The sequence below is a fragment of the Humulus lupulus genome, chromosome 1 (assembly GCF_963169125.1).
Source record: "Humulus lupulus chromosome 1, drHumLupu1.1, whole genome shotgun sequence".
NCBI lineage: Eukaryota > Viridiplantae > Streptophyta > Magnoliopsida > Rosales > Cannabaceae > Humulus > Humulus lupulus.
The window spans coordinates 259,517,411-259,589,499 of record NC_084793.1 but is presented as its reverse complement, the minus strand read 5'-3'; the positions used below and the strand labels follow the sequence as shown (position 1 = coordinate 259,589,499).

Genomic DNA, 72,089 nt, shown 5'->3' with positions numbered 1-72,089 from the left:
TCAATAATAACCATGTATGTCACATATGGGGTGCAATTTTCCCTCCTCCAGTTCGAGCGAGAAACAGAACAAGAACGACCCTTGAGAATGATCGACCTTTTGATTCCTTAGTGGTTACCTAATCATAACCAATTATAACCTCCATTAATGAAAATCAACAATAATAGGGTCTTGACCTAAACCTCACTCTTGGGACCCCGAATTGTACCCGAACAGTGAGTAGATTCGATCCTGAGTCTCAATGATTGAAACCCCGAGCCAAAAACCCTTAAAAATGCCTAAAACGGGAATCTGATGGAATAGGGTAGTGCCCCAACGCTACCACACTAGTGCCCCAGTGCTCAAGCCATAAAAGGCACCCCTGAGTAGCGCCGTAGCGCTACACCCAACCAGAAAATGCCCTGAACCTTCTCCCTTCGACTCCACCATTTCTAACCTGAACCAAAAGCTTCCCAACTTCATTTTAAGTCCCAAATGAACCCAAAAACAATCCCCACATGTCGTAGGCATCACAACCCCAAGAACCCTAGCCAAAAACTCCCATCAATTTCCCTCAACCAATCAAGAGAACCAAGCTGAAAGCCATAGCAAAAATAGAGCAAAGCTAGAGTTTTAATGGCTAGAAACTTACCTCAAGCTCAGATTAGGACCCTCTTCAATAGTGGAACACAATCCCAAGCCCTCAAGATCCACTTCCCTAGCTTGAATCCTCAAGAACCTAAAAATCACAAAGAAAAAGGAAGAGAAAATAGGCAGGGGAGATAACTTTTGATGCTCTGTTTTCCTACCTTCTACAGCCTTCAATGGCTTAAATATAACATAAGGGTGAGATGACCTTTTTTCCCCTAGGTCATTTATAGGTTTCTAAAGACTCCCAAGGGTAAATTCGTCATTTTCCACCTATTTCGTTAATCATAATTAACACCCTCCAATTACTGTTATTCCCAAAATTTTCTAATACAAATAATTCATATCCCGTTACCCTTTAATTCACAGCAACGCTCTAATCATTAAAATCACCCCGAGACTCATCCCGAACCCCGAACTTAATCCTGTTATGACTAAACCGCGAACCTGCACTCAACGACCGTCTCATGCCGAATGGCTCGAACAAATCCACATTATAATGTGGCATCAACAATAGATCACCGACATGCATACAAACATACAGTTACGCCCTCAACGAGCCAAATTACCAAAATACCCCTGTAATGAAATGTGGACCCACATGCATGCATTTACATCATATTATAGTATAATTCACAAAAACATGCATATAATAATTTAATGGCATAATAAAACAGTTATGGCCCTCTCGGCCTACTAATCCAACCATTAAACCGCATTAGGGATTTTGGGGTATTACAACTATCCCTTCCTTACAGAAATTTCATCCTCGAAATTTACCTGAACAACTCGGGATGCTGACTCCGTATATCTGACTCTAGCTCCCAGGTTGCTTCCTCGACCTTGTTGTTCCTCCACAATACCTTAACCAAAGGTATCATCTTATTCCTAAGGACCTTGTCCTTTCTGCAAGTATCTAGACTGGTTGTTCCTCATAGGAGAGATCTGCCTCAAGCTCCAGATCTTCATAGCTCAAAACATGAGTCACATCAGATACATACCTCCGAAGAGCTGAAACATGAAACACGTTATGCACAGCTGAAAATGTCAGAGGTAAAGCCAACCTATAAGCCACCTAACTAATCCTCTCCAGGATCTCAAATGGACCTACAAATCTAGGTCTCAGCTTGCCCTTTTTCCCAAATCTTCTCACCCATTTCCATGGCAAGACTCTAAGGAAGACGTAGTCTCCTACTTGGAACTCTACGTTCCTGCGCTTGGGATCTGTATAACTTTTTTGTCTACTTTGAGAAGCAAGCATCCGAGCTCTAATCTTCTCAATGGCCTCACTGGTCCTCTGAACTGCCTCAGGATCCAAGTATCTCATTTCACCTGTCTCATCCCAATGAATGGGAGATCTGCACTTCCTACCATACAGCATCTCATAAGGTACAACTCCAATGGTAGACTGATAACAGTACTTTTAGGAAAACTCTATCAAAGGTAGATACTTACTCTAGGTCCACCAAAGTCCAGCACACATGCTCGCATCATGTCTTCCAATATCTGGATCGTCCTCTCAGATTGTCCATCTGTCTAAGGATGATACGTAGTACTGAACTTCAACTGTGTTCCCATGGCCTTCTGAAGACTCCCCCAGAACTTGGAAGTAAAAGTGGGGTCACGTTCTGACACGATCGACCTTGGCGCTCCATGGAGGCGCACGATCTCTCTCACATAGAGATCTGCATACTGGTCAACTGTATATGTATTCCTCACTGGCAAGAAGTGAGCTAACTTGGTATAGCGATCCACTATAACCCAAATAGAATCATGCTGACCAACAATCCTGGGTAACCCCACCACGAAATCCATTGTGATGTCCTCCCATTTCCACTATGGGATATCCAGAGGCTGCAATAACCCTGCCGGCCTCTGATGCTCAGCCTTGACCTGTTAACATGTCAAGCACTTAGCCACATACTCTACTACATCTCTCTTCATCCCCGGCCACCAATACAACGATCTCACATCCAAATACACCTTCGTGGTGCCTGGATGCAAAGAGTAAAGTGTAGTATGAGATTCATCCAGAATCTCTCGCCTCAACGTAGTGTCTAACGGAACACATATCCACCCCTTGTATCTCAGCAAGCCTAAATCAGACACTGTATAATCTTTGGATGCTCCAGCCAAAACATCCTCTCTGATCTTTATCAGTTGTGGATCACCCAACTGACCCTCCTTGATTCCCTCCAACAGTGTAGACTGTAGCATAATATTGGCCAACTGGCCCACCAGCAACTCTATACCAGCTCTGGTCATATCATCTGCTAACTCTTTGGCTATCAGCCTTGCACCATAAATCTATCCCGGACCCTTCCGGCTTAAAGCATCAGCTACCACGTTTGCTTTTCCTAGATGATACAAAATCTCACAGTCATAATCTTTTACTAACTCCAGTCAATGCCTTTGTCTTATATTCAAATCTTTCTGCGTGAAGAAGTATTTCAGGCTCTTGTGGTCTGTATAGATCTCACACTTCTCCCCATAAAGATAATGCCTCCATACATTTAAAGCAAAGACCATGACCACCTACTCTAAATCATGAGTAGGATATCTCTACTCATACTCCTTCAACTGACGTGAGACATAAGCAATTACTTTCCCTGACTACATCAGATGATAGCCAAAATCTTGATGTGAAGCATCGCAGTAGATCACAGACTTCTCCTGATCTGTTGGAAGACTCAGAACTGGAGCTATAATCAATCTCTGCTTCAGATCCTGGAAGTTTTTCTCACACTTGTCTAACCACACAAACTTCTGATTCTTTCATGTCAGCTCAATCAATGAAGTAGAAATCTTTGAGAACCCTTCCACGAAATGCCTATAATAACCTGCCAATCCAAGGAAACTTCTAACCTCAGAAGCATTCTTTGGTCTTGGCCAATCTCTGACTGCCTCAATCTTTGTTGGATCTACCTTAATCCCCTCCTTACTGACAATGTGCCCAAGAAAAGATACCTGAGATAACCAGAACTCACATTTCTTGAACTTCGCAAATAGTCTATGCTCCCTTAGTCTCTGAAGAACCAATTTCAGATGCTGCTCATTCTCTGACTCTGACTGAGAATAAACCAGAATATCATCGATGAAGACAATCACAAACTGGTCCAGATAATCCTTGAACTCTCTATTCATTAGATCCATAAAAGCAGTTGGGGCATTAGTCAATCCAAAAGACATGACTAAGAACTCATAATGCCCATACCTGGTACGAAAAGCAGCCTTCAGTATATCTCCCTCCTTGACCCTCAACTGATGATAACCAGAATGAAGGTCGATCTTTGAGAATACCTTTTTACCTTGCAACTGATCGAACAGATCATCTATCCTTGGAAAAGGATACTTGCTCTCAATTGTTAACTTATTCAGTTCTTTGTAATCAATGCACGTCCTCAAAGAACCATCTTTCTTCTTTACAAATAGAACTGGCACTCCCCAAGGTGAGAAACTAGGTCTGATAAAACCTAAATCTAACAGCTCTTGCAACTGTACTTTCAATTCTTTCAACTCAGCTGGGGCAATTCTGTAAGGTGCTCTAGACACTGGCTATGTCCCTAATGCCAGTTCTATCACAAACTCTATCTCTCTGTGTGGTGGCAACCCTGGCAAATCTTCTGGAAACACATCTAGAAATTCACAGTCTAGTCTGGTCTTACTGGCATGACCTGAGTGGTGTCAACCACACTGGCTAAAAATCCAATGCAATCTCCTTGCAATAGATCTCCATCCCTCAAAACAGAAATCATAGGTATGCGAGGTCCATGCACAATACCAACAAACACAAAAGGATCCTCACCTTCAGGCTCAAAGGTGACCATCTTCCTTCTGCAATCAATGGTTTCTTCGTACTTCACTATCTAGTCCATACCCAGAATCATGTCGAAGTCAGTCATAACTAACTCTATCAAATCCACTGACAACTCTCTGCCCTCCACTATCACTGGCAAAGATCTGACCCATCTCTTGGATACTACTAACTCTCCAGTGGGTAATAAGGTTCTAAACCCCACAGCATAATAATCACATGGTCTACACAGTCTATCAATAATCCTACTAGCAACAAAAGAATGTGTAGCACCAGAATCAATCAAAACATTATAAGGAGTTCCAGCACTAAGAACCTGACCTGTAACTACTGAGGGTGAAGCCTCAGCCTCTGCTTGTGTCAACATGAACACTCGAGCTGGAGTCGAGCTGTCTGCTTTCCTGGGTTCTTCTTTTCTTGCCTTAGGGAAATCTTTCTTGAGATGACCCACTACTCCACATAAAAAGTAGGCCCTTTCCCTACATTCTCCCAAATGACGCCTCTTGTATCTAGGGCATTCAGGATAAGTCTTCCAGGCCTCACTACCATTCTGGCGGCCCATTGAAATATCACGGGGTCGCCTGTCAGGACCTGGAGCTGGGAAGGTGTCAGGAACCTTCCTCTTCTAATCACTGGGGCCTCCACCCCTACCAGAACCCAAAAATGGAGAACCTGTTCTCTTGAACTCCTTTTTGGCTGCATTATCTCGCCAGATCTTGTTCTCTGCACTCTTAGCTGTGAGTGCCTTCTCGGCCACCTGTGCATGGGTAGTAACCCATGCCACAGTGGTAATACGAACATCCCGGGCTAATCTAGGCTATAGCCCCTTGAGAAATCTCTCCCTCCTGGTCCCATCAGTGAGTACCAGCTCCATGGCAAACTTTGCCAAACGATCAAACTTCAAGGCATACTCAGTCACTAACAAACTTCCCTGAAGTAATCTGATAAATTCCTCAGCTTTTTCCGCCCTGATGGCATCGTTATAGTACTTTTCATTGAACAGAGTCTGAAACTCTTCCCAACTCAGGGCATTGATGTTTTTGGTCTGGGATATAACTTCCCACCAAATTCGGGCATCTTCCCGAAACATATATGTGGCACAGGCCACCCTCTCATTACCAATCACCCTCATGAAATCCAGGATGGTGGTAATCATACTCATCCATTATTTTGCTTTTGCAGGATCTGCAATGCCTTAAAAAACCGAAGGTTGCTGCTTCCTGAACCTTTCATAAAGAGGCTCCCATTTGTTACCAACCTCTGGCAGCTGCTCAGCTGCTGGCACTGATATAGGAGGTGCCTCAGATACACTGGCTACTGCAGGAACTTGTTGTTGTCTCAGGAGGCGGAGTTCTTCTCCCTGCCTCAATACTGTAGCCTGCAGATCATTAAATAATTGCTGCCAGTTCTCAAGAGCTGGCTGTGGAATCTGACTCTGGTCATTCTCCTAACCCTGATTATTATTCTGGCCTTGATCACCCTGGTCAGCTGATGAATCTGTCTGTCCTGGAATCATTCTTATCAACTTGAACCTTGCTAAAATTGTCAATACGGCTAGTCAGGCAGTGATAACTAAACCTCTTGCCGCCTCACGGTTCAAGAACAAGCAGATAATTATCATATTCCACAGTTATACAAATATACAGATAGATACATAATTATAGCATTTAGCAATTAACATGTATCAAATAATAGTTCACAATGAACAATACTAATAAGCATGCTCTCGCAATATCAGTACTAATAAGCACGTTCTTGCTGATGATGCAGTATTCAAGGCACAGTCTTAACATGGTGTCTCATGTAAACAGGTAAAGCATTTATAATATATTTAAGCAGTTAAATATACAACCACATAAATAGTTACCAAACCATGAGTCGAGCTTGACTTCAGTGATGAGTGTGCATGCCCAGCCAGTCTACAAGAACCATAAACCTTGGCATGCTCTGATACCAAGTTGTAACGCCTTGGTTACTCCAAGACCGTTAATATGATCTTTGAACTGTGCTTAACTCGCTAATCGAGTTCTTTGGTTATAAACATGCATCTAGGTGTTATTAATAGGTTAAGTTGTTAAACCAATCAAAAGGAAATGATATATTTTATTTAATACATAAAACTGTTCATGGGCCCATAAAAGCATTTACAAGTTATTTACAATCCAAAATGGTCATTACAGTTTGAAATTTACAACCCGCCGACCTAACCGACAAAAATAGGGTATACCCCCTAGTTCCTGTGAGAACTCCTTGGCCGTGGTGGTCAAGCGGGCGCATATGTACACATCGCCAACTAAGCTCTCCACTCAAGGCTGGGTGAGCTTTTCTTTCCCTCTACCTGCACCACATAGCACCCATGAGCCAAAGACCAACAAGAAAACTCAATACTGCATATATATAATATCAAACGATGATCATGATAATCATCCAGGACTTATAGTCCTAAACTGATGAGTGACAGATGTATAAGTCACTAACATGGGTCCCACACCCTTTACAAGTGAGTGATCGAGTCACTAGCTTAAACCAAGGGAGTGGCCATGGAGTCACCACTGTGGGTTCCGTACCCTTAGCCATGTGATGATAGGGTAACCTAGGCCTTCTGGCCCAAGCTCTGAGTAACTATTCATAGAAATAGGCAAGCGCTTTTAGTTTTTCATCGAACTTGGGGTCGGTCCAGAATTAATGCTCATGATGAGTCATTCAATGCAGATGTCGATTAGATCTGATCTTTCATTGGCTCTACGTTCATGACGCTTATTCTGCTCCTGACTCTTAGGTCAGTAACATACAACCAATGCTCAAAACTACCGTCGAACTTGACTAGTATGTCATAGCTTCACAACTAGTTCTAACACCATTGTCGATTCTGACTAGTAAGTCAGTGCCATTCATAAGTAAGCAAGATTTGCTAAGCATTTGACATGCAATCCATGTCCACATTTAAACACTCAACATGCCTCAATAATAACCATGCATGTCACATATGGGGTGCAATTTTCTCACCTCCGGTTCGAGCGAGAAACAGAACAAGAACGACCCTTGAGAATGATCGACCTTTTGATTCCTTAGTGGTTACCTAATCATAACAATTAATAACCTCCATTAATGAAAATAAAAAATAATAGGGCCTTGACCTAAACCTCACTCCCGGGACCCCGAATTGTACCCAAATGGTGAGTAGATTCGATCCCGAGCCTCAAGGAATGAAACCCCGAGCCAAAAACCCTTAAAAATGCCCAAAACGGGAATCTGATGGAACAGGGTAGCGCCCCAGCGCTACCACACTAGTGGTCATTTTTTGACTTGGTCAATCACTTTGCTCACATGTTTTATTTTCATAATTATTTGTTTAATGTAAACTTCTATTAAATCCTGAGCATATAGCTAATTGTATTTATATTGACGTAATCACAGTGGAATATAAATATGATTATATGTTCAAAATAAGTTAGTCCTAATATTAGTCAGTGCACAAGATTTACACTGACTTGCCAATCTACAATATGATCTACTTACACATTGTAGTGATATGTTCTTTCCATAACATTAGCAAAGTAGATAAGATCGGATGTATTTGTTACATCGAACTGGACTGATATTGACAGTTGATAGGATAAGAAAACATACTGTTATTATCTATTCGATTCATATCATATAGTTGACCATAGGTCAATTCAGTCTCAATTCTGAGTAGTTAGTATTCTAATTGATTGTATTATTTGAGTTCTTTGACTTGTTCGTTACCAGCTTACCCTACGGACTAGCCCATACTTACATCTTGGGAACTCGGTAGTATAATTGAGTGGGAGTGTTAATTATAGATATGAACATCTATAGCTTCTGATGAAGAAGTGAAATGAAGGTTTCCTTTTAGTTTGGTTCAATATGCTAAATGACAGAGATCTCATTTTAGTAATTAATATTAGTCCACTGAAATATCATTTACAAGGAACTAAGTGTTTTAAGGATAAAATAAAATGAGTGGTAAAACAGTATTTTAGTCTCATCTCATTGTAGACCGTCTATAGAGGATCGAGTGAGAATTATGGTTGTAACAATGGATAATTAATAGCGTATCTATATTTGTTATAGAGCATTCTATGAATTCAAGAGTGAAATTCCGAGTCTTTAGTGGAGTCACGAGGAATTAATAAGTTGGTAAATTTATTTGTTAGATTTATGATAATTTATTGGAGCTTGATTTCATTGGCCCATGATCCCCACTATACCTTGGATAAAATCATCTAGATAGTCTCAATTAATTGATTTAATTATCAATTAGAATTATCAAAGTTGATCAGGTCAATTTTGGATAGTTTCACAGAGTTATGTAATTTTGAGAAGAAAGGAGAAATTATGGCAGATTTATTAATTAAGATAAATTAGTATCTAAATCAATGTATAAGTTTAGATCAAGGTTCAAATTATAAATAATTAATTTGATAAATAATTTAATTAATTAAATCAATAGAAAATAATACAGGCCTTGATTTTAAGTCCAATGGGCTTATAATCAAATGAGAAATTTTACGAGCCTAAAGCCCATGATAATTTTGACCTAGGGCTGATTATTGGCTATTATTTTATTGATTTTTTAATTAAATAAATGACCTAATTGAGTCTATAAAAGGAATGTTAAGAGAGAATTCAAAACATAAGTTCAGATTTCTGAAACACAAGTTTCTGATAGGTTTTAGATTCTCTCTAAACATAAGTCTTTTTCTAAGCCTTGTTGTTCTTCTCTTTGTATCTATCTCATGTGTTGAGAATTGTCCACTCTAGTCTAGGTGATTCTAAGGATACTTTGGAAGATTGTGAAGAAAATTGAATATCGGTTCAGTTTCTTGGTAATACTCTGCGACAGAAAGGATACAAGGGTTAGAGAAACTGAAGGAAGGACACATTCATTCTGTTGTGTATAATGTAAGTATTCTAATCATTATTTCTCTTTGAATTCAATTTTAGAAACATGTTCTAGGTTGTCTCATATTAACTTTCTTAATATTAGATCTACATGAAAATAAATAAAGATCATGTATAAGTTCCCCAACAACTGGTATGAGAGCCTTTAGTAATCTTTATTTTCATTCATGAACATGTTAAAAATTGAATTATTTGATATGTTTGAATAATTGGAAGGATTTTCATGTTTTTATGAAGCATATTGATTTTATGTGATTATTAGCAATTTTTAGGTTATTTTTTTGTGTTTTTTTATGCCATTTACTTTTATATATGCTTTATTTTGTGTAAAACATGGTAAAAATTAATTCGAAAACGTTTTTGGTTTGAAAAATTGCAAAAAAAAATAATAATTGGCATGGCTGCCCATGCGTTCACGCACACCCGAGCGCACACGCACGCGCATCAGCGCGTGTCACTGTTCATCCCATAATGTTTTTTAATTTTTTTTAATAAAAATATGAAATTGATTATTTATAACAAAACCAAAAATATCAGATTTATTTTATCATTTAAAAAAAATTAATAAGATATTTTGTTAGTTGAGATTTAAATAATTAGATATTGTCTACAAATGTACAAATTCAAATTTAAAAATAGACTAACAACTTAATTTTAAATCTTTTAAAATATTGAAATATTATAATTAAGATATTTTCTTTTAAATACTTGATATTTTTATTAAATTTTTTTTGAAAATATAAATATCTGTTTATTCTATAGTTTTTAAATAAATTATTTGAAATTTGAAATTTATTAGTTAGATATTTTCATGGATATTTGAATTTGTTTAACAATCTTAAGATATTTTAGGGTTGTTATAACATTTAATATTTTTTAAAAATGATGAAAATATTAGCTTATTGTTGTAACAACACAAGATATTTTTGAAAAACAGTTAAGATATTGATTTTAAAATTTAAAATTGGTTAAATTTTGAAAAATATCATTTTTTTCAACCAATTAATAAAAAAAAAATTAATAAATGGGATTTAAATTAACTTTAGTTAATTGTTGATGAATCGTATTTAAATTAAATTAATTTTTTTTCTTCAAATTAACCTAAAACCAAGTTGATTGTTGATAAATAAAATTTAAATTAACTTTTGTTAATTGTTGATAAATGAAATTTAAATTAACTTTTGTTAATTGTTGATAAATTTCATTTAAATTAACCTATTTTTGTAAAAATTTAACTAATTCGAATTTTTTGATAAAATCTAGATAATTATTTGTGATATTTTTGCAAATGAAATAAATTGTGGTAATTTTGCATAAATTCGTAGAATTGCTCATATAGTAACATGATTAGGTCCATCCAATTATAGCATGTCTGTTTGCACTATATGTGGTATTTTTACAATTGGGCTTAGATGCATATAGCGGCCCATATGTTTGTTAGATATATGGATTTTGCCAAATAAAATATTCATAAAATGATAGGTTTTATTTGGGCCCATTAGAAAATATAAAGTTTAAATTCCTCTCTTGTGGGTGATTTCACTTGTGAATGCTCATTTGCTTTGCATGACTATAGTGGGTCTAATCAATTAATAACAATTAATAAAATGAATGTTTAAATTCCTGTATTTTGGACCTTATGTGGAAGTATGGGGACCTTTGTAGTGGGAACGACATACTGGATCCAACTCTCCTCCATACAAGCCCAATTGTTAAGGCTCGTTTACTTGAGTTGGACTTAATTGTATAGGTTCATTATATTAGTTAAACCTAAATATTGATTAGCAACAAATAAATTCTAAATTAATTGAATTTGTTTCAATGTGACACTTTAGAGTTAATAGGAAATTATAGGACTTTGGTTTTAAAAATTCTATTTTTTTTCAATTTTTGGTAAACCATAGTCATTAATTTTCTAAAAATAAATAATAAAAATACTATTTTAATTTTATAATGAGCTTATTTTAAGAATTATATCTGATCTCCACCGTTGGTTTAACAACATCAATAACTTAATGGGGTCTCGAGACGCTTTGATTTGTCCCCCTACGGAAGGTGTTCATTAGTTATTTTGACAAGGTTAAATTTCGAAAGATAAATAATTATAGGTCAAATTCTACTAGACTCACCCCTACGGTGACTACTAGGACTAAATCTATTGATTATCGAAACCGTGGGTCTAGCTCATAAAATAAGAGATTTTGTTTTCTTATTTTGATCGAATAGTATGTTGTTAATAATGGTGTCCATTATTAAATAATTTTACAACTTTATTTAACTAGTGATATTTTTTACTCTCGCCAACCGGGACAAGGATATCATAGGATAGTTAAAAACCTAAAGAAATAGATATATGATTAGTTTGGTATTTTTTTTCTCATATCTTACATATTTTTATATATGTTGTGCTATTTCTTGAATTTGTGTGAATAGGAGTTTTATTGAGCAAAAGTGATTGATTTCTATTTTATTGATATTAAGTAGTTTTAAGTATGGTTTTTTCGACTCCCATCCTTTCTCAACTTTCGATGGAGAAACTCTCTGGAGAAAACTTCCTTAAATGGAAGCAAAACATCAACATTGTGTTGATTGGTGACAACTCTGAATTCGTCATGATTGAAGAATCCCTAGAACGAGCACCGTGTCCGCATGTTGGTGATGGCACCGTCTCCGCACATACGTGACGACACCGTGAATGCTCGAATGACACCGTGTCCACACGTTCGTGATCAACTCAACATTTTTATATATGTTGTGCTATTTCTTGAATTTGTGTGAATAGGAGTTTTATTGAGCAAAAGTGATTGATTTCTATTTTATTGATATTAAGTAGTTTTAAGTATGGTTTTTTCGACTCCCATCCTTTCTCAACTTTCGATGGCGAAACTCTCTGGAGAAAACTTCCTTAAATGGAAGAAAAACATCAACATTGTGTTGATTGGTGACAACTCTAAATTCGTCATGATTGAAGAATCCCTAGAACGAGCACCGTGTCCGCATGTTGGTGATGGCACCGTCTCCGCACATACGTGACGACACCACGAATGCTCGAATGACACCGTGTCCGCACGTTCATGATCAACTCAACTATGGTCTGACTTAGTTCATGAACGAGCTTCAGATTTTTGAGTCTACCATGGGTGGACCTAGTAAGGGAGAAAATATGACTAATGTTGTTGTTGTTGATCCAGCTAAGGCTTAAGCTAACCAAGCTTCGTCTTCGAAAGCTGGAAACAAGAGGAAAGGTGGACAAAACAACAACCCCAAGCCTGCAAAGGCTGCAAAGACGAATGCACAACCAAATTCACAGACGCCTAAGGGGAAGAACAAGAAAAACAAGGAAGGTCAAGAAAGTGATTCACTGCAAAGAGAAGGGGCATTGGAAACAAGATTGCCCCAAGTTTCTAGTAGTGAAAAACAAAGGTAATGATTATATTTCATCTTATATACATGTGTTTTAGAGAATGATAGATCTGTTTGGATTTTTTATTCTGGATCTATCAACCATGTTTGTAACTCTTTACAGCTTCTTGAATCGTGGGAGGAAGTGGACGAAGGCGGCTTAAAGCTTAGAGTTGGGATCTGAGCGTTCGTTGCGGTCCAAGCTAGAGGAAGAGCTTGTCTAAAGTTCGGAAATAAATACTTAATTTAAAAGATGTATTTTTTATTCTGGATTTTAGTAGAAATTTAATTTATGTTTCAATGTTGCAATTAGAACAATTTGTTATGACTTTCACAAGTTCAAGCTAGAGGAAGAGCTCATCTTTGTGTATTGCAATGGATCACAATTGTGTATTGCATGTTTGGAAAATGGGTTTTATATTTTGCGACCTAATGAACCCCTCACTCTTAACAATGATTTATTCAAAGTAGCTAAACCTAGGACCAATAAATGTCAAAAGACCCATAACAATAATATGACGTATTTATGGCACTTGAGACTAGGTCACATTGGCTATGATAGGATTCAAAGACTTACAAAGGACGAGCCTTTGAGGGAACTCACCTTAGGTGAATTACCTATCTATGAATCTGGTCTAGAAGGCAAACTGACCAAGCATCCATTCTCTACAAAGGGTGATAGGGCCAAAGAACCACTTGGACTTGTGCATTCAGATGTTTGTGGACCTTTGAAAGTACAAGCCAGAGCTGGTTTTGAGTATTTCGTCATTTTCATTGACGATTACTCTAGATACTCATGTCTTTACCTAATGCATAGAAAATCATAAACATTTTCAAAGTTTCAAGAATCCCTAGCGATGGCTCATAACCAATTAGGTAAAATGTTAAAGATCTTGCGATCTGATAGGGGTGGAGAATATTTGGATATGCAGTTCCAAGATCATTTAACTAAACTAGGGATTTTATCACAACTTACTGCCCCAGGTACTTTCTTCGTTCATGGTTCGATATTCTGGTGTCCTAGGCGTAGAGGAACCACACCAATCCATCCCGAACTTGGTGGTTAAACTCTACTGCGGTGACGATACTGTAGGGGAGGTCCTGCGGAAAAATAGCTCGACGCCAGGATGATAAAAAGGTTAACACCTCTCATTCTTATTACTTTCTTTTTTAACTATGAAAAAGAAAAAAACACGCCTGAACAGATGTAATGCCCTAAATTTCCTAATAAGGTTTAAGACCTTGATTAGGAGGCCGGGAGGGCCATAATTGATTTATTATGTTATTAAATGATTATATGCATGTTTATGTGAATTATACTATAATATGATGATAAATGCATGCATATGGGTTTATTTTTAATTAGGAGGGCTTTTAGGTCAGTTCACCCTTAAAGATTTATATCAACCATTAAGGCAGTAGAAGCTTACCAAAAGCGGAGTGTTGCTCTTCTTCTCCTTTCGATGGTTTTTTTCCCTTGTTTTCTCTTTGAATTTTCAAGCTCTTTTTGAGGAACCAAGCCAAGAAACCAAGTTGTGATAAGCTAGGGTTATGCTCCACCATTGAAGAGGGTGTGTTGCTGAGATTGAGGTGAGTTTTTAGCCATTAGAACTCTTGTTTTTGCTCTGATTTCCTAGTTGAGTTTCAGCTGGTTTTTGAGTTGGAAAGTTGGGAATTGATTGGAGTTTTAGCTAGGGTTCTTGGGGTTGTGGTGCCTAGGACATGTGGGGATGGTTTTTGGGTTCATTTGGGACTTAATTTGATGTTTGGAAGCTTTTGGTTTGGGTTAGAAATGGTGGAATCGAAGGAAGAGGTTTCTGGGCAAATTCTGGCTGAAGGTATCGCTACAGCGCCCAGTAGGGGGCACTACAGCGCTACCTAAAGAGGTGTTGGGCGGTTTTGGTTCTGCCTTGAGTGCTGGGGCGCTAGGAGGGTAGTGCTACCCTGTTTCTTCAGAACCCCGTTTTGAGTGTTTTTAAGGGTTTTTGGCTCGGGGTTTCAATCCTTAAGGCCAGGGATCAAATCTACTCACCGTGTGGGTACATTTCGAGGTCCCGGCAGTGGGGTTTAGGTGAAGACCTTATCTTTGTTGATTTTCATTAATCAGAGATTGTGTTTGGTTATGACTAGGTGACCGCTAAGGGATTAAAGGATCGATCGTTCTCAAGGGTCGTTCTTGTTGTAATTCTCGCTCGAACCAGAGGTAAGAAAACTGCACCCCATATGTGACATGCATGGTTATTGTTGGTGCATGTTGGATGTTTAAATGTGAACATTGATAGCATATTGAATGCTTAGCAATCTTTCTCATTTGTATATGGATATTATTGAGGTATGTTGGATGGTTAAGTGTGATGCATATGATGCACGAGAAACATGTGACTAGGGCATGCCATGAATATTGACTATGAGACTGATCAGAGCTTGAGTCTCTGTGTTTGTGCATGATCATAATTGTGCTAGCAACTATTAAGTAAGCATGTTGAATGCCCTACTTTTGGATATTTGACATATGATATATACTGGTAGCATTGCTTACTTGTGCATGGTACTGACTGAATAGTCAGAATTGGCAAAGGTGTCAATATCAACTGTGAAGCTGTGACTTATTAGTCAAGTTCGGCAGTGGTCACATAGTGCTGACTCATAAGTCAGGAAAGGCCTTAGCGTGTTCAACGCAAGCCAATAAAGATTAGATCTAACCGACATCCGCATTAGATGACTCAACAAGAGCATTAATGTCGGACCAACCTCAAGTTCGATGAAAACTAAAAGCACTTGTGTGACTTACCCATTAGTCACTCATCTGTTTAAGCTAGTGACTACCCATCAGTCACTCATCTTATTAGATCCATTGTAGGAAAGCCCAGGTAACGGTCTAGTTACACGACTATGGGCACCGGGTCCCATAGTGACCTGCTTGTCAGTCACTCATTATGGTTTAATAGAACCTCATAGTGATATTCACTCATCTATTCAGGGCTATAAGCTCTGTATGATCATTCTGATCATCATTTGCATGGCTTTGGGTTCTGAGCCCCGTAGTGACTTGCTTGTCGGTCACTCAGTATGGTTTACCAGAACCTCTAGTGTTAAATCACTCATTTGATTGGGATTGGCTTGATAGTCATCGAATCAGGAGGGCAGGATTTCTTATCCTCGATTCCCCAGCAATGTTTGAATTTATTTGCATGCTTGAATAAAGCTATGTTTGTTAGGCATGCCAGATATGATTATTCATGAGCATATTGAGTTTTCTTGCTGGGCTTCGGCTCACGGGTGCTATGTGGTGCAGGTAAAGGCAAAAGAAATTGGACCATCCATGAGTTGGAGAGCTTAGGTGATGATGTGTACATATGCAACTGCTCGACCGCCACGGCCGAGGTTTGAAGGAGAGGAACTAGGGTTAAACCATGTTTTGCCGTTTAGATCGGCTGGTTGTAAATATTTTCTTGTAATAGACCTTTGAATTATATTTTTGGGATCCCAATGTATACAGTAAATGTTCTAATGAGACGTTATATCTTAACCAAAAATTTTAATCCCTAAACCGCTAATCATACTTAGTTGCACGTTTATGGCCAAATGACTCGATTAGCGAGTTTAGCACTGTTTGCAATGTGCACCGTAACGGTCCCTGGAGTTTAAGGCGTTACAATTTGGTATCAGAGTCTGCCAAGGTTTATGGTTCCTGGAGACAAGTTGGGCATGTGCACTTGTCACTGAAGATAGCTTCACTTAGGGAATGGTAATTATTTTTGTAGTTATGTGCTTAACTACTTAAATTGAATGTAAATGCTTTACCTGCACATTGTATCAGGGAGCATGAGATTCTGATAAAGTCTGGCTCTTGACTAAGTGATTATATGCTCCGTGAATATATTTATGAATGTGATCATATGATTACCTACTCCATGAATATATAATTGTGATATTTGCATGCTGGAGTTGGAGGCATGGTGTGAATGTTTGAAGAGCAAGGATTATGATTGATGTATGAATGCCATGGGCATGTTTATAGCACTGCAAGTGGTTAATGAATGTGGTGTGGTAAGATTTATCCTGTGGGGGAAAACTCTTGATATGCTCATCATGATTAATGGGTTAAGTTATTGACTACAGATTCAAACAGCAGGTTTATAGCCAAGGCAGATAATGAGGCCTGGTGGTGGTTATACAGAGGCTGGCAGTTACAGCCAGGGTATTAGTTCTTCATCTTCTCCTATGAATTTTCAGCAAATATTCACGGATTTGCAATCAAGATTGCAGAGGCATGAGGAAGAGATCAGGTGTCTGAAGCAACAGCAGAATCTGTTGGGGAGCACCTCTTCTTGGTTATGCTAGGAGTGGCATCAACTTTGCCTCAACCTAGGGTTGAGAACAGATGGGAATTTCTCTATCGAAGATTCCAAGAGTATTACCCTCCAGTCTTCGAGGGAGGCCTAGATCCATTCGGAGCTGAGCAATGGATGGGCATGATCAGTTCCATTCTTGACAGTATGGGGCTGGTAGGTCACGACAGGGTGATCTGTGTGACATATGTATTGTGGGATGATGCCCAGACGTGGTGGGAAATAGTATCCCAGACACGAGATACTGCTGTGATGGACTGGAAAGAATTTAGGCAACTGTTCAATGAAAGATATTATTGTGATGCAGCTAAGACTACTAAGATGAATAAGTTTGTGAATCTCGTTCAAGGAAAGGCAACAGTAGCCGAGTATGTTATCAGATTTGGTGGGTTAGCCAAGTTTGCTTTAGATATGGTACCCATAGATGTAGCTCGGAAGGAAAAAAAAATTCAGGGATTGAATCCTGGAATAGCTCAGTGCATTAGAGTTACCCCAGTGCATGAAGTCTCTACCTATGCTCAGGTGATAGAGAAGGCTCTTGCTGTTGAGAGCATAAAAGATGAGAAGAAGAGTGCTAGGGAGCACATAGCTCAGATAGTGGTATCTCCACTTATTGGAGTAAGCAAGAACAAAAGCTGGAAGACTTATCCAATATGCAGTCGGTGCAAGAGGCGCCATCTGGGAGAATGCCGAGCAAAGGCATGTTTTGCATGTGATATGGTTGGGCATGTCATGAAGAATTGCCTAAGGCTAAGAGGGGATGAGCAAAAGAGGATAGATAGCTCAATTCCAACTCGAGTGTTTATTCCAAGGCAGTCAAAGTCTGAGACCGAGACTAGTTCTTCAGGGGTGGCAGGTCAATTTTCTAGTTCTGATTTCTAAGTTATGCTGATTGGTTTTGGTGCCATGTTGTTCCTTTGTTTGTTGCATATATAGAAGCATAAAAATGTTATGCAAATCACATGGTTATGTTATGATGAAAAGGACTCCTCAGTGGTTTTGATAAAGCTGGTTATGACTGGCTTTGGTATGATTTGGGATATGGATTTGTTAAGTAAGTATGGGGCAATGCTAAATGGCAAGGAAAGAATAGTAGTTCTTAGTCTTGAGAGCAGATTGCCTTGTGGTAGTTGGCACTGTGCATAGATTTGGTATGCTGATGACATCTGTATTTAGAGCTAGAGTTTTATGGCAGAGAGATGCATGGAGCTCTTAGCTAGTGTGGTGGATACCACTTAGATTATGTCAGTGGGAACAGGACAGGCTGGGCGAGTCTGTGAGTTTCTTGATGTGCTTCCAGGGAATCTGCCATGGTTTCTTTTATATGAAGAGATAGAATGGTAATCGGATTAGTGCCAGGAATGGAATTGGATTGAGGGCATTGTATTGAATGGCTCAGCAGAGTTGTAAGAATTAAAGGTTCAGTTATTGAGTAAGATGGAATTCTCTAAGGTGGATCTTGGATATGGTTAGGACCAGTTAGAGATCAGGGAGAAAGTTATATAAAAGATTGTGTTTGTATCAGAGAAGAGCATTAGGAGTGCTGAGTATGTCATGAGAATTTGTTTAATGCCAAGTGTTTGTGAATCAGATGAACAGAGCATTCAAAGGATTATTTGAATGGGATTTGTGATCGTCTTGGACGATGGTATTATGGTATTTTATCTGCAGAGATTTTCCAAGGTCAAGGAACGTCTTAGGGGCAGGAGTTTCCTTGAACGGGCAGGATATTACAGGTGCCTTGGGAAAGATTTCTGAGTCTTCTTGCAGATCAGAATCAGTTAGTAGGTGGTTATGACACCTCAGTGACAGGAGAAGTGATTTCTTATGCATTGGGTTGGTTAGAGGATTTGACCAGAACTAGAGTAGAGTTTCTGGTGGGCCAGGTGGCCAGTTTAATGCTTGATATTATTATCTCAAAGAAGATCAAAAGGAAAGATTACTAAGTGAACCGCAGACAAGAAAGATTGAGTGGAAAGTCTTAGCTGGATTAGCTGACGATTAAACAGTGTCAGGTATGAATTTATTATGGTATAAGGATCAGACTTCGATGGACACTAAGATTAATTGGGAGATTCTGGATGAATCTCATGCTACTCTTTTAATTTCTTCATTCAGGCATCATGGGAATGTGACAGGATATGAAAGCTTCATAGTGGTGGCCTGAGATGGAGAGGGGCATAATGGAATGTGTGGTAAAGTTTTTAACCTGTTAGCAGGTCAAGACAAAGTATTAGAAATCAGAAGGCCAATGCAGCCTTTGAGTATTTTGTAATGGAAATAAGGAAACATCGCGATGGGTTCTGCAGTGGGATTTCCCAGGTTAGTGGGTCAGCGTGAATTGGTTTAGGTCATTGTGAACCAGTGTTTTAAGTGAGTTTATTTTTGTCAGTAAGGATAAGTAACACAGCTGATCAGTATTCAGATCTTTTTGTAAGAGAAAGAGAGTTATCCAGTATTGAAAAGGTACCTTATGAGATAAGGTATGGTAGAGCATGTTTGCCACCCAATTATTGGAATGAGGTGAGTGAGGTGTTGATTCCGGATCCTGAGGTGGTTTAGGGGACCATTGAGATTATTAGAAGTTAGAGCTTGGATGCTCACTTCTCAAAGTAAATGGAAAATTTTTATTGAACTGAAAAGCAGGAACATAGAGTTCCAGATAGAGGATTGTATCTTCCTTAAAAGCATCACCATGGAAAGGGGTGAGGAGTTAAGGGCAAGCTGAGCCCTAGATTATGTTGATAATTTGAATCCTGAATAAGACTGGTTAGGTTGACTTTGAATCAGCCTTATCTTTGGCACTGTCAGTCGTATGCAGTGTGTTATGTATTTTCATGTAGTGGACATGGGTTCAAAGAACTCATGAATTGAGTCATAAGAATTTGAAGGTTAAGGTTAAGTATTCTGGTAAGGAATAGCCAGTTCAGTTTGTAACAGAAAGAATAAGATTCTAAGGAACAGAGTGTACCTTGAGTTAAGGTAATGTTACAAAAATAGTGAGGTCAAGGGAGCGACCTGGGAAACTGGAATCAATTGTGCGGAATTCTTATTCCGGGCTGTTTAGGTAAATTTCGAGGATGAAATTTCTGTAAGGAGGGGATAGTTGTAATGCCCCGAATTTCATAATAAGGTTTAGGACCTTGATTAGGAGGCCGGGAGGGCCATAATTGATTTATTATGTTATTAAATGATTATATGCATGTTTATGTGAATTATACTATAATATGATGATAAATGCATGCATATGGGTTTATTTTTAATTAGGACGGCATTTAGGTTTTTTCACCCTTAAAGATTTATATCAACCATTAAGGCTGTAGAAGCTTACCAAAAGCAGAGTGTTGCTCTTCTTCTCCTTCCGATGGTTATTTTCCCTTGTTTTCTCTTTGAATTTTCAAGCTCTTTTTGAGGAACCAAGCCAAGGAACCAAGCTGTGATAAGCTAGGGTTATGCTCCACCATTGAAGAGGGTGTGTTGCTGAGATTGAGGTGAGTTTTTAGCCATTGGAACTCTTGTTTTTGCTCCGATTTCCTAGTTGAGTTTCAGCTGGTTTTTGAGTTGGAAAGTTGGGAATTGATTGGAGTTTTGGCTAGGGTTCTTGGGGTTGTGGTGCCTAGGACATGTGGGGATGGTTTTGGGGTTCATTTGGGACTTAATTTGATGTTTGGAAGCTTTTGGTTTGGGTTAGAAATAGTGGAATTGAAGGAAGAGGTTTCTGGGCAAATTCTAGCTGAAGGTATCGCTACAGCGCCCAGTAGGGGGCACTACAGCGCTACCTAAAGAGGTGTTGGGCGGTTTTGGTTCTGCCTTGAGTGCTGGGGCGCTAGGAGGGTAGTGCTACCCTGTTTCTTCATAACCTCGTTTTGAGTGTTTTTAAGGGTTTTTGGCTCGGGGTTTCAATCCTTAAGGCCAGGGATCAAATCTACTCACCGTGTGGGTACGTTTCGGGGTCCCAGCAGTGGGGTTTAGGTGAAGACCTTATCTTTGTTGATTTTCATTTATCAGAGATTGTGTTTGGTTATGACTAGGTGACCGCTAAGGGATTAAAGGATCGATCGTTCTCAAGGGTCGTTCTTGTTGTAATTCTCGCTCGAACCAGAGGTAAGAAAACTGCACCCCATATGTGACATGCATGGTTATTGTTGGTGCATGTTGGATGTTTAAATGTGAACATTGATAGCATATTGAATGCTTAGAAATCTTGCTCATTTGTATATGGTTATTATTGAGGTATGCTGGATGGTTAAGTGTGATGCATATGATGCACGAGAAACATATGACTAGGGCTTGCCATGAATATTGACTATGAAACTGATCAGAGCTTGAGTCTCTGTGTTTGTGCATGATCATAATTGTGCTAGCAACTGTTAAGTAAGCATGTTGAATGCCCTACTTTTGGATATTTGACATATGACACATACTGGTAGCATTGCTTACTTGTGCATGGTACTGACTGAATAGTCAGAATTGGCAAAGGTGTCAGTATCAACTGTGAAGCTGTGACTCATTAGTCAAGTTCGGCAGTGGTACTGGGCACTAGTCACATAGTGCTAACTCATAAGTCAGGAACGGCCTTAGCGTGTTCAACGCAAGCCAATAAAGATTAGATCTAATCAACATCTGCATTAGATGACTCAACAAGAGCATTAATTCCGGACCGACCTCAAGTTTGATGAAAACTAAAAGCGCTTGTGTGAATTACCCATCAGTCACTCATCTGATTAGAGCCATTGCAGGAAAGCCCAGGTAACGGTCTAGTTACACGGCTATGGGCACCATGTCCCATAGTGACCTGCTTGTCAGTCACTCATTATGGTTTAACAGAACCTCAAAGTTATATTCACTCATATATTCAGGGCTATAAGCTCTGTATGATCATTATGATCATCATTTGCATGGCTTTGGGTGCTGAGCCCCGTAGTGACTTGTTTGTCGGTCACTCAGTATGGTTTACCAGAACCTCTAGTGTTAAATCACTCATCTGATTAGGATTGACTTGATAGTCATCCAATCAGGAGGGCAGGATTTTTTATCCTCGATTCCCCAGAAATGTTTGAATTTATTTGCATGCTTGAATAAATCTATGTTTGTTAGGCATGCCAGATATGATTTGATATCATGATATGATTGTTCATGAGCATATTGAGTTTTCTTGCTGGGCTTCGGCTCACATGTGTTATGTGGTGCAGGTAAAGGCAAAAGAAAACTAGACCATCCATGAGTTGGAGAGCTTAGGTGACGTTGTGTACATATGCAGTTGCTCAACTGCCACGACCGAGGTTTGAAGGAGAGGAACTAGGGTTAAACCCTGTTTTGCCGCTTAGATTGGCTGGTTGTAAATATTTTCTTGTAATAGACCTTTAAATTATATTTTTGGGATCCCAATGTATACAGTAAACGTTCTAATGAGACGTTATATCTTAACCAAAAATTTTAATCCCTAAATCGCTAATCATACTTAGTACACGTTTATGGCCAAATGACTTGATTAGCGAGTTTAGCACTGTTTGCAATGTGCACCGTAACGATCCCTAGAGTTTAGGGCGTTACAACAGAACTTTATTGGAAATGGTTAGATGCATGCTTACTTACTCAACTCTACCAACTTCTTTCTGGGGACATGCAATTGAAACTGTGAACGACATTCTCAATGTTGTGCCATCTAAATCAATCCCTAAAACACCTTTAGAATTTTGGAATGGTCATGAACCTAGTTTACGCCATTATAGAATCTGGGGGTGTCCCACCCACGTCCTGAGGAAGAAGAAGGGAAAGCTAGAACCATGAACTGAAGTTTTCATGTTTGTGGGCTATCCTAAAGGTACTCGGGATGGAATTTTCTATAGTCATGCAAAATAGAAAGTGTTTACTTCTACGAATGCTACTATTTTGGAAAATGACTATGTCCAAAACTTCAAACCACGCAGCAAAGTAGTTTTAGAGGAGATGGTTAAACAATTGACTCCAACCAATGTTCCATCATCATCAATGCGAGTTGATGATGAAACTCCCACTCTTCGTGTACAACCGACGCAAGTCGATTTAAATGAAGAAATTACCACTGTTCCTGAGCAAACATTCACCGAGCCTCGTTGTAGTGGGAGGGTTTCAAGGAACCCAGTTCACTATGGTTTGGATGGTGAAACCAATATGTTTGTTGGTGACACTAGTGATGATGATCCATTGTCTTTCAAATAGGCAATGGCTAGCCCTGAAAAGGAACTATGGCTCAAAGCCATGAAACATGAAATAGATTCCATGTACTCAAATTCCGTCTGGGATCTTGTGGAAGTGCCTAGTGAATTTAGGGCCATTGGGTGCAAGTGGATCTACAAGAAGAAATGAGGTGTTGATGGAAATATCGCAACTTATAAAGCTCGATTAGTGGCAAAGGGTTATACCCAAAGAGAAGGCGTGGACTATGAGGAAACTTTTAGTCTGGTAGACATGCTCAAGTCCATTCGCATCCTCCTATCCATAGTAGCCATTCTCGACTATGAGATCTGGAAAATGGACATAAAGACAGCTTTTCTTAATGGAAAGCTTGACGAAGTCATTTATATGGATCAGCCAGAAGGATTTAAAGTAGTTGGACAAGAAGGAAAAGTTTGCGAGTTGAATAGGTCCAAATATGGACTTAAGCAAGCTTCTCATTCCTGGAATCTTAGGTTTGATGAAATAATCAAAACCTATGGTTTTGAACAAAATATTGATAAACCTTGTGTTTACCAACTGAAGGCAAATCAAATAGTGGTATTCCCGATTCTTTATGTAGATGATATCTTACTCATTGGAAACAATGTTAACAAATTGTCAAATGTGAAGAATTGGCTGAGCACTTAATTCCAGATGAAGGATTTGGGTGAAGCAAGTTATGTTCTAGGTATCCAGATCATTAGGGATAGAAAGAACAGACTCTTAGCTCTATCTCAAGCAGCTTACATAGATAAAGTGCTTAAACAATTCTCAATGACAAATTCCAAGAAAGGACGTTTACCGTCCCACCATGGAATTCATCTTTCAAAGAAGCAGTCTCCCCAGACTCCTGAAGAGGAAGATTGATAAATGAGTTTTAGGCTCGTTTATGGTCTAGTTTTTAGGAAGGTTTTCATTAGTTTAGGGTTATTTTATCACAAATTTATGCTTGTTTGTTCATGTTTCAAGTTTTTGATGTTAAGAAGGTAAAAACAGATTAATGAGGTAAAAGTGGGAGAAAATGGAGCAATTTTGGAGAAAATTGAGTCATTTTGGAAGCAAGGAGTTCGAGTTAAGTCATTGTGAATAGCGCCCCAGCGCTAGCATAGTAGCGTTACAACACTCATTTGTTGTTATGAAGGCTTGTGTTTCTGTAAGTAGCGCTACAACGCTAGTTGATATTTATTTGGAGTCTGATTGTAGCACTACAGCGCTACAAAATTAGCGCTACAGCACTAGTACATGAATTTTTTATGGAAGTTGGCTCTGTTATCAGTGCTACAGCGCTCAAAACCTAGCTACAGCGCTATCGACGCGATTTTGAAATTTTAACTCATTTTTAGAAGGACAAAACAGTATTTTCACTTGTGGGCATTGGGAATCTATTTAAGTGGCATTATTCTGCGAATTTGGGGAGGCTGAGGAGTTTCATAAACCCTAGATTTAGAAAAGACTGCTGTGATTATTGTATTTAGATTTCTTTTTCTGGTTTATTACTTTCTAGATTTCTTCTTCATCTTAATTCTTTAGGTTATTTTCTATGAATAATTATATGAATGTTATTGTTATTATGTCTGATATGAACTAAACAAATTTTTATCTTGGGTTTAATGTAGTCATTTGGATTTCTATCTAATTGAATTATGATGTTCTTATGATTTTCTTCTTTATTCTAATCAATATAATGTGTGTTTGATGCTAGTAAATACCTGATCACTATTTGCTTGATTTAATGATTTTGATTCAAAATTCAAAAGATGAGAATTGAATATGCTATCATTATATAGACGTACCTGTATGGCTTGTGTAGTAATTAGGTTTCCATGCTTAATGTCTTCTATATGTTTAAGTTTATCACAGAGATGTAGAAAACCTGCATATAGGCTGAGATCTTATATCTTGAAAAATAATAGGAATCGATTTATGTTAACCTGCTATTAGAATAGAAAGAAAGAAATCTAGAATTGATTAATACAATTAGTAGAATGAAAAGTTGATGAAGTTAACACCCTAGGTCTCTTTCATAGTGATTTAAATCTTTTATTTAGTTTTTTTTTTTAAAAGTATTTTCAAATTTAAAATCAAATTCAAAAATCAAATTTTTAGTTGCCAAATAGAAATTTAAAGAGCAATTAGTGGTACTTGGAAGATAGTCTTCGAGGGAACGATACTCTACTTATCATATATTACTTGAATCGATTGTGTACACTTGCGCATATACATATTTTCATGAGCAAGTTGTTGGTGCCGTTGCTGGGGACTAAATTTCTAATATCATAGTTAATTGTTATTTGTTCTAATTTGGTATTTTTATATTTTTTATTTATTGTTACTATTTAATATTTATTTGGATCAAGGCTATATTGTGTTTCAGGAATTATTGGTATATGCGAGGAACTAGACAAAAGGAAATCACACCAATAGATCTTGAAATTGAGAAAACTTGTAGAAAGAATCGCAAGATAAAGAAGAGGTTGGACTTTACCATGGCTGAGAACACAAATAATGTTGTCAACAATAATGCAAATATGGGTAATGCAGCTAAAGCTTATCCACCATCAAGGAATTATGTACTCCCTACTATTACGGGGATACATTCAAGCATTCGTCCTCCAACTGTTGAGGCTAATAATTTTGAGATCAAACCCTCAATTATTCAGATGGTGCAAAACTGTGTACAATTTGGGGGGTTACCAAATGAGGATCCAAATCTACATATCACAAACTTTTTGGAGTTATGTGCGACATTTAAAATGAATGGGGTGAGTAATGACGTTGTACAATTAAGACTATTCCCATTTTCACTAAGGGACAGAGCTAAGAGTTGTTTGAATTCATTACAAGCCAATTGTATACTTACTTGGGAAGATTTGGCTCAGAAGTTTCTTGATAAATTTTTTCCTCCTACCAAGTCAGTCAGAATCTAAGGAGAGATTAACAACTTCCATCAACTGGATGGGGAGTCTTTGTATGATGCTTGGGAACGATTTAAGGAATTGCAAAGGAGATGCCCACATCATGGAATAGAGAAGTGGTTGTTAGTTCATACTTTTTACAATGGTTTGGGAGGAAATACAAGAACGATAATAGATTCAGCATCAGGAGGGGCGTTTATGAGAAAAAGTTCGAATGAAGCATACAAACTGTTGGAAGAGATGGCTATGAATAATTATAATTGGCCTATTGAGGGAGATAATAAGAAAGTGGCGGGAGTCGTAGAACATGATCCAATAGCGCTATTGACCGCTCAAGTAGCATCTCTAACCAAACAACTGTAGCAAACTAATCTCACCACACAAGCAATGCAAGTACAGAATGTCCTGAGTTATGAGATTTGTGGAGGACCTCATTCTTATGAACAATGCCTGAGCATAGCTAGTTGCTCAACTGATGTGAACAACATGCCCTTGGAACAAGCACAGGTTATAGGTAATTTTTCAAGACCTACACCCAACACTTACTCAAATTCCTATACACCTGCTGGAAAAATCATCCTAATCTATCTTGGAAAAATAATCAAGGGTTACAACCACAATATCCACAGTATCCACCTCAACAACCCCCTCATAAATCGACTTATGGACAGTATTATGATCCAAATCTACGCCCATCTCATCCACCACCACATCCTCCAACACAACCTGACGTACAACCTGACGTACTAAACCAGTTCATGACTAAAACCAGGGCATCCATCAAGAGTTTAGAGACACAAATAGGTCAATTGGCTAAAATGCTTGCTAGTAGACAGCAAGGGAATTTTCCTAGTTCCACAGAGGTAAATCTTAAAGAGCAATGTAATGCAATATCCTTGAGGAGTGGGACTGAGTATGATGGACCTACAGTGGATGACAAGAAGAAGAAGACAACTGATAAACAAGTTACTGGTCCAATACAAGAGGAGGTTACTGAAGACCTTCCAAAACCAGAAAAACCAAAATACATTGAGCCTCCACCAAAGATTCCATATCCTCAATGGTTTCGAAAGGCTAATCTTGACAAACAATTTTCTAAATTTTTGGATATTTTTCGAAAACTACACATTAATATCCCTTTTGCATAGGCTTTAAAACAAATGCCAAGTTATGTGAAGTTTATGAAAAAAAATTTGTCACAGAAGAGGAAGTTAGAGGATTATGAGACGGTTGCACTAACTGAAGAGTGCAGCGCAATACTTCAGAAGAAACTACCTCCAAAGCTTAAAGATCCTGGTAGTTTCAATATCCCATGTTCTATAGGGGGTTTAGTAGAAACAAAGGCTTTATGTGACCAGTGTGAATTTAATGCCTCTATCAATCTTTCAGAAGTTGAATTTGGGAGAAGCTCAGCCAACTACGGTATCTTTGCAGATGGCAGATAGATCAGTTAATCACCCTCTTGGAGTGATTGAGGACGTATTGGTAAAAGTGGGTAAATTCATCTTTCCTGCGAACTTTATTATTTTAGATATGGAGGAAGATGAAAATATTCCAATAATACTTGGAATGTCATTCTTAGCAACTGGTAGGGCTTTAATTGATGTACAAAAAGGTGAGCTAAAGCGGCGAGTGCAAAAAGAGGAAGTTATATTTAAAGTTTTTGCAGCAATAGAAATTCCAACTTGTTGTAGAGTTGAAGTGGTAAACCAAGAGGGGAACAAGTTGCAAGGCTCTAAGAAAAGCTCCATAGTTAAAACTGGAATGAGAAAGGGGCATAACCGGTTAAAAAATTACTTTAATGAAAGGATTTGAATGTTATATGAGCGAGGGAAAGTTCTGATAATTTCTAATCACAAGAAACGAGGGCCAACTCATGATACTATGGCTCTAAAGGATGTGAGGGGAGGACTTGATCCGAGTTGATTATAAAAGAAAACAAGCATCCGACTAAATGACGTTAACGACAGCGCATTTGGAGGTATTCCAATCTTTTATTTGAAATTTTTTTAGTAGTTTTATTTAAGTTTTGGATTATGAACATTTTAATTTTAGCATTTTGTTTATTTATTTTTATTTGATTTTAATTTCTATTAAATATGAGACTAATTTGAGTTGCAGTGCTACTTCGGGCTCCAGCATAATGAATTATGGGCTAACCCAAAGATCTTTCTTTCCTCATTTTCGATTCACCATCACCTTCCATATCATTTTAAGCAGCCTCCACAGCAGCCATACTGATGTGGCTGCTTAGGTAAGTTTTTTTTTCTCAATCTTTTTTAACTTTAACGTTGGGGACAATGTTAGGTTTTAAGTTTGGGGGAGAGATTTATTTTTAGTGTTATGTTATGCATTTTTTTCAGTTTGTTTGTTTTTTAGTTAGTTTGTATTGAGTTGTGTTTTAGAGTGTAAATTAAGTTGATGATAATTGCCATTTTAATATGATTGACTGTTATGTTGTATAATCCAAAGGAAAAGTTTATGTGCTTCTGAAAAAATATGTGTGCTTGGTTAGAATACTTTGTTTTTTTTTTCACTGTGATATCTATTTCTCACAAATTGAAAATGTTATAATTGAGTTATGTTATGCATGTCGAATTTGGATTGCGGATTGAAAAATATTGAAAAAATTCTAGAACCTGTTTGCTTACTATTTGAGATGAAATTTGAAACAATGCACATTTAGGAAAAGGATATAGGCAATTTTTGGACTAGTAGTGCCTTTCAAGCTAACCCTATTAAATTTTATCCTTAGTTAACCCTTTTGAGTCTTATAACTGTTTTATTGTTAACACATTCTTTTGAGCCTAGCTGTGAATTGGATGACCATTTATTCTTTTGACCCATACCATGAGCATGAAAACTATTATGTGTGGGAAGTGAATGTGTAATGGGATGTTATGTATCATGTGTTATTCAGAAAATTCCTTGTGATTGAGAAAAGTTAAAGAAAGAAAGAAAAAGAAATTGTGAAAGGATTACACTCCCAAACAGTTATCTATTGAAAAATCTAATTTTGGGGGAGTGTAATATTAGAAAAAATAAGAATGAGTTGGTTTTGCATAATTTTCTCAATCGTTGAAAAAAAAAGTGACAAGGGATGAGTGGTTTGAAATTGTTGGGGAAGTTGTTTAGTTGGAATGTTTGTGGTATGATTAAGCTTAAAATGTTTCTTTATCTACTTGTACCTAAGCCTTCTATTACAACCTTTGTAAAATCCTATTGATTCTTATTTGTGCATTTGTTTATATTAATGGAGAATAGTAAGAAATGCATGCATATGGAATAATTTGGTTATGTGGTTAGTTGGTGAGCATTTTAGGTGCATAAATTGGTTCAATTATTTTATTTGCAAGTTATGAGTAAAATGAGCTTTGGCGTTAATAGATTGCAGTGAAGGGGTGAAGTATTTTGACTGAAAATCTATATTAATATTTTAAATACCATGATTGTTTTCCTAAGAATTATATGTGCATAGCAGTCTTGAGTGTTTGAATTGGTTGGTTATGTCAACTTGGTTTGTTTAGGTTTAAGTCTAGTTAGATTCTTTACTCAACGACGAGTAAAGGATTAGTTTGGGGGAGTTTGATAAATGAGTATTAGGCTCATTTATGGTCTAGTTGTTGGGAAGGTTTTCATTAGTTTAGGGCTATTTTATCGCAGATTTATGCTTCTTTGTTCATGTTTCAGGTTTTTGATGTTAAGAATGTGAAAAGAGATGAATGAGGTAAAAGTGGGAGAAAATGGAGCAATTTTGGAGAAAATCGAGTCATTTTGGAAGCAAGGAGTTCGAGTTAAGTCAATGTGATTAGGGCCTAGCGCTGGCATAGTAGCACTACAACGCTTATTTGTTGTTATGAAGGCTTGTGTTTCTGTAAGTAGTGCTACCGCGCTACAAACCTAGTGCTACAGCGCTAGTTGATATTTATTTGGAGTCTGATTGTAGCACTACAGCGCTACAAAACTAGCGTTACAACGCTTGTACGTGAATTTTTTATGGAAGTTGGCTCTGTTATCAGCGCTATCAACGCAATTTTGAAATTTTAAGTCATTTTTAGAAGGACAAAACAATATTTTCACTTGTGGGCATTGGGAATCTATTTAAGTGACATTATTCTGCGAATTTGGAGAGGCTGAGGAGTTTTATAAACCCTAGATTTAGAAAAGACTGCTGTGATTATTGTATTTAGATTTCTTTTTCATCTTAATTCTTTAGGTTATTTTCTATGAACAATTATATGAATGTTATTGTTATTATGTCTGATATGAACTAAACAAATTTTTATCTAGGGTTTAATGTAGTCACTTGGATTTCTATCTAATTGAATTATGATGTTCTTTTTATTTTTCTTCTCTATTCTAATCTATATAATGTGTGTTTAATGCTAGTAACTACATGTTCACTATTTGCTTGATTTAATGATTTTGATTCAAAATTTGAAAGAAGAGAATTGAATATGCTATCATTATATAGACGTACCTGTATGGCTTGCGTATTAATTAGGTTTCCATGCTTAATGTCTTCGTTATGTTTAAGTTCATCACAGAGATGTAGAAAACCTGCATATAGGCTGAGATCTTATATCTTGAAAATATTAGGAATCGATTTATGTTAACCTGCTATTAGAATAGAAAGAAAGAAATCTAGAATTGATTAATACAATTAGTATAATGAAAAGTTGATGAAGTTAACACCCTAGGTCTCTTTCATAGTGATTTAAATCTTTTATTTAGTTGTTTTTTTTTTTTTTGTTTAAAGTATTTTCAAATTTAAAATTAAATTCAAAAATCAAATTCTTAGTTGCCAAATAGAATTTTAAGGAACAATTTGTGGTACTTGGAAGATAGTCTTTGAGAACAATACTTTTCTTATCATATATTACTTGAATTGATTGCGTGTACTTGGGCATATACATATTTTCATGATCAAAGATTCAATGATAAAAGTTCCTTACGCATCTACAGTTGGAAGTCTGATGTATGCCATGTTGTGTACTAGACCAGATATCTATTATGCAGTGGGAGTAGTGAGCAGGTATCAGTCAAACCCAGGAACAGAACATTGGATAGCAGTTAAGCATATCCTAGAGTATTTAAGACGGACTAGGGATTATATGTTAGTCTACAAGGGTGGTGTTCTGAACCCTATAGGCTACACCGATTCAGATTTTCAGACTGATGTCGATGACAGGAAGTCTACTTATGGAATGGTGTTTACTCTTGGAGGTGGAGCTGTGATATGGAGAAGTGTAAAGCAGTCTGCAATCTCAGATTCCACCATGGAGGCTGAGTACATAGTTGCGTCAGAAGCAGCTAAAGGAATAATTTGGCTAAATAAGTTCTATTCGGATCTTTGTGCTATTCCAGAAATGGATAAATTGCTTGTGTTGTTTTGTGACAATACAGGAGCGATAGCCAACTCAAAAGAATTGTAACACCCCAAGTTGCTAATAAGGTTTAGGACCTTGATTAGCGTGCCTAGAGGGCAATAAGTGAATTAATATGATAATATATGAATTTAAATGAATATGTGATTAGAATGCATGTTTAGGTGGTATAAATATGCATGTGGGCCCCGTTTGCATGATAGGGGTAAATTGGTAATTTTAGCCCGTTGAGGGCATAAATGTGATGATTGTATTATGTGGTTTGTACCACGTGGGTGTGGTGATATTAATGTGATGCACGTGCCGAGACGGTCCTAGAGAGCTAGATAACTCAAAAGTCACAACGGGATTTTATACTCGGCTCGGGAGGAGCCTAGGGGTACTTTGGGGAATTTTGTGAGTTGAGTTGAGGATTTGTGGTTAATAGATTATTGGTGATTGAGTAACCTGGGTAACCATTAGTAACTGCTGGGAGCAACAAGTTTAGGTGGAAGAAATGGTAGAATTGTAATATAGGGGAAAGGACAAGAGTGCCCTTGAGGTTTAGTTAGGAGAGGATAACTATGGGAGGATAGGATAGTAATTTGGCAAGGTAAAGAACCTTTAGCTGAGGGAAAAGAGTCATCCACGTTTTACACTTAGGCATTATCTTGTTCTTGCTGAAATTGAAAGGAAACCTAGAGGAGGAAAGGGAGAACTAAGGGCAAACCTCTTGGGATCAAGAAGAGAACTTAAGCTAAGGGAACTTGGAGGATTACTCAGTGAATTGAGGTTCAGCAGGAGGTTGTGGTTTGAGCTTGGGACTTGATTGGGAAGAGCAGCTCAAAGTTGAACTCTTGATTGAGGATTTCGGAGAGGCTCGTGATAGAGGACCGTGCTTGTGATCTTGGTGCATCAGAAGGCTCGGGATACAGGTAAGAAAACTGTAACACTCGTAGAGCAGGGCGTGGGCCCATAGTGTTGTTGCAGGGCACGGCCCAAGATTGTATTATTGCTAGGATGTAGCTCTAAATGAATTGTTTTATGTTTGATTATTGATTGCAAATGCCATATGTGGTTATAGCTAGATGAACGGCGAAGAGCCGAGAACGGCGAAAGGCCGAGAACAGTGAAGACCAAGAACGGCAGTGGGGCCGGGAATACCACATAGCACATGGAGTGCTTGTGGTTAGGGTGAGACCCCAATGGATACATGGGATATCCTTACGGTATGAACCGAGAACCCAGGCTTTGGTAACGCCTCTGGGACGGCATGGTCGTATATGTGTTTAATCTTATGGAATGCTTGATTAACAGTGAACTATCTGTTATAGCACTTGTGTGACATGCATATGTTATGTGCTGTATGAGTTTTCTTACTGGGCTTCGACTCACGGGTGCTCTATGTTGCAGGTAAGGGCAAGGAGAAAGTCAACCAGCCATGAGTACGGAGAGTGTGGGGGCGGCGTGTACATGTTTGGCCTGCCCAACTGCTTTGGTTGGGGGTATTTTATAGAAAAGGTTGTATAAACTCTAACTTTGATAGTTAATCACTTGTAAACTTGTTTTGGAGTTGTAAATATTTTATAAACTGTGTTTTGGGATCCCAAACGTAAGACACTTGAAATTTTCAATGAATTAAGGGATTTTCAAAGATTACAGCCTTAACTTCAGTTTAATCACACTTTTAATCTAAAAATCTCATTTAGCGAGTTGAGAGCACATTTTAAACTCACTTAGTAACGGCTCTGAGGTAGTAGGGCGTTACAAGAACCTCGTAGTCACAAGAGGAGTAAGCATATAGAAAGGAAGTATCACATTATTCGAGAATATGTGGCGAGGGGAGATGTGAAGGTTATGAAGATTGCATCTGAAGACAATCTTGCAGACCCGTTTACAAAGACACTACCAGAAGCTACATTTGATAAGCATATCAAAGAAATGGGATTAGTATAATTAAGGCATTAGTTTCAATTAGTACAAGTGGGAGTTTGTTGGGGGTTTATGCCCTAATTATAACTCAATTTCTTTGTAATCTCATTTATTATCAATAAAAGAATAGAAATCATTTTTTGACTTGGTCAATCACTTTGCTCACATGTTTTATTTTCATGATTATTTGTTTAATATAAACTTCTATTAAATCTCGAGCATATAGCTAATCGTATTTATAGTGACATAATCACAGTGGAATATAAATATGATTATATGTTCAAAATAAGTTAGTCCTAAGATTAGTCAATGAACGAGATTTACACTGACTTTCCAATCTACAATATGATCTACTTACACATTGTAGTGTTATGTTCTTTCCAGAACATTAGCGAAGTAGATAAGATTGGATGTATTTGTTGCATCGGACTGGACCGATATTGACAGTTGATAGGATAAGTAAACATATTGTTATTATCTATTCTAGTCATATCATATAGTTGACCATAGGTCAATTCATTCTCAATCCTGAGTAGTTAGTATTCTAACTTATTGTATTATTTGAGTTCTTTAACTTGTCCATTACCAGCTTACCCTACAGACTAGCCCATACTTACATCTTGGGAACTCGGTAGTATAATTGAGTGGGAGTGTTAATCATAGATATGAACATCTATAGCTTCTGATGAAGAAGTGAAATGAAGGTTTCCTTTTAGTTTGGTTCAAGGTGCTAAATGATAGAGATCTCATTTTAGTAATTAATATTAGTTTACTGAAATATCATTTACAAGGATACAATGAGGGGTAAAACGGTATTTTAGTCCCATCTCATTGTAGACCGTCTATAGAGGATCAAGTGACAATTATTGTTGTAACAATGGGTAATTAATAGCGTATCTATATTTGTTATAGAGCGTTCTATGAATTCAAGAGTGCAATTCTGAGTCTTTAGTGGAGTCACGAGGAATTAATAAGTTAGTAAATTTATTTGTTAGATTTATGATAACTTATTGGAGCTTGATTTCATAGGCTCATGGTCCCCACTGTACCTTGGATGAAATTATCTAGATAGTCTCAATTAATTGATTTAATTATCAATTAGAATTATCAAAGTTGACCAGGTCAATTTTGGATAGTTTCACAGAGTTATGTAATTTTGAGAAGAAAAGAGAAATTAGGGCAGATTTATTAATTAAGATAAATTGGTATCTAAATTAATGTATAAGTTTAAATCAAGATTCAAATTATAAATAATTAATTTGATAAAGGATTTAATTAATTAAATCAATAGAAAATAATACAGGCCTTGATTTTAAGTCCAATGGGCTTATAATCAAATGGGAAATTTCACGGACCTAAAGCCCGTGATAATTTTGACCTAGGGCTAATTATTGGCTATTATTTTATTGATTTTTTAATCAAATAAATGACCTAATTGGGTCTATAAAAGGAATGTTAAGAGAGAAGTCAAAACATAAGTTCAGATTTTTGAAACACAAGTTTCTGATAGGTTTTGGATTCTCTCTAAACATAAGTCATTTTCTAAGCCTTATTGTTCTTCTCTCTGTATCTATCTCATGTGTTGAGAATTTTCCACTCTAGTCTAGGTGATTCTAAGGATACTTTGGAAGACTGTGAAAAAATTGAAGATCGGTTCAGTTTCTTGGTAATACTCTGCAACAGAAATGATACAATGGTTAGAGAAAATGAAGGAGTGACTCATTCATTCCGCTGCGTATAATGTAAGTATTCTTATCATTATTTCTCTTTGAATTTAATTTTAGAAACTTGTTCTAAGTTGTCTCATATTAACTACTTTAATATTAGATCTACATGAAAATAAATAAAGATCCTGTATAAGTTCCCCAACAGCATGCCATATCTTGCAACTGGGCAATTGAACCCTTCATCCTTAACAGGCGACGTCAGCGTGTCCCACGATACGATGCTCTGTCCGATCCATCCTCAAATCAAATACTTCTTCAACTGAACCATTAATTCTTTCTACTAAGCTAATATCATTCTTCTTGATGTCCCTGATACCGAATCTAACAATTCCCAAAGCCCGTAGCGTACTCAACAATTCTTCGTGCACCCATCTGAAACCTTACTGGCTAATCCAGTTTCCATTTAGTCTAACTGATATATTTCAGGTGATATCTACCCCAATGTCTATGCATCCCATAGATGCAATTGGGTCCTTTCTTTCCAAATCCAAACATTATTACCATCTCTTGCAATCCATGGTAGTCCCTTATTTAATCGATTAGCTCCTACTCAGGCTCATATCAAAACTCTCATATGACGAGCTCAATCACTTTTACTATAAACCTTTTACCACTTGTATTCCAATTCTTCTCTTGAAAGTTTTCAATTCTTCCCCAACAGGCACAAATATCTCAAGCCCCATTGTATAACAACCTTGAGGCATGTACTTCATATCTGAATCTTTTATGAGAGATATGCAGCACCGAATTCTTCCAGCTCACCATATAACAAAGAACGAGGACTAACTAGTCAATCAGTCGTCTCCGAGGGACTATCCTCGAGCTCTGAATGTAACGAGGCAGACCAATCCTCCCTTCCCTAATCTTAAGCAATCCGCCCTGACGTTCTTAACTATTCCATGTAGAAAACATGCCTTCACTTAACGTCCTTCTAGATGGCGTCTCCCGCATCTGTCACATATTAAATAACTTTACCAGGCCTCATCGCCGCCCTAGCAGCTAACCTATAAACTATAACCCTTCCTGTCAAAATTAGGAATAGTAGAACTATCTGGGGTCATTCTTGTCTGGTTACTGGGCATCTGCCCTTACTTAATCCCGCAAATGGGAATACCATTACCTACACTTCTTGCCCTACGACATTCACATTCCATATCTCATCTCTTATGTCTCTAATAACAAGGCCCCCCCTACTGCTCGAGCATCGATGGAAGTCTCATGCACTGGAGCAACCCTAACTCTCTAGGCCATCCCAGAGCTCAGTCCTCATCAACTAAAAGCGGATCTAGCCAATCCCACCAAATTCATTGACATACTCTGTCGTTGTCTTACCATTCTGAACCAAGTTCATAAACCCATTCGCCTTCATAGTTCAAACTGCATCACAGTAGTCTCTTTTATCAAGCCATTGTCTGAATTCCTCCCAACCTGTCATGAAAAAATTCTGGATCTGGGGTACTATTTCCCACCACATCAGAGCATCCTCATGCTGCATATGCATGGTGTAACTACTCTATCATGGCCTACCATTCTCATATCATCACGGACGGAGTTAATCATGCCCGCACACCGATCGGTTCCTGAGAAAACTCAAACCTTCCTCGAACACTAGAGGATAATGCTTCTAACATCAGTCATACAATAACTCTTATTTTTTTCCATCCTCAGGTTTAACCAACACCGGTGCCCTTACTGTCAAGACATACGAAATAGAATTTCCTCAATGGAACCCGCTGTCTCAACCATCTAATCTCCTTACCCTGATCTAGTAGCCTTACTCACATACCAACAAACATCTGCTGCGAATTCCAGGGGTAGGTGTAGGGTTCCGACCCTAACTCTCATCTACAGCCCCCACTCTAACAATACCTGGTCTGATTAACTATCTTAAGTACATATATTCTGAATCAGTCTGCAATCACCGACTTAACCCCTCAGCCCTGATGCTCATATCCAGAATCATCCCACGGGAAAAACCAAACAATCACAATAATCACACGCACAATATACATATCAAAGCACCAACCTACATTACTCATGCATTAATTATCAAGTCCCATTACTACCAAATATATTCATACACATCATGCTTTCTATACTAGCATGCAGATAAGGCACATAGGTTCAATTTAAACAATTAACCACATAATCATGTCATTAAATACCTAACCGTGAGTCAAGCTTATATTTAGCGGAGAGTGGGCGAGTGTACACGCCCAACTAGTCTTCAGGAACCCTTAAACCTAGACCACTCTGATACCAAGTTGTAACGCCCTGGATAACCAAGACTGTTACACTGTGTGTTTAAAATAGTGTTTAACCTGTTAAGCAAGTCATTTGAACTTAAATGTGTAATAAAAAACTAAGTCAAGGTCAAGTAATAAAAGATTTGGTCAAAAAAATGATTATTTTTCATTAAAATATTAAGTTTGTACACGGGATCCCAAAAATCAGTTTACAGACTTGTAAAAGATAAACAGATGCAATTTATCCGTCCTAAGCGGCAAAAACAGGGTTTAACCCTAGTTCCTCCCAAGCTATCCCAACCGCGGCGGTTGAGCAGGCTGCATATGTACACACCGCCCCTGAAGCTCTCTAACTCATGGATGGTCTAGCTATCAACTCCCTTACCTACACCACGTAGCACCCGTGAGCCAATTCCCAGCAAGAAAACTTAAAAACAACAAACGTATATAACACAAGAGCGATTAATAACTTCAAACCAATTAATTCAATTAATCAATAGAATACAAGTATCAAGCTAGGCAACAATTAACATATACTTTCACATATAACTCAAACTATAATACGAATACTTAGGTGTCGGCGCCCTTAGGCCGAGCACTCTGGTTATTTAGTTGACCTTGGCTCACTTAGGGAAAGTCCTCTGATTATTTAGCTGACCCCGGCTCGCTTACGCCGAGCTGCATCCAATACGCTTATCATTAGCCCCGACACCCTTAGGTCGTACTTTCATATCCCACATAACAGATATATAACTCACAGAACACATATATTCAAATACAGGGAATCTCAGTCCCAATGACAACCACATGGGTGCAGTTTTCTTACCTCGGATCCGGAGCAGCAAGCGTATGACGATCCTTAATTCCTGAGCCCTTGTGGTAAAACCTAGGCATAATGCGATAATGGATAACCATAAGATTCTAAACCATTTAAAAACTTTTGATTCAAATACTAGCCTCCAAAACCTCTATTTCTACTAAACTGGGTAGTAGAAATCGTCCTGAGTGCTTAAGTTTGCCTCCCCAAGCTTAAAGACAACCCTAGGCCAAAACTGCCTACGCAGGCCGCGACCTAGTCCTGAGGGTCACAGCACGCCTCAAGTCAGAGGCATGGCCTCTTGCATCAGGGGGAGGTGGGCTACAACTTGCTCCTTAGGGTCGCGGTGCGCCCTACAATCAGCGGCCCTCCCAGGGCCATCTGGGGCACGCGAGCCGCGGTGCCCATGAACTAGGTCGCGACGCGCCCCTGTGAACCCAGAATTCCCTAGGTTTTCCAGTGTTTTTCCCTAACTTTCAACCCCAAAAATCCAACCTTAACGTGCACCCTAACCAAAACCAAGTTCAGATACGAGTCTAGGATCCTTAATCACATATTTTAAGCATTAAGTACCCAAAAATTCTACTAATCCTATCATCTCAATCAACAACAATTCTTTACTAGAAACTTAAATAGATTAAGCCTAACAAGTCTAAATTCCAGCAGAACAGAACACAATCCTTACCTCAATTTTGAAAGCTTCAATCCTTAGCAAATTCTTTATTTCCCTAGCTTTAATTCCCCAGTTCCCTTCAGCTCAAATCCCAGCTTGTTTTCTTAAGTTTCCTTTCAAAGTTCAGAGTTTTCCCTTAGGTTTTAGAGAGAAAAGGAGAGAACGTGTATGATGAGAGAGAGAGAGAGATTTTTTAGTGTTTGAGAGGGTTCTGGGTTTGCCTAAGAATTTCTACTAAGTTTATCCCTTAACTCCAAAATGACTAAATTGCCCCTTGAACTTACTCAGCCCTCTAATTACTTCTAAGGGGTAAAATGGTCATTTTCCTAATTCCCGCTAATTCCTCAAGTTATCCTACCAATTCCCATTTAATCCTGACATGTTCAAATAATTACCAAATACCTACTCATTACTCAATAAACCTCAAATGTACATTAACTTCCCAAAATACCCCTAGGCTCGCCCCGAGCCAGGTATTAATCCCCGTTGTAACTATTCCTCCAATCCACTCACTAGGATCACCTCGAGCCATATTCTGAAAATATATCCTCATAATAATGTGGTCATAATCATTTACTCACATATAATAACATTTATGCCCACAATGGGCCAATATTACAAATATGCCCCAACTATCAAGAATGGGCCCACATGTATATTTAATACTAATAAACATGTATTTAAATATATTCATTTCATCATATATATCATTTATGCCACATAGTCATGCTTTAATCAGTTAATCGCAAATATATTCAATTATGCCCTCTTGGCAGCTAATCAAGGCACTAAACCTTATTAGCATTTTTGGGACATTACATAAGCGATCTATGCTTGTAATGTTGACCACAAGATTTGAAAACCTTCGCATATCTAAAAAAGAAACCATCACTGAGTTTTACAAAGAATTATCTGACATTGCTAATGAATATTTTGCTTTTGGAGAAAAGTTGTCTGACTCTGTTTTGGTTAGGAAAATTGTTAGATCTCTTCCTGACAGGTTTCAATCCAAGATCACAGTCATTGAGGAGGTAAAGAACCTTGATACCTTGAAAGTTGAGGAATTGATGGGAACTCTTCGAACTTTTGAACTTAATCAAAAGATCCGCCAACAAGAGAAACCAATTGTTGTGAAGGAGAAATCGAATGCCTTGAAATCTTCCAAAGAGAAAATGGAAAGCTTAGATGAGGAAGATGATGATGAAATGATCTTGTTATCACAAAAATTTAAGAAGTTTATGAAAAAGATTGGTAACAAGAAAAACATGTCTAAATCCTCCAAAGGTAATAATTTTTCAAAACCTTTTGAATCTACCAATAAAAAAGATATTCCATGTAGGGAGTGTGAAGGTTTTGGAAATATTTAAGCTGAATGTGCCAATACCTTGAAGAAAAATAAGAAGGTCATGGCAGCCACTTGGAGTGACCAAGACTCTGAAAGTAGTGATGAGGAAGAAAATTCTAATCTAACCTTAACTTCTGTTTTTTCTTGCTTACCTCTCTCTGTGCAGGTGAATGAGAACCTTGTTTGTTTAAATAATACTATTTCAACATATGAGGGTTCCCATGGCGATTCAGATGAATCCGATTTGGATGAGGATTCCTTGAAAGAATCATACAAAAATATGTATGATCAATGGTTGAAAGAATCATACAAAAACATGTATGATCAATTGTTGAAAGTGTGTTCAGATAATCGTTTGATGGCAAACAATAACAATGTCCTCAAGAAGAGAAATGAAGAACTTGACTCCCTTGTTAAAAAAATATGAAATTGATATTGTTGCTAAAGATTCTGAAATCAAACGTTTTAATAATGAAGTTGATCAAATTGTGAAATGTGTCAAAATGTTTAATCATAAATCTATGGTTTTGGATGATGTTCTACTTGCAGGTCAAAAAGCTTGTGATTTTTCTAGGTTAGGATCAAATGGATCTAAACCAAAAGGAAAAATAATTTTTATTTCTGGAAATATTCCTATTGTTTCAACGACTGGCCCTTCTGCAGGTTCTACTCAAACTCATGTGAGCTCATCTTCTCAATCTGTCACAAAACATGAGAAACAGACCAAAAATTTCCAGAATAAAAAAAAATTGGTCATTTTATTCCAATTTTCCATTTTTGTGGAGTGAAAGGTCATATTCGACCTAAATGTTTTACCTTGATGAATTTTCTTCAAAAAAATTACTTTAATCATCATGGTAATTTGAGACAAATGCCCTTGAAGAAAAGGACTCCACCTAAGAAAGTTTGGGTGAAGAAAAAATTCAAATGTCTTGGGTGAAGAAAAAATTCAAATGTCTTGCTGCCTTTACTTTTCTTAGAACATGTGCTTCTAACTCTTGGTTTTTTTATAGCGGTTGTTCTAGGCATATGACGGGTAACAAAAGCATACTCACTGACTTCAAGACTTTGAAAAATAAGGAAGTCACATTTGGAGATGGTAAGTCTTGTAAGGTACTTCGCAGTAGCACTCTAAATTCTGAAGGACTACCAAAGTTGCAAAATGTTCTTTTGGTTGATGGACTTAAAACTAATCTAGTTAGTATAAGTCAAATTTGTGACCAAGACTTGTTTATAAATTTTTCTCATGATAATTGTTTTGTGCTTGACCAAGATGGAAATTGTGTTTTGAAGGGTTATAAATATGTTGATAATTGTTACACATTATCTCAATCACACAGTTGTCACACAAACACAAGGAGTGATACTAATTTGTGTCATGAAAAACATGGTCATGTGGATTTTGAAAATTTGAGAAAAAATGGAAGTGTGAGTCATGTTCATGATTTATCAAATTTAAGTAAATATTATTTTGATAAATTTGAACCATGTCGATTGGGAAAACATTTGAAAATTTCCCATGAAAAATGATTTTGTGTTGATGATGTGTTGCGACGCACAATGGAACTTGTTGAAAATAAAACTTTGGTCTTAGAATATGTTGAGATTGCCAAACAAATAGCAAATATTTTCACAAAATCTCTAGATACGATCAAGTTTGATTCCCTCAAGAAATCCTTGGGGGTTTGTACTATTTTTTTTTTCCATATCCTTGACATTGTGTTGCTCCAAAGTTGTCTTGTTCTTGTCCAAATTGAGAAAATTGTAAAAATTAGTTTTTAACATTATTTTACTACTTTGTTAGTTTTTCTAGTTAATATATCATGCTTAGTGGTCTCGAAAAATAGATAGGTCTATCCATTTAATATTTTTGTAAATCAATATGTGTATGTGGTGTGTGAGTATATAACATTTTTTATCTTGTCTCATACTCCATCTTAAGAATAGAGCTACCTGCATTGGTGTGTGAAAGTCATCCATGAGTAAGTTGGAACTATGTAACTAAAATTATGTAGAAGATACTCTACCATGTGAAAAGGGCTACCATCGGTGTAGTGTGAAAGCGTCTAAGATGGGTACTTCCTGCAACTTGCGAAAAAAGGCTAAAATTTGCCACCGAAGGGCAATGTCTCATGGTTTCACATGCACACACAAATGCTTGAGACAGATTTTAGTGGTAAAAAAAATATATTAAAATGCATATACAGCATTTGATTCACTTTAAATATTCCATGGGATAGGACTCACTATTTTTATTGAGACAAATAAAAGCATGATATGTTAAATAGATTTATTAAACATTATAGTAAAGTTTTGTTAAAATGTACTAATGTTTGGTTTTTTCTCAATGGACAGGTCATGAAAGATTTTTTGGGCACAAAAGGATATTTTGGAATTTTTATATTTATATATATACCTTTGTGCTATTATTAAAAAAAAGTTAATCGTTTGTGGGAATAGTGAAAATATTGACAATTTCTTTTGTGGATTGAAAATCATATTCTTAGACAAACAAATGTTTTCATTTCCCAATTTTTGTGGTGTTTTGGTTGGTACCCATTTTTCTTCCACTTGATTTTCTCTTCTTCTTCTTCTTGTTTCTTTGTTTCGTTTTTCATCTAACATGTGTGCAGGCAACCGTGGTGATGAACTATTATGGATGTGTGTTTGGCCCCTGATGGTGTTCCTTTGGCTCTTTTGATAGACAAAAAGGGGGAGAAGAATTATTTAGGGGGAGTATAAAAAGTTTCATGTTCTTGTGCTAATTGATTGAGTTTGGAACATATTTTTTTTATTCTGTGCCCTACTATTTTGTTATATCTTGCGCAGGGGGAGTTTTGAGTAAACTCTATGCTTCAACTAATGTGTGCTTTGCATATACTTTTGTGTGAGGATAAAATAAGAGATTTTGTCTAAAAAGATGCCAAAGGGGGAGATTATTGTAAAACCCTAAATTGGCTATCTTAAATAGACAATATATTTTATAACTCCAAAGTATTTTTTAACAAGTTTGAAGCAGTTATCCTGACAGGTTTATAATCTGTTGCGACAACTTGTTTTTTCCAGATTTATTTTCGTAAGTCTTAATTCTCTAAAAATCATCGTATATGTTTATGGTCATTTTTTACTTGAAATTTCATCCATATATGTTGATATCTCGTCCATATATGTTGATATTCATTGAGAAAAGATTATTTTATTTACAAGAAGATTTTTCTTTAAATAAAATATATTTTTCCTTGTTTCTTCTTTGAGACTTTTTGTCAACTGATTAAAAAATATTTTGTGATATTTTTTATTAACAAATTTCATGGTAATGGCAAGCTATGAAAAGAAATATTCAAAAAATGCAGTTTCCTTTTTTGAAAAAGAAAACTTTGTGTGATAAAGAAAAATTTTATAAATTTTTTTTTATGATTTTAAATTCCTTTTATTGTGATTTTCAGAATTAATATCTTGGATTAATTTGTAAGGTTTGCAAATAATGGTTTATTTAGTTTGATATTATTACAATATGTGTATTAAAGGAATTGTATATTGGTTTTATAAAGAAAATATTTTGTGCTTACTCAAATTCATTTCTAGACTATTTGTCTTTTGATTTTCGTGATGCTCAAGATAATAAACTTTAGGAAATACAATCTTTGAAGTACTTAATTGTTATTTCTATATTGAGACATTTGATTTGACACAGGTATTAGTTGTCCCCGCAAAATCTGTGTCTGTCGAATCAGAATCATCTAAAAGAGGCAAATCTTCATTAATCAAGAATATCTTCAAATATTCTTGCTTTTATTAGGAGATTATTTCTTAGCCTTTCAAAGCACGAAATGGTCTCTATAAATAGGCTTCTAGGGCCTTGAGAAAAGGTGAACTCCTTGGTGTATAATTATGTCACTGAATTGAAATATTTGTAAGGGTTCATAGTTTGTATTCAAGATTCTTGTATTCACGTGTTCTTGTAGTAAAATGGGTGTTTAGTTTTGTGGTGAGTCTATACTACATTCATGAGTGAATACATGTTGTAATTTGAACACAGTTCTTATAGTCTTTGGGAGAAGATTTTTACAAGTCTTGCGTCGGGAGGATGCAAGTACTTGCTGGCCATTGAGGGGAGTTCAATGGTTAAGCGTTTCAATCAGAATCAGATTAGTGAAGAGAAGTACAACAAAGCTGCGGCAAATCTCAAGAGAGAGTCATGTTTTGTTTAAGTCAATATTTTGTACTTGTGATTCTTTATTTATTGGTTTTATTCTCTGGGCGTGGCCCCAATGAGTAGGTTATCCGAAAGAGTTTCTGAACCTTTTAAAAATTCGTTGTATTATTTATTATTTTTGCACTCTCTTTTTGTGTTTAGTTTCTGTCGTGACAAGTTCTTATTCTGTCCCGACAGATCTGAAATCTGTTTCAACATTTAATTACCATTCCACACCTTAATTATTTCACATGTTTTAATTAATTTAGTAATTAGTAAGAACGAAATTTGAGTTATGCATATACAAAATTCATCTTATTGTACATATATAATAAAAATCTCTACATATAGCATATATTCAATTATATCATTCAACAAAATTAGAAGGAGATTGTTTTTTAATATATTACTTGATATTTCAGTTATATTGTATATATGAATTTATAAAATAATTCTTTCAAATAATTATTAGAACAAAAAGAAACGTTGCAGTAAAAAACAAACTATTAAGGTCTAAGAAAAAAATTACAATGATAAAATAATGCAAAACAAGACAATTAATAAATATATCAAATAAATAACAAATAAAAAAAATACTATAATTATAATTTTCTTTATAAAAATTAAATTATAACATTTAATTAAAAAAAATAGAATATAGAGTTATGTGCACAAAAATTTAAATTAGGTGCTTAAGTAATAACTCTTAATTGAGGACCTAGGAACTAGGAAGTATTACCTAAATTGTCACATATATATAGAGTTGCCCTTAAAAGTGAAATAATGATAATAATAAAGGGTTGTGGTCCTTGTTAGAGCCAATAAGACTGCTTATTCTATTGCCAATTATATGCTTTGGCTTCTAACACTTGGAATAATTGGTTTTGGGAGATTCTTAACCGTGCTTCTGCTATCATTTTAGCAATATTGCCTTCTCTTAGTAGTGTTTTGGTAATAAAAGGTTTAATTTCAAAAAAGAAAAGTTTTGGTACTTGTGGACTATTGATGCCAAAAGTCCATATCTGGCATCAAAAAACACTTGAACATACATTTGAGAATCTGAAAAAGAAAGCTTCCAGATTTCAGTGTCAGAAAGAAAAGAAAATATAAATAAGATAGTACATGTGTTGTCTTGTTCCTCCCACTTCTTAAACTGAACGTACGGTTCCAAACGATCCACCATCCACCATCCACCATCCACCATCCACCATCCACCCCACAGACGGTAGATCTTTTTATGAATTTCACCTTTTAAGTAAATTGATTATAGTGCCAAAGACCCAAAACCGGATGTTTCTATGGTCAGAGGCTCGAAAAAGAGCTCCATGGGTGGGGTATTTTGTGTTAAGTGTGAATAGTTTTTTATGCAATTTTTTTTATATTTGTTTATATTATAATAATTTAAATTATTTGGTTAGTTATTTAGAAAATTCTTAATAATTTAGAGTGTTGAAAATTAGGTTAAACATATTTTTTATACGCATAAAAAAATTAATCACACGTGTAACAATCTGTTTTTAAACTAGTTTTCGGCACTAAATTTTTCAGATTTTTTTGAAAATTTGTAAGATTCTCTAAATAAATATAATATACATGATCACAAGTCGGAACACAAAAGAATCGCATCAGTAGGACTCTTTTTCTAGAGAAATTCTACTATAACAGTTTCCAATGCGATTTTTTTTTATAATTATGTATTTTGTACTTATTTAGAGCATTTTGCAAATTTTTTAAAAATTCATAATAATTTATAGTACTAAAAATTAAGTTCAAAACAAGTTGTTGCTTGCGTAACTGTTTTTTTTATGCGCGTGAAAAACATGTTTGAACCTAATTTTTCGACACAATAAATTATTCGAAATTTTTTAAAAATTTATTAGATGTTCTAAATAACTAAAAAAAATATACTATTATTAAAAAAAATCTCGTCCAAAAATATTCACAAGTAAGATATACTCAAGAACCCCACGATGGGCTATATTGAAGTCCCTACAATAGAATTTATTATTATTATTATTATTATTATATTATGGGATATATTATTCTTTCGTTAAAAAGAGAAAAAAATAGTTTTAAGAAATGAATGAGGTGTAGTTTCTTAACTTTCTTGTAGAATAAAATAGAAAAATAACACACTTGTTTGTCGTCCAAACACGCAAACATTTAAAGGCGTAGTCCATCTATACTGCCTTTCCACCCAATACCACTTCCCTTTTCTTGCGCCACACGTATACCCCATTCTCTCTTTCTCTCTCTTACTATTTTCATTTTTAGTTTTTATTAAAATGAAAAAAAAAAAACCACCCACCACCACCGTCATCGTACCAAAACCAAATTCCATATTTATTCCACGACTGAAGCTCAGGTTTTTTTTTTTTTTTTTTGAAAAAATTGGGGAAAGAAAACCATTCAAATAGTTGTGTAGGTATGGGAGAAAAGCTGATGAATTATAAAGCAGTAGAGTATGGAAACGAAATGCTAATGGGACTCGGCGGCGTTTCTCAGAAGATTGGTGGATTCGATCTTATGCAGAACTGTGATCTTCCTCCGCCGATGAAGGTCTATATGGGACCGGAAAAGACCATTGTGTCCCCCTCAATGAAGCACAGGTTTTTCAACCCCATGAATATGGGCCTTAATAATAGTCTAGAACAAGGAGAAAACGACAACGACAAGAGCGAGTTTGATGATGACAACGACAACGTGTACCGAAAAGACGCCGTTGGGGGGAATTACGACAAGTTGGAGCTTTTGAAGGCCTTGCGGCTGTCCCAAACCAGGGCCAGGGAGGCAGAGAAGAAGATCAAAGTTTTGGCTAAGGAGAAGGACAGTCTTTCAAAGGCTTTGGTTGATGAGGCTAAGATACTGTTTGCTCATCGCCAGTGGGTGAGATTGCTTGAACTTCAAGCTTCTACCTTGTGCTGTAAATCGAAGGTTAATAATTATCATCACCATCATCAACATGATCATGATCAAGATGGAAGTTGTATCACTTGGGTGGTGGCTTTTGCGTTTTGTTTGGGCATTGCTGCAATTGGATGCACTTACATGTTTTGAGAAGGAAAAAAAACTGCCTTGTTTTGTTGAATGTAGAAAAGTCTTTTTTTTTTTTTTTTTTGAAAAGATAATGTAGAAAAGTCTTAAGGAAGCCTTTTTGTAAAAATGGCATTACAGAGAAATTGGTTGTTGTAAAGTAATTATATTATATTATATGATATAGTTAAAATGTTCCATACATACCCTGATGAAGGTAATTACATAATCATTATTATATCTTATCAAAGAGTGTAAATATCATATACATATAGTCGATTATCTAATTTGTTTTTTGATCCCCAAGAACCAAAGAAAACTTCAAGACATGAAACACGAGATAATTGATTCAAGACATTTTGTTTAGAGAAAAAGAAACACCATGTAGCGAGGAAGCTCAGCCCTTTATATATAATATATACAAACAGAACTACATGGGGCAGTGGATTAAAGATTAAAAATGTTCAAATCACTAATACTTTACAGACACTATTAGCAGAACTCTTGCTTCTTATAGACACCTAGTTGAAAACAGCCATATACACAGAAATATTATGAAAGACGTCTTAAATATAGACACAATTACTTCAATTTTAGATGAATTAATCCTCTGTTAAAAATAGTGCTCCGACGTCCTCATATAATGGTCATGTGGACATTCCTGAGATGGTTATAGCACTCGTCGCTGCTATTGAAAAGCTCTAAGCAGTTCCAGCAAATGTGTCTTCCACACCTGCACTCTATATGGTTGCAGCCTTCCCACTTTTCGATCATGTGCCCACAGTGGGGGCAGTTCTTCACGTTGTCTTTTCCGCTCTGCCATTCCTTCACAGATGAATCCGGGTCGTCTTTGAACTCTCGGTACTTCTCACAGGACAAGTAGGGATGATACTCCATATGGCAACTAGTACATGTCTCGGCATAACAAGAACCACAGACAAATAGTTTCCCAGCAGTTCCGGGATCAGCCACCTGATAGATTGCAGGGCAGTCAGGAGATGGGCAAAACTTGTAAACACCCCCACTTGATGCAACAAATGCCCCCAAAGAAGATCTAAAGAGCTCATCCAGCTTCTCACCCGGTAAAAGAGACCTTAGATCTGTCAACAAAATGGGTGACCCACAACTTTCGTGTCCACAGCGAATTGGGAAACCATCTTGGTTCTTTATAGCAGAATCAAACTGTTCTACCAAGCAGAGCGAACAAAACTTATGCCCACAGCCTTCAAGCTGGTAAGCATCCTCGATATCACACAAGCAGATAGGGCAAGTTACATCATTGTCAAATCTCTCGGCAGAACCACAACTCATTTGTGCAATCTTATAAATTATCTCCTCCACCGTTGGCTTCAAGTCCTTGTCTCCGTGAATACTTAGGGTGTGCCTAAAAGTATTTAGAGTAAAATCTGCCCCGGGTACCTTCTTTTTAAGCCCACGGAGATCTGGTCCAAAGTTGTTGACCAATTCTTTCAACAAATTTGGAGGTAGGTCTTTTCCACGAAGATTGATCTGAAGTTGCTTGCTTTCATGGAGAGCAACAAGGGAGTTGATCATTTTCTCCTCTGCCACAGCAACATTGCTGTGAGAACCAAAAATGCGTACATTAAGGCTATGCCTATCAAAGAAAATGTAGGTTCCTGTCTCCCTTTGCAGAGTGTGAATAAGATTGATGCCATCTCTGGAGAACATAAGCTGCAAAACAGTTGGAGTAAGGGTCTTGTTGTCTATGATCTTCCCTTTCAGCATATCTTCCACACGCCTCCGCACCTCGGCAACAGTTTTTGTAGCATTGGCAGATATCTTTACCCGATAAGAACCGTTGGGATTTCGCTCTAGACTGCATTCTATGCCTATAAACAAGAAACACCATGTCAATCAATAACTTGATTTTTTACAGCAAAGAACAATGTTCACTCATATGATTTACTTGACTTATTCCAAGTAGCAACCAAAAAAAAAAAATCCTTTCTCTCATTTTCTTACTAGTGTGGAAGAAAAATACAACATTATAAATGATGGCACCATTATGATAACTCCAGAAAAAATGGGCTATAGATCCTTTTGGGTAGGAATGATGCAAGCCGTTGTTAAAGGAACAGAGGAGGTAAAGCCACAGAATGATGCCACATTTTTAATATATAATTTCAACTATCAAAGGAACTTAAACTTGAAAAATGCAAATAAAACCATGACAGACTTCCAAAATAGCAAATGTGAAAAGAAAAAAAAAATGAACTTGCACCAATATGATAAACAATAGAAAGATATAATTTATATGAAAATTAGTACCTTTCACATGTGTAAAGCTTCGAATCAATGAATCCAATTGCATCTTGATTACAGAATAGACACGCTCTGAGCATGATAAAGAGCTATGAAATAACTGCTGGCACTTCATCTTTTGCCACGAGAGACATCCAGGCAATACTTCACCATCTATTTGTTCCAAAGCTTTAGCTGCCTCCAAATGTAATCTTCCATCAAAGCTAACAAGTGCTCTCATAAAAGTGTCTTTTGGTTCGGGTGGGAAGACTTGCACCCGGCAATAAGCACTGTGGTGGTTGTTTTTTGACATAAATGGAGTAATTTGCTTTAGAAGTGCTTCTCCACAAACATCAGGAGCTGGATTCTCTACTGCCTCTCCTCTTATAAGGAAAAAATCAATGATTCTCCTTCTCGTATGACGCCTTAAATCAGCAAGAATTTCATTTTCTGATAAATTTTTGTCAAGCCCAATAATCAATACAGAATCTGCTGCCCTTGTACTAGCTTCACTACGCACATACTTTCCTCCAACTTCAAGATTATAAAAATCATCAATCATAGAATCTACATCATGTGGGTCACATTTAAGAATTCCGAACCCCTTACTGGGCCTACGAGGCCAAGATACCTTAGCTCTAACAGCGGGGAAAGGAAAAAACTTGTGGTCTCCAAAAGTTGGCTGTGATGGAGTTACCTTGAGTAGGGCGCCACCAAATTTAATTTGATTCAGTTCGATAGCTTTTAGAGCTGCTTCAGGTGAAGGAAATGTTATCTGCCCCAACTTTTCTTTGTCATCACCCTCCTGCCCTGAAGGGGTGGACTTGTGAAAAGCACAAATGGTACTGGAGGTAAACTTCTCAATAAACATCAAAAGTTCCTTCTCCTCTATTGGATTTAAGGAACTGACATTTGAATGATATATATCAACATCTAAACATCTTTTTTGAAGTTCTAAATGCTTAATCTCAGCACCGGCTCCAAACAGTGCTACAGATGGCACACCAGATCCACGATATAAGCATTTCTCCAAACATTCATAATGCATCCATTTCTGCTCACACTCCAGGAAACCCTTTACAAAGTTGAGAACCCTTTCCATGTCTTGTGTAGTAGCAAATACCGAAATTTCATTTTGGTCAACATTGACTTTAATACCAATACGTTCATCCATGCATGTTTCCCGAATACGTGCTACAAGAGAAAGCATATTACTATTTCCCTTTCCACAAAATTTTTTAAGCAAAGTACCACCAAAACCATTCAATACCTTCACTTGCAATTTCCGATTCATTATTTTAGATGCATCAAACAAGGGAGGGGGGTGAAGAGTGGACAAAGAGTCAAAATCAAAGGAGGTGACACAGACTAAATATTGACAAGTACTGGATAGTATCTCACTAAAAACTACCCAATTGGGCTTCTGACCGTACACAAGCAACGAACATGATGGATGCAGCAGAACATGTTGTCCAGTTAATGCCACTTCATAACCAAGTTGATCATTTCCAGAGTACATAGCTACATTTTCTGATAGAGAAGAGAGTATAACCTTTTTCAAATACATATCAGAATCTGTTGACTTGCGAGGATTCCAACGCCAATAACTAGGAATGATTGAAGTTAGTTCGCGTTCAAGGCAACTTTCCAACTCCACAACAGTGTCGTAGCATCTTCGCATGGTCTTGGCATTGATGCTGTTCTCCCAACACCACTGGTTTTTCTTGTCTCTCGGTACAGCCTCCCACTCCTTGTACACAGAGAGTAGAGTAAAGAGGTCACCATCCTGATGGCAAAACTTTACCTTGATGCAATCAGACTTCATTTTTTCCTCATCAGTTCCAACTCTGCAAAATATGCTACTAGAATTTGCCATTACAGCAGCAAGTACAATTCCCTCTCTACCCAAACGATTACTGAAGCAACCGAGTATCAGTTTACCAAGCCGAGGTTCAATTCCCATTTTCACTAAGCACCGACCTTCATCCGTTAATTCAAAATTGTCATTGCTTCGTTTGATAGCACTTAACTGAATTAAATTCCTTACAGCCATTTCAATTGCTTCAGCACTAGGTGCATCAACAAAATCAAAATCCTGCACATTCTTAATGCCCAAAGCAAAGATTCTCAAAACAGCAACACCAAGATGAACTCTCCGAATCTCAGGTTCCTGACAAGGAGGCATTGACTTGAAATCAGATTCTGAATAAAGTCTATAACACCTTCCAGGCTCCGTTCTTCCAGCTCGGCCAGCTCGTTGATTAGCAGAACTCTGACTGATCCGGCATACTCTAAGGACATTCATGCCACTGCCAGGTTCAAACTTACTTTCTTTGACCATCCCACAATCAATTACATACTTGACCCCAGGAATTGTCAGTGATGTCTCAGCCAGATTTGTAGAGAAAATTATTTTTCTTTTCCCAGGATAGTTCTGGAAAACATAAAACTGCTCCTCAAAAGAAAGTTTTCCATGTAATGGTAAGGCCACGGCATTAGGAGCTACAAACTTCTCACATGCCAGCTCTACTTCACTCTGAGAAGTCAAAAAAGCAAGAATGGCCCCTTCTTTCTCTGTTTTGTGTATCTCCGTTGCCATCCTCACTACATCAGACACATATGCTCCTGTTGTACAGGGTATATATGTGATATCGACTGGAAAGTTTCTCCCCACAACATGAAAAATTCTACAACCAAAAAAGTAATTGGAGAGCTGGTGTGCATCAACTGTTGCAGACATTATAATAAGTCTCAGATTACGCCTCCTACAAAGTAGACTTTTTACCAATGACAAAAGGAGATCAGTGTTTAAACTCCTTTCATGAGCCTCATCGACAATGAGGCAAGAAATCTTAGACATGTTCTTATCTAGCATGTAGTGCTGCAGTAGACAGTGGTCCGTCGTGAATATTACCTTAGAGTTAAACTGCTGATCAGATGAAAATGATGGGTAACAAGTGATTGACTGATCTCCATAACAACCACCACTTTCTTCCCTAACCCTACTTGCCAGCGACGTGGCAGCAATTTTACGGGGCTGAGTACAAACAATGGCCTCATCAGCAGTAATTCCTGAATCAGCAAGAAATTGCACCAGCTGTGTACTTTTTCCAGAACCAGTTTCTCCAATCAAGACCATTATCTGTAAAAAATTTAGTCGGAATCAAATATCACAGAAAGGACAAGTTTACTATTAAGCAGGAATTGCTGAGGGAATCCAGGCCTTGAACAAATGGCACACGGATAACAAAAAGTTGGACGGACAAAAAAACTGCAAAACTATCTTGAACTGCATATTTAAGCTAAATCTATCATGATAAAAACTTTAAAAAAAGTGAAAAGGAAATAACCAAAAATTATTCATCTGGAAACATAAGCTACCAAATGCACCATTATGTATACTTAGCAGGGGGAATTATGTAACCATTTAATTCACAGTTGCTTCTCTGCCAAATCATTGTAGTCATCATCAACAAATGATGCTAGAGTTTATTTTCCTGTTCTCTGGTTCTACAAATTTTCTTCAACATAACCGCAAAAAAAAAAATCATATAGCTTAAATGAAGTTGAGCAAAGGCCACAAACGAAAACAACTAAGGTCAAGAACGCAGTGCAATTAACTAACAACCAATATCTTTGGGCAGAAAATAAAAATAAAATAATAGTCAACAAACTCGTGTAAAGCCAGCAATCCCAAATTCAAAATATATGAAAATTGATAGTTACCTGTTGGCTATGAATATGGTGGAGTATTCCCTGCCTATAGGCGTAAATGGGCAAACCATCTTCGAGGCGCTTGCACTCTCGTAACATCAAGCTATGAATCTGACTCCAATTGAAACCCCCATCAAGCCTAAGCACTTGTATGTCATCCTTATTATACTCCTTCAACCCCTTCCCTTCAAGATAAGCAAGCATACATCTCATGGCAGACTTGAATTCTTTCAGCCTCTTATCCACCAATTCCATCTCAAGGATAAGTCTTTTCTTCTTTTCACGTAGCTCATCCAATGCGATTAAACCCCTCGGCTTTCGAAGAAACCCTGTCGACTTATTAATCTCAATCGACAGATGATCACGCTTCTCACTCCAATGTTTCACCTTGTCGCCATCAATTAACTTGCCAATGCTCTCGGCGAACACGGCCCGGAGCCGGTCTTCAAGTTCCTGTCGCGCAGACGGCACGATTTCACCAGTATTGAGTTTGGGCATCAACCGGTGAGCCCCATCGAGACGCGATTTCCACAAAAAAACCACGACTTCGAGCGCGTCCACCCACTTACGGAAGAACAGAGACGCCACGAGCCCTCCAGACTGGTATACCTTGATACTCTCCGGCTTTGACAGGCATTGATCAACCAGGGCCTGGACTTCGGTAACCGAACCGGTGGTGGTTTGATCACGAAGGATGTCGACAACAAAATTGGAACGAGCCACCGGTGTAAGACGGGTAACAGTTGGTGCCACAGGTCGATGAAGCCGGTGATTCGCCGGAAATTGATGTCTTCTATTTGGCAACGAATGAAACGTCGAGGGAGGATGGCATCTTCGGTGGTTCTCCGGTGGCCTTGACGGCCTAAACGAACCCATGGAATTGTTCATGCTCATGGCATAGATTGGCGTAAAACCCTAGAAACAGTGCGAAGACGAAAGAGAAAGATTGACGAGTGATGAAAGACTGAGAAAGAGATTGAGAAGGAGTAAGAGAGAGAATCCGGTCTGGTAAAGAAGGCGGGTAGTGACTATTGAGTTTTGTTGGCCTTCATTTTTTTTTATATATATATATATATGCCTTTGTTAGAGCCAATGGATGACGTGGCATGTTAGTCTTCTAATGGAATTCAAAGAGGCTTTACTTTAAAAAAAAAAGAGAGAAAAATTAAAAATTATTTATATAAAAATAATTGAGTGAGAATCTAATGCCCTTCTGTACCTAAAATCTCGTGCTTACTAAATTAAATTTTTTTTTCTTTAAAAAAAAAAAGATATTTTAAATTGGATTAATACTATAAGGTACGTGTGGTTTGAAAAAAAAAATTAAATTGAAATTTTACTCATAATTTTAAGGCTTATTTGAAAATTTTAAATTAAAATATGAAATTTCAAGGTAGTGTTTTACTATATTGTCATCATGACTCACCCATTTATGTTACACGATTTGAATTAAATTTAGACTTTGTTGGAAAATGTGATATGTAGTGTTTGATTTAGTAGTAGATTATATAGTTGCATTTTTTATTAAATTAATATTTTTTTTAAATAAATTTTAAAAAATTCAATTAAAAAATGTTATAATGGAGTCATTAGTGTTGAATTTTGAAATTGAATGAAGGGTATATCTTCTTGTATGGAGTTGATTGGTTTTTAATTTAAAATTAATATTTTTTAAATTATGTATGTTTTAGATATTTTAAAAAAAAAATGTTTTAGATATTTAATTATTTGATTATCATCATATAAATAAAATAGAGAATAAATATAAAACAATAAAATGTTGATTTAATTTTTTATAAAAGATTTAGTTTGTAATTTTTAATTTAAGTTTTTAAATTATGCCTTTAATAGTTGACCTTGTGTCTAGCAATTTCATAGATTGAATTACGTAACACAAAGTGAGTCCTTCTATGGTTACCTTTTGATAGTCACCATTGATTACAAGTAAACTTAGTTGTCTGCATTGCAAATTAATGGTTGCAGAGGTTGGTGGTTAATGGATTATTTAGGGAAATAATAATAACTTTCCATTTGTTTATTGCTTCTGCTATTATTGTTGACCCTACAATAATATAATAAGATACTTCGGAAAATAACGTTTCGTTCTTTTATTTTATCGAAATATAGATTTAGTACTATATATTTTCAATAATGTTTATTTTGTATCATGTAATTTGAAATCTTACATATTTGGTATTTTAGATTAAAATTTGATCAATAAAATTTTCTCAATTTGACCAAACTGTCATCAATTATATGTAATTAAGTAATTAAATTTTAATTCGAAACTTATATAATTAAGAGTGGTTTGTTTATATTGATAAAATTTTACTTATCAAATTTGAGTATAGGATATTAAATATGTACGGTTTTAAATTATGAAGTATCATGTGAACATTATTGAAAATATAAGGTATTAACTCTATATTTCGATAAAAACACAAAGTATCAAATAAATACTTATGCTTAAAAGAATTATAGTAGTTTTGCAAACCTACAATTTAATATATATATATATATCTTCTATATAATAAATGTGTAGATAACAAAAATTATTGGTTTTAACGGTTTGTTATGTTAACATTAACGGAATATTCTAAATATGTAACATAATATACTTTTAAAACTAACTTAAAAGTAGATATTTATCAATTATATTAAGATACATTTAAATATTATAAAATATCATTATTATAATAATATTTAATATAAGACTACATATATAATAATTATATTAATATAAATTCAAATTCAAATATTATAAAATATCATTATTATAATAATATATAATACAAAACTAGACATTTAATAATTATATTAATTTAAATTTAAATGTTATAAAATATTATTATGATAATAATATATTATTATATTTTTTTACTAATTATATTAATATGAATTCAAATATTATAAAACATTCTTATTATAATAATATTTAATCCAAGAATAAGAATAGATATTTAATACTTATATCAATATAAATTTAAATATTATAAAATATTATTATTATAATAATATTGTACGCCTTGATTTTCCCACGGGCTGTTAGCGAGCTGAGATACGGCCTAATCATGTCTACCACGTGGACATCCCCAAGACCGGAGCTGCCATCGAAAGATCCTACCTCTTTAGCTCGAGGTAACCTAAGGGTTCGCCAGGATTAGACTGAGTTTGGACTCTGAAGGCCACAGGTCGAGGGAAGCATCCAGCTCGTGGTACGAGCTAGAGTTGGAGGCTGTGACCTTTTATAAAGTCAACCACGCAAGGTAAACGTGCATATATCAGACATCACGTGTCTGATATATCCCTGACTTCTCGGACACGCAGCATGAACGTGCGCATTCAGACGCCCACGACTGGGTTGGGCCGTGCGGCCCATTATCCCCCTTACCTATTGATTAGACCACACTTCATGTGTCAGGTTTTAGGAATTAATCATGAATGTCACAGAGTTGACATGATAGGTAAGAAGGTCACGGGATGACCTTCTTACCAACTCCTAGGTGCCCTCTCCTATAAATATGGAGACCCTGGGAGTTGCAAGGGGTTGGATTGGGTTATGTAAAGAAATACCTTGTAAAAGAACACCAAGCATATAGCAATAATATTGACTGGTGGAGTAGAATGATTTTAACCTTTGAACCACCTAAAAAACGTGATTGTGTCACCAGCCCATTTCCAAAAGATCATTCATCTATTTCAGTTCAACATAAGCACTAATCCATTCCTCTTATTTTCTTAATTACCTGTTGGCAAAGAACCACGCCAACAGTTATAAAATACATAATCTTAATTTTTATTAAAAAAATTATTATTTATGTTTAAAAAGGTTATCATATTATGTATATTTAAATAAAATCATAAACAGCGTTTTTGTTTAATTTTTCATTTGATATGTTTATGCTATTTTTTTATATATATAATATTGTTTATTTATTTGAAATTTTATATGACAATGATACAAATTTAATAAATTATATAAATAAAACTAAGCAAACGTGCATTCCACATTGTTTGTATTTAATATATATATATATAAATACTATGTAAAAATAAAGTGGAATGCACGCTTACTTAGTTTCAAAGTTATAAATATGCTTATTCAAACATGTATTTATTTTTATTATTTTTAATTATCATATAAAATTTTAAATAAATAAACAATATCATAAAAATAAATAAAATATGTTTAATATAATGTATGACATAAATGTATTAAAAAAATTAGGGCAAAACATTGTCTATAATTTTAACAAAAATCGGTTCACTTTTTTTTCTTCAATATATAATAGAATGAATTACAGTTCTATAGTATATATAAATATTTATATCAATAATATCTACATATATGACATCTAAACACAACATTGACATAGATATATATTTACATGACTACATGATACATATATATAAATTACAATAATATTTAAAAATAAATTAATAATAGAATAAAATAAGAATAGAAAAAAGTCATAGTGTAGAGTAATATATATGCATCAACTATTTTTAGTTTCTAATGTATCTCACAATGTCCTTTGGTGAATTTGATGAAGAAAATAAACTATCACACAAATTTATAAGATAAAAAAATTATATGTATGGCTTTATTATTTTTAAATAAATATGATTTAATTATTTAAATTATCATAAAATATCTTTAAAATATTTTATTTTAATTAATTAATTTTTATTTAAGTTTATGTTTGTTCTAGTTTTTTAATTTGGCAATGACAACAAGAAATTATATATTATATATTATATATTTAATATAATATTAATATTATATATGAATTTTAAATTTAAATTTGTTGCTAGGTTTTTTTAAAAGAAGTTTGTTTCTAGTTGATAGTAGATTATATTATGTTATATATCTAATATGATATTATTCTAATACATAAAGTTTAAGTTTAATTAAATTTTATTTAAGTTATAAAACATATGATTTTATTATTTTTAAATAATTGTCATCGTAAAATATCTCAAAAATATCTTATTTTAAATTATTTAATTATTTATTCATTTAAATTGATTTAAGTTTAAATCATATTTACAATATACTGTTAAATATAATAATATTCTATTAAAGTTAACGAAAAAAAAAATAAAAAACGATTAAAACTAATAATTTCATTTATCTTCACACTTATTCTATAGAAAATATATAATTGTACAAAATAGGAGTGATGATATATACATCTAGAGCACTCTCAATGGGTGCTCTTCTCCATCCTTAAAAATACCTCATCAAAACCCACATTTTTCTATTTTACCTCTAAGTTTTACATTATACCATACATCAGCTTCTCTATATATTTCTCTATATCATTTATATCTTTAAATATATTATATTACTTAAAATAAAATAAAATAATTGAAAAAGAAAAAAGAAATAATAAATATATACTAAATAGAGAGAAAAAGCTTATAAAAAAATAATAATATTAAAATATTATATAAAGGATATGTAAATGTAGATATAGATTAATTGGAGTTTGTGCATAGCTATTATAAATATATATATATATATATATATAAAAGATGATGGAAGATGTTTTTATGAGTTTTAGCTAAATATTATAGAGAAAGTGTATTATAAAATATATCATTAAAACATACATTTTTATAATTTACCTCAAACTTTTACATTATATCATACATTTGTTTCTTTATTTTTTCTCTACATCATTTATATATTATATTTTTTTAAAAATACTTTATTCATTTTAAGAAATAAAATAATTAAATATAATAGTATCACACTCATATATATACAAAAGTTTATAAAAAAATAATAAAATATTTATAGCTTGATGAATAGTATTTCACTACATATAGAGAAATATTATTTATTTAGGTAAAAAAATATAACTTTACATCACCCATTAGAAGACTATTTAACCATTTTTCTCTATATTATAAAGAATAACACATTTTAGCTCATCCTTTGGGAGTGCTCTTAATAATTGAAAAGAGTGGTTATTCATGCTCATGGCATAGATTGTGGTGTGAAACAACAATTTTGGTCTCATATTGTATTTTGAGTAAATTCATAGGGCCCGTTTGGTAAAATTTTTGATAAAAATGGAAATATTATTTTATTTTTGTTTTTTATTTAAAAAAAAATGTTTGGTAACTATTTTTGTTTTTTGTTTTTAAAAACAAAAAATAATAAACATGTTTGATAACTTTTATTTTTATTTTTTGTTTAACAATATGAGGTATTGATTTGAAGAATAAAAGAAAAAATAAAAGGAAAAAATGAAAACTGTTTAAAAAAAAATTGAAAGTGAAAATATTTTATTTTCAAAATTTAATAAATTGTAATTAAAATTTAAAAAAATAATAAATAAAAATAAAATTATCAAACACCTTTTATATTTAATTTTCAAATTTCTAACTAATTAAATAAAAAATTATTTTTTTTAAGTGTTCCCAAACAACCTATAGTTATTACCATAATTTATAAATCTCTGTCATCTAGTTATGTATTATTTTAATATTCTATCGATATGATATGGTGCTTATTCGGTTTTAGTTATTTGTGTTCCATGACATTCTTATACGATTGAGTGAGTTTTTTTGTTGTCAAGTGGGAGAATCCCACTTGTTAGAATTTTAATATATGATAAACATAATTATGAGTAGCTCACTGAATGTTATTAGCAATATATAAGGAAAACTATAAATATATATATATATATATATATATATACTATGTTGAAGCAACGTGCAAGACACATTTTTAGTTTTAAAATTGTAAATATTATCTATAATTTTAATAAAAATAAGTTCATTGTTTTGCTTAAATATATATGTAATAAAATGTATTATAGTTCTATAGTATATATATATATTTACATAGCTACATGACATATATATAAAATACAATAATATTTAAAAAGAAATTAGTAATAGAAATAAAATAAGAATAGAAAAAGTCATTATGTAGACAATAGTATACATGCATCAATTATTTTTAGTTTTTAATATATCTCACAATGTCTTTTGGTGAATTTGATGAAGAAAAAGAGCTACAATCACTTAATAAAAAATAAACTATCACACAAATTTATAAAATAAAAAAATAATATGTATGTCTTTATTATTTTTAAATAAATATGATTTAATTATTTAAATATCATAAAAAATATTAAAAATGTTATATTTTCAATTTTTTTGTTTAATTTTATGTTTGTTCTAGTGTATGAATTTGTCAATGACAACAAAATATTATATATTATATCTTTAATATAATATTAAATTTAAATTTAATTAAATTTTATTTAAGTTATTAAATATATGGTTTTAATATTTTTAAATAATTGTAAAATATCTCAAAAATATCATATTGTAATTTTTTTAGTTATTTATTTATTTAAGTTTAAGTCATGTTTATAATCTACCGTTAAATATAAGAATATTCGATTAAATATAAGAATATTCCATTTAATTTAACGAAAAATAAATAAAAAACTATTAAAACTGAAAATTTTCGTTATCTACACACTTTTTATATAGGAGAGATATTGAAAGAAAATACATCATTAAACAAAAAGCAATTACACCGGCATAGGCAAGTGTGCCTCAAAGACAAAACAAGTAGGGGTTTTTTCAAAAAAATACTTTTTTTTTGTTGTTTTTTTTTTACTTTTTTACGGTCGTGATTTTTTTTCTTCAAAAATTATACCTTAAGTTTTCAAAAATACAATTTTCAAAATTTATTATTTACAAAAATAAAGTGTCAATGAAACAACTAAAAAACAATAATTCGATCACTTTAGCCGGACCCACCGAAGAGTGGTGGAAAATGCTCAAGATGGGATCAATCCAGTCTAGTGATGGCAAAAATATCCGATGGAGTGGGGCTGGTCGGAACAACCCCCGATCCGGATAAGTGGGGGAAAACCAAGCGGGTCGAGATCCAACCCGACCCAGTTGTTGTTGTTGTTTTATTTTGTAATTAAAGAATTGTTTAAAATAATCCAAATATATATATAATAAGACAAAGTATATTTAAGAGAGATAGAGGAGAAAATTAATGTTTTGTTTTGAAGTATATTAAATTTTATTTTATTTTAGTATGAAAGACCATTTATACTTTTTTTTGGATAACTCATTTTTGTCTAGTATTACATATATTTTTTTCATTTATTTTTATATTGTAACATTTTTTTTTAAATAAACTAATTTTTCTTTTATTATTGAAAAAAAAAAAAAAAACCTTACCGGGTCAGGTCTAACCCGCTCCATCACATTTGGGGAGAGTCTGACCCAACCCGCATCAAAAGCCTTAACGGGGTGGGGCAGGAGCTTAGCGGGTCGAGGCAGATCTTTAGCGGGGCAGGGCCGACCCGCCCCATTTACATCCATAATCAAGTCTTGGTCCAGATTGCAGTCAGCTTCCTGTAAACAATTTGTGGCCGCCCAAAAACTGGACATGGAAGTCAGTGCGCTGGCCAACATCAAGCAACATCCTACTGAAACCCTTAGGGCTTACATTCAATGCTTCATGAAGAAGCCTCAAAGACTAAGGTTGATGATGGACAACACCTAGTAGCTCTCCAATCCGGAATTAGAGCTAGATCCCCTCTTTGGGATGACAGGTAGCGCAGCAAGGCTGCCACCCTTGAAGAATTTATAAGGAGGGCATAAGGCTTCATCAACTAGGAAAAGGCTCGAATCCAAGCCTTTGTATGGTAGCCAGCACCTCAGTCGACAGCACAAACCCTTCCCGAGTACAGAGCGTAGTACCCAGTAAACCTCTATCCGGTGCCTCCAGCGGTGTTCGGAACCACTGGATCCCTTGAGATGTCATTCATGGGCCCAATTGTTTATGGACCCACTTCATCAGGATATGCTCCAGCTTCGTCAGCCCCTTTCTCCGGGTATGGAGTAGCACCAACCAGGTATAGTGCCACTCCCGGTGGTGCCCAACCATCCCAAACTGGAATGGCTGAGGCGAGCATCAACCCTTCCCAAGGAAAAAGATCTAGCAAAATTCAGAACCAGTTCGAGCACACAAAGAAGGGAAAGAAAGGATACGAGCTCCAATACAAATAGTATACAAACTTGGTGGATACCCAGGAGAACATCTACCTTACGACGGGCAACGTAGTCCATTATTGGAAACCAAGCCCCACGTTTAAAGGGGGAAAGAATTCGAGGGATACTAGCAAAAGGTGTGCCTATCACAAGGACGTGGGTCACACGACTGAAGAATGTCGTCGCTGAAGGACGAGATCGAGAATTTGATCAAACTGGGGCATCTCCACCAATGGGTCAGGATGCCAATAGGAGTTCTGGGACTATCAGTGGCTCTCGGAAAATCTTTGGTCCAGGGTGCACAGATACCTTACCGAAATCCTTAGGGAGGGTACGCTCCAGCTTCCGGAGCACAGGCCCCCCCAGGGGACCCCAATAGTGCAATCACTTAGAGGTCCTTTGGCTCCCGGGCCCGGGATGCCATATCCTTCTGGAACTGTGCCTCCTCAAGTAGATGGTCACATGGCCACCATATCGGGAGGCCCGCATCTGAGAGGACCGTCCTAGAAGAGATACCTTAGCAAGCTCGATCACGACTATGAGGTGTGGGCATTGGTCCAGACTCCGGCCTAGCACCCAAAGCTAATGAACCTACCCATAACGTTCATGGAGGAAGATGCCCGGAACTTTCATTTCCCACATCATGACCCCTTGGTCATTGATGCCCAAATCGCCAACAAATGAGTATCCTTAGCGTTGGTGGACGACGAGAGTTCCGTCAATGTCCAATTTAAGCCAACCTTCGCGGCGATTGCCCTAACAGAGGTAGACCTAGCCTCCTACCCTACGCAGATCTACGACTTCAATGGAGATTCATTGCTCCTGATGGGCAAGATTCAACTCCCTGTGACGCTAGGGAATGAAGTTCAGAGCTTGTTCAAGTACTGCACCTTCGTAGTGGTGGATTGCCCCACTGTGTACAATGTGATTTTTGGGTGCCCCGCTCTAGTCGACTTCGGCGCCATCACCTCCACCCGCCATCTATGCATGAAGTTCCCGTGTGATAACGACGGAGTGGGAGCTGTACGGGGAGATCAGAAGAGTGCCTGAAAATATTATCACGTCTCCGTCCGACCAATCTTCATGGTCTGCGAAGAGCCTCTCGAAGGGGAAAACGCTGATCCAATCTTACCACCACAACCATCATAGAGGGTGGTCTAGGAGGATGAAGAATTGGATCTGTGAATAGAGGCAGATAGGGCATTAGAGCCCATGGAGGAGGTTGAGGAGGTGTGCATCGGTGACACCGACCCGACCAAAGTGATTCGGGTAGGGAGGAACTTGAACTCTGAGGTCAAAGCTGCCATAATAGCCCAAGTAAAAGAAAACCAGGACGTCCTGGCTTGGCCCCACTCAGATATGACCGAGATTGACCAAAACATCATTTTTCATGCCCTGAACATCGATGAGAACGCAACTCCCATTCGGTAGAAGAGAAGGCCCCTGGGCGCGGAAAGGGCGGAAGCCCTCAAGATAGAAATCGAGAAGTTGTCCTCGATCAACTTCATTCGGGAGGCCTTGTATCCTGTTTGGTTGGCAAATCCGATGCTGACCCCAAAGCCAAACGGAACGTGGAGGACTTGCATCGACTTCACGGACCTCAACAAGGCATTGTTAGGATTAATGCCCCAAAAGCATTTAAATACATTTTACTGGTTTTAAATAAAAGTGCAATTTTATTATATTTGAATGTTATAATTATGGTTTGAATTAATTATATAATAATATCAAGAAAATTCCATATTCATTCATGAGAATATGATATTGTATTAGTATGAGAGAATTACGATCATATATAATGAATAAAATAGTCAGTAACATATTAAAGTTAGGAATCTTTAATAAATGGTTACTAGTACGGTTTGCTAAGCATACGAGATGCAAGTAATCTAGATTTAGATTACTGCTGTGGATAGAAATTTTAGTAAATGTGCTATATATAATAGAGATTATATATGACAGGATCGATGAGAATTAATTATCTTTATATACTTGTCATTTGACATAAAAAATTTAATTCTTGTCATAATAGATGATCATTTGTAGATCAGTCTAAATCTTGAGTATTCATGAACTCTTGTTTATGTTTATTGGATCTTTTAATTCACTCGTTAAGGTCTCTTAGAATAATGAGGCTAATGACTTTTGTTTTGGAGATTCAATATCATGGATGGGTGGGAACATGAATTACAATATTGGAATCCATGCTTTCCTAACGGATCAGATATTGGTTCCCTCACGGTTTGATTTTGGAATTGAATAGTTATTGAGCTCAAATCTATAATTAGATTATAGATTAATTATTCGCTAGTGAATTAATGGTACTTAATGATCAAAAGGTAATTATAAGAGTAAAACAGTAATTTTGACCAGCTCTAATTAACAAACCAATAAATGGAGGACATAACTACATATATTGATAATATCAATGGACTACTAGATAAAACTTTGTAAATATAATTCTATAAATACTTAGAGTGCAATTCCATATTTATAGTGGAGTAATAATGGAATTAATGAATAAGATTATTATATTAAAGAATTTAATTAATAATCTGGTTTATTGAAGCTTCGTATTATAGGTCCATGGTCCCCAAATCACATTTGTCCTACATTGTCAAGGGTAAGGATGTCAAAAGAAAGATTTGTTAAGAGAAAATACTAAATTGCAAATGAATTAATTTTTCAGGGCAAAGAAGTAATTATTTGATAATTATGGGTAATTAATTAATTGTGAATTAATTAATTATTTAACTATAGTTTTTATTTTGAAAAACTATAGGTTAAAATTAATATTAATCTTGTTTGGATTAATATAAAGAGAGAAAATAATAAATATCTTATTTATTTATTTAATTTAAAACTGATATTTTAAGATAAAATTAATTTTGAATTAACTAATATTAATGTTGGAATAAATATCTTGTATTAAAAGTTGATTAAACAAACAAATGAGAAAATTAGGGCAACATGGCACACACTGTACAGTACAGTGTGTGGCGCCTAGCATCAAGGATTTTATCCCTAGGATTTGAATTTTGAATTTCAAATAAATTTGTTTAATCAGTTATTTAATTATTTTTTTAAATATGATTTAAATAGATAATTAAATGAAAATATCTAATAATTTTTAATTTGAATTATATTTTAATTAATTAAAGATTATTTAATTAGATTAAATATCTTTATAAATTTGATATACGTGATATTAAGAAATATGATGATTAATCAGACTCTCTCTCTAAAGCGAAAGTGTAACGACACAAATTCGCTAATAAGGCTTAAATGCCTTGATTAGTGTGCCTGGAGGGCATAATGGGAATTATGTGCGACTTTAATGAATAGGATGCATGATTATGATTTAAAGCATGTTATATGATTATTTGAATATTCGAGATGCATGACTATGTGTATTAGTATGCATGTAGGCCCTGATTAGGTTAGAAGGGCATAATCGTAATTTTGGCCATAATGGGCATCATTGTATTGATATATGTGATAATTTTTGAGACCACATTTTTATGTGGATATATCTATGATCTGTGACTCGAGACGATCCTAGTGAGCAGGTTTGCGAAAAAGTCATGGCGGGGATTTATACCCGGCTTGGGGTGAGCTTGGGGGTATAAATGGGAATTTAGTGAGTATATTGGAGTCTATTTTGACATCAAGGAATATTATTGGTGATTAATTAGGTATCGGGAATTAAGCGGTAAATATTAGAGACACTCGAGGAGTTAGTGGGAATTGGGGTGAAATGACTAAAATGCCCTTAAGTGGATTAAAGGACTTGAGATTAAAGGGGAGGGCAGTAAGGTCATTTGGCTTGCAAGGGATAGATATGCTGAGGTTTTATACTTAGTGGGAATTGTAGAAAAGGGTAGAAGGCTAAGGAAAGAAAGAAAAGAAGGAAAAGGAGGAGAAAGAAAGGGAGAAAACAGAGAGTTTCCTAAGGTCGGTTTATGCTTTCTTCATTAGTTTCTTGAGTATTTTTGGAGCAAAGCTCAGGGAGGAGCTAAGTTAAGCTGAGCATCAAGAATCCTAAGCTAGGCTTGGAGAATTGGCAGAGGTTTAGCAAGAACACCCTAACACTTGAGGTAAGGCTTTGTAGTTTCTTCAGTTTCTGGTTTTGGTTTTTGAATTATGGTGTATAAGCTGAGTTTGATGGGAACTTTAGAGAACTCAGGCTAAAGGGTGAGGAAGATCAAGCTAAGGAGGTGTAGAGGTTGTCTTGAAATCGAATTCCCATTAAAGGTATGAAGTTCTGAGCTTTAACTTTGATGTTTTGACTGGTTTCTGCCGAGTTTTGAGTTTAGGGTCAGCTATGGTGAATTTTGAGATTAGGGATGCATGTGCTTGAGTTTTGGGTATTTGGGGTTCTTGGGATGAGTGGAGTGTGTTAATAAGGTTGTTTTTGAGTTTGGTGAAGGTTTGGAGAAGTTTTGGTTGAGTTTGGTTCGAGGAGATCGCAGGAGGGAAAATTTGGAGGTTGCCTGTCTGTGACTAGCACTACAGCGCTAGCCTTTGGGCACTGTAGCGCTAGGCCATGCTTCCTGGGGGAATTTGGTTCTGCATGTAGCGCTGTAGTACCCTCCAATGAGCGCTGTAGCGTTACCCTGTCTTCAGAAAGGGATTTTAGGGTTTTTTTCAAGGGTTTTTGACCAAGGGTTAGGGGTTTGTTTCCACCACCTTGTTTGGTGGAACTAGAACTTCCCGGGGGCTCGGGATTGGTCCCGAGGCTAGGTTTTGGACTTGAGGTTTGGTGATGACTTTAACCTATGGTTGTGTTTAGGTGAGCGCTAGGGCTCGAGAGGGATTGTGCTCAAGGAGTCAAGTGATCAAAGCTAGCGAATTGAAAGGTAAGAAAACTGCACCCGGTTATGTGTTTGTGATGGGACTAAGTGCTCCCGATATTTGTATTATGTCAATGAGGGTATTGTGCCATGGGACATGTGATAGCGGCCTAAGAGTGCCGTACACAATATTTGCGCACAGGGCGCGGCTTGGCCACTGGTAGCTGAGGACAGCTTAATATTCACTGAGCTCGGTTTAAGCGGGCCGAAGTCAGTGGGATAACGGAGGGAGCGACCTGAGGGCGCTAGCCCTAGTTATCATTTATGAATTGATATATGATATGAGTTGATATGTTTAGTATGTGGAATACTTGATTATGCTGAATGCTTATATGGTTGAGAATATGTGATGCGATATGTGATACTGAATTGTCTGTTGATGGTTTATGCTCTATTGTTGTGTTTTCTTGCTGGGCCTTGGCTCACGGGTGCTACGTGATGCAGATAAAGGCAAAGGCAAGCTGGACCAATCCTGAGATGGAGAGCTGCGGGGTTGAATGTACATAGCCAGCTGTTCGACCGCCATGGTCGAGGAGTGGATCAGGACAGGGATTACCTAACTGTTTGTTTTGCCTTAATATGGCTTGATATTGTATTTAAACCTTATGTCTTTTGTAAACGGTCTTTAATCTTAATCTTTTTGGGATCCCGTGTAAACAGGAAACGTCTCTTTATGAAAAATGTGGCTTTTGAGACCAAAGCATTTTAACCCTAGTTTCTCTATAGTTTCAATAACACGTTTTTAATTAAACAGCTTAATTAGCAAGTCTAGCACTTTATAAACACACAGAGTAACGGTCTTGGCTATCCAGGGCGTTACAGAAAGTTTTCTCTAAACTTGAAAACTATTCTAAACCTTCTCTCTGTCAAAACTCTCTAGATCTCATGTGTTGAGTACATCTAGGAGTCACATAAATCAACATATTGAATCCTACGTGCCCACACACGTCCTTGTGTATTTGATGATTGGTTTGGAAGATCAGGGTGTGAGATCTCAGAACACTAGATAGGAAGATCGTTGATTTATACAAAAAGACTCAAGGACACTTGATAGGCTACAAGAGGTAATCTTTGATCTATTTGTATGTGATTTAATATATATATATATTGTTTATCCAAAAAATAGATGTGGATGACGTGGCAAGAATTTTCAACACGTGGCCGACACATGGCAGAGATGCTGCTCGCCTATCGACCATAGATACTTCCATATGCGGGGTTAAAGTTTTATATACGGCCAGCCTGGTCGTATACCCCATTTATTTATGTATAAATTTGTATGGTTGTAATGATTGCCGAGAATATCTCTTCATTATAACCTGAATATCCATTTATTAAGGAAAGATATGATTAATTGACTCATGTAACCCTCCTTGAGCCTATAAATATACAAGAAATAGCTCAAGAGGGGATCTTTTTTTGAATCCTCTTTTCTGATCTGAGAAGAAGAGAATTGTATTGCTATTATCCATCGTCTGTATTGTTTCTCCTTCTAAGGTTTGTGAAACTCAAGAACCCTAGTTCTTTGATCATGCCTTTGAAGCTCAACATTAATAATAGTACCAAGTAGACGTAGGTCATTACCAATCTTTGGGGCCAAACCACTATAATTCTTGGTGTTCTTTACTTTCCATTAGATTGTATTCTCAAGCATCGTACTATTTTCCTGTTGTATATTTGACTTCGTATCGTTGGCTAATTTGAGGGTCAACATTCTGGTGCTTTCATTGAGAGCTTGTGAAAGAATCTAATGGCAAAAATATCCAAGAAGACCGGACAGGTCGCTGGCGTTGCATCATCCCAGCCTCCTCCCCCAAATGTGGCTGAGGACGAACCGCATTTGGAGTTTGATGAGGAGGATTTAGATTCTGAAACCCTGAAGGCAACACTGGGGGTGTTGCAGGATGAGTTGGCCAATCTGAGGGCCAATCAAGAGAATGCTGCAGAGATAATGGCGTCGCAGCAAAGGGAAATAGAATGCCAATGTCAAGAGCTGAGCGAGAGGCAGGCTGAGATGGACCGTCGATAGAAGGATGCCATGGTTGCCCTTGAAGCAGCCATCCAGCTGGCTAGGAATCAGGCTGTGCCAGCCTCCCAGCCAGACCAGCCACCAAACAGGCCACCTCAAAGGGGTCCCAATCCTAGTCCTCCACTCCAGCCAGTAAGCCCTTAGAGGTGGAGCAACCACCTATGGCTAAGGATGATTTCCCACCTAGGGATCCTGAGCAGCAGTCTCCATCTTAGGCTGGTCGAGGCAATCCCCCACGCCCAAGGCAGAATAGGACCGGGCAATCGCCCCGCAACCCTAGATGCCCAGGGGATGAAGAGCCGCATCCACCAAGCAGGGGGCAGCGTCCTTCTGCCAATAGGAGGAACTCAGAGACAGGCTCTGCGGTCAGGGCCCCCCCACGGCATAACAATGCACGGGGACCCACCGACCAGCGCAGGCCTCCCCCTAACGCTCGAGAAATGCCAGCCCAAGGAGGCAACAAAGTGAATAGTCGGTCGCACCATGGTCAGCCACGATTCAGAGATGGCCACGGTTATAATGAAGCCAACTTTGGCAGAGGAAATGCTGGTCGGAGGAACGAAGAGAGAGGTGGAGGTAGGAGCCCCCCACCTAGAGAAGACCGACCAGTGGGTCATAACGCTGGGGGGCAGCCCAGGCAGAATAACGTCTTTAGTCGGCTCAGAGCCAGCGAGCAGCAACGAAGGGACGATGATTTGAGGGACGTATTTAACGATTGCCGAGAAAGGCACGATGAGTACATTCCCCCGGCACCAGAGGCCCCAGCAATCCCAGAAGCTGTTCAGGCTCAGATTGATGCCCTGAACCAGGCGATGCAGCAGCTGGTTGGGGGGTGAACATCCCACATTGAGTACGATCGGAGGAGAGGCACCCCCTTCGTACAGAGGACTGCTATGGCTGAAACCCCCAGTAAGTTCAAGATGCCAACACTGCCAAATTTCGACGGGTATGGAGACCCGGTATCTCACGTTGATAAGTTTGAGATACAAATGGATATACAAAAGGTGTCAGATGCCCGCTACTGCATCTTCCAAGCAACACTGTCTGACACTGGCCAGGAGTGGTTCTTTAAGTTCCCTCCTGCTAGTATAGTATCATGGGAAATGTTTGTAAAGGAGTTTTACAGACATTTCTATGCGGGTCGTGTGCACCCCACTGAGGCGAACCAACTGGTTGAGATACGCCAGAAAGAGGGGGAGCCCTTGAAGGAATATGTTCAACACTTCATGCGAGCTGCAGTTGGAGCCAAGACTGTGGACGATGAAGGTAAGATGATGGCCCTAACTACTGGGGTTAGACGCCATTCACCCCTCTGGAGCAGCCTCAGAAAGAATGGGGTAAGAAGCACCCAGGAATTCTTAGATCGAGCTGATCGGTACAACAACCTCGAGGATGCGATTGCCAATGAAGGGAAATCGCCAATAAAAGACAAGGGGCCCAAGGAAGAACCCGCCAAAGTCGCCAATGGGTCTGAAAAACCCAATGTCAATGACAAAGGTAACGGGAATGACAATGGTAAAAATGGTGGGAAGTGGGTGAACAACGAACCCTCGACCTCCGAGAGCAAGCGCCCCAAAGGTAATCGGTATGAACCGAGATTCACTAACTACACTGCCCTTGTTGAAAGTCGAGCTAAGGTCTACCAGGCGACCAACTCAACCGTGCCCTACAAACGACCCGCACCTATAAGGAAAGATATCTCCAAGAGAGATGCAACAAAGTTCTGTCATTTTCACAATGATTACGGGCACGACACTAATGAATGTAACCAGCTGAAGGACGAAATTGAGTTCTTGATAAGGCAGGGACACTTAAGAAGATTTGTGCGAGCCGCGGGAGGTTCTCAATGAGAGGCTCAAGGTGGCAACGAGTCGGTGCCTGCACACCAATGCTCGCCACCTTTACAGCCAGCTCTTGTGGCAGGTACCCTACTCACCATCTGTGGAGGTCCACATCTTGCAGGAGATAGTGGGAAAGCAAGGGAACGATATGCTCAAACCCCGTGCCATGACTAGGACATCGAGCACCAAAAAAGGCTCGAACAGAGGAGGAACTGATCACCTTCTCTGACGACGACGATCAGCACGTGTGATTCCCACACTCCGATCCGCTGGTCGTGGACGTACAGATTGCAAACATGATGGTGAAAAGGGTGTTGGTCGATACAGGAAGTTCGGTCAACATCCTATACAAGTCTTCACTGGAAAGGATGAAGTTGTCCGTGAAATACCTGGAGCCATGCAACCAAACCATTTATGGTTTTTCCGGAGAAGGGCTCGCCCCAACAGGGTCAATTAGACTCCCAGTCACAACAAGCACTGCACCTGCTAATAGGACACTACTCACTACTTTTATAGTAGTTGATTGTCCTTCGGCGTACAACGTTGTGATAGGGAGACCAATTTTGGTCGACCTACGAGCCGTCACCTATATATGGCACCTCACTATGAAATTCCCAATGGACGCAGGGGTAGGATGCGTGTTGGGAAACCAGAGGGAAGCAAGGGAATGCTACAACGCCTCGATCACCAAGGCAAAGAAGAGTGTATCGAGAGATGCCACCGGAAAGGAGTTGTAAATGGCGACTGATGTTCAGGCCCACTCAGGTGATAATCTCACCA

The 72,089-nt window shown here is 36.6% G+C and overlaps 2 protein-coding genes and 1 non-coding gene across 3 annotated transcripts; 1 reads left to right on the top strand and 2 right to left on the bottom strand.

The window, feature by feature from the left end:
• Positions 1-26,239: 26,239 nt before the first annotated feature.
• LOC133813604 (small nucleolar RNA R71) lies at positions 26,240-26,344 on the bottom strand. The gene has a single exon (XR_009884613.1). It is a non-coding gene; the product is annotated as a small nucleolar RNA R71 (small nucleolar RNA).
• A 20,330-nt stretch (positions 26,345-46,674) lies between these two features.
• On the top strand, positions 46,675-47,772 carry LOC133805883 (uncharacterized). The gene has a single exon (XM_062244031.1). It carries the CDS (start codon positions 46,963-46,965, stop codon positions 47,590-47,592), a length of 630 nt encoding a protein of 209 aa, XP_062100015.1. The 5' UTR covers positions 46,675-46,962; the 3' UTR covers positions 47,593-47,772.
• Positions 47,773-47,953: 181 nt separating this feature from the next.
• On the bottom strand, positions 47,954-54,567 carry LOC133805875 (ATP-dependent RNA helicase DEAH11, chloroplastic-like). Its single transcript, XM_062244022.1, has 3 exons — positions 53,557-54,567; positions 49,858-52,972; positions 47,954-49,418 (listed from the first exon to the last, which is right to left on the bottom strand). Exons 1-3 carry the CDS (start codon positions 54,436-54,438, stop codon positions 48,205-48,207), a joined length of 5,211 nt encoding a protein of 1,736 aa, XP_062100006.1. The 5' UTR covers positions 54,439-54,567; the 3' UTR covers positions 47,954-48,204.
• Between the last annotated feature and the right edge of the window lie 17,522 nt (positions 54,568-72,089).

Excerpts from the sequence above, each read along its gene's own strand:
- LOC133805875 (XM_062244022.1), bottom strand. The coding sequence starts at position 54,438 with ATGAGCATGAACAATTCCATGGGTTCGTTTAGGCCGTCAAGGCCACCG. Across the intron at positions 52,973-53,556 it reads ACCATATTCATAGCCAACAG|ATAATGGTCTTGATTGGAGA; the intron begins GTAACTATCAAT and ends AATTTTTTACAG. Across the intron at positions 49,419-49,857 it reads AAGCTTTACACATGTGAAAG|GCATAGAATGCAGTCTAGAG; the intron begins GTACTAATTTTC and ends TCTTGTTTATAG.
- LOC133805883 (XM_062244031.1), top strand. The coding sequence starts at position 46,963 with ATGGGAGAAAAGCTGATGAATTATAAAGCAGTAGAGTATGGAAACGAA.